At 50.0% G+C, this 71,585-nt stretch overlaps 1 protein-coding gene across 1 annotated transcript; it reads right to left on the bottom strand.

Moving 5' to 3' along the window:
• Positions 1–41,261: 41,261 nt before the first annotated feature.
• On the bottom strand, positions 41,262–65,141 carry TRIB2 (tribbles pseudokinase 2). The gene is made up of 3 exons (XM_079791850.1): positions 63,494–65,141; positions 58,439–58,731; positions 41,262–43,661 (listed from the first exon to the last, which is right to left on the bottom strand). The coding sequence occupies exons 1-3, from the start codon at positions 63,761–63,763 to the stop codon at positions 43,193–43,195; spliced, it is 1,032 nt and encodes a 343-aa protein (XP_079647976.1). The 5' UTR covers positions 63,764–65,141; the 3' UTR covers positions 41,262–43,192.
• Between the last annotated feature and the right edge of the window lie 6,444 nt (positions 65,142–71,585).

Here is a 71,585-nt window from a genome sequence, read left to right as displayed (position 1 = left end):
AAATACCCTCAGGTGAGGATTAACAACAACAACAAAAAGTATGACATCAGGATTTACTGTTATTCATTGAACATACTTTTCTTTTTGCTCATTCTGTGTTTTTCACAGCATGCCGGCATTCACTGTCATATTATTATAGCAGACACTGGATCTAAAAATATATATATTACCTGAATGCTAAGTGCAAGTCAGATGGAAAGGACAAAAATGATTTCACTTATATGTGATATAAAACAAACAAACAAGCAAAATTAAACAACAAATTCATAGACACAGACAACAGCACATGATTCTATTTTCTCCTAAAAAAAGAAAAAAAAAACAACACTTAATCCAAGAAAAAAAAATACTAAAGACAAAAGACAAAGAAGCAGATTTAAAAAATTTTTAAGTTTCTATTTTACACGGAAACCATGATCTCCCCCCCACACCCAGTTTTAAGTGTACATGTAATCCTATATAATAAAAGGTTAATATGCAAATTGTCCCCTTGGGAGTTCGACAGAGAGACTGGGAGTTCGCTCGCTCGCTTGCTATGACATGCGCTGACCACCAGGGGGTGGCGAGAAACATAGTGGGTGACCAGCAGTGACAGCAGGGCAATGAGGGAGCAAGGGAAGGAGGAGGCAGGGAGGTGGGGAACCTGATGGGCCCTGATCACCAGCCAAGCCTAGGGACCCTACCTGTGCACATATTTCGTGCACCAGGCCTCTAGTAGTACATAATAGACTAGAAATTATTCAAATTTGGTGCTAATAAAAATTTTCATAACACAAATATTCCTGGATAAAATTATCTTAAAACTGAAAAGTTGCTATCTTATTAAAGAAAAACAACCTATTTTATTGGTTGTTTTCTTTTTATTGCACATTTAATTTCCAACGAGGAATAATGAATAAACTGACCATTCAGAAATAATGTTCCTTGAACACTGACAATTGTATTCTTTTTATATTTAACTCCAAACCCACATTTCCAATGTTTTGCTTGGCTATGGACTTTATCGGATCTCTCCTTTTTTAATTCTCTGGGAGCAGTGAGCTGTGCTCTGCCTATCCCTAACCTGTCGATTTTAAGAATGAACATTGTGCCCCGAGAGTCTCAAACACAGGTGCTGAAATCTCAGATATTATCAATGGGCAATGACTGGTCTCTGGACATTTCTTCATTACCAGAAGTCCTGGGGTAGGCATAAGAATAACTCCCTTTAAAACTTTGCCTAGTGCCTGTCACAAAATATGTACTTAATAAATGCTCAATTAATAGATCAATGCAGCAAAGAATGAAAAGCTGGTGACATGGTCCCAAAGAACTGAGCATCAGGGAGTCCTCTTCGGGGGGGGCTGTCTTATATCTGTGATTTCTGTTTCTTGAGAAGCCATCCAATGACTAAAAGAAAGTCTATTTCGATATGTTTCTGAAGAACATTCTTGAATAGACCAACAAGAGTTCTGGCTATCAGTTATAGATGTTTGAAGAAGCACACCACCAAGTAATTTATTGCTTGATTAATTTTGGTGCCTTTATTTACAATGTGAATTTCAATGTGAATTTGGTGCAGGACCCTTTTACCCATTGTTTTTCCAAAAATCAAATATAGAATGTCCTTCCAAAATGTATACACACTTGAATAATTATTAATTCCAATGTGTCTTTCTTTTCAGGTTTAAACCTTTGAAATTAATAATTATTCAAAGTGTGTATACATTTTTGGGGAAAACCCTGTATATTTTGGAATTTCTTAATCTAAAAACCCCTTTAAAAATAAAAAGCAAGAAAGATTAGCTTGCTCTCTGCTGATAGACTCTTTGATGAGATGTGTTTTAGTTTAAGCTGATGGCCCTTCCTGTATTTCTGCCGTGAAACGGACACTGATAAAAAGAGGGAAGAATGGTCCCTTTAATTTGTAAATAGGTTCCTGTCACTCCTGGAAGGCCCGGCCAGACAGACCTACACACCTGGGGAGTGTTCACTGGCCCAAAGATGATAGGACATGAGATCTTCCGGTGATCTGTGGGTAATAGACTTCTAAACTGATACCACAAAGAATACATCATGATGAAGTAATGCACCTGCCCATGAATGAAAGCAGATGATATATATAACATTCTTTCAAATGCACATGCAAAATGTATTACACTGGTTTCATAGACGCTCCGAGGCTGTTAGGAAAGGGTTAATGTAAATAGCAAGAGATTGTCTCATTTCAGTTGGTGGTTTAGCATGTTTCCCAAGCAAAGAGCGATTTATTTCCTTCAGAGCTCTTCCCAGTTTGGTGAGAACCCCTTTGCGGCTCAGTGAGCCTCTTCTCCTCAGGAAGATGGCAGGCTCCCTTGTGTTGGTTTCATTGAATGCTTACTGTTGGCATGAGTACAGTGGGATGAAGTAAGGTGTTTCCTGTGGTCAGCACCAGGGTTTGGGAGGTGTGATGGATCCAATAAGGAATGGAAATGATGCAAAGACAGGGCCTGCTTACAAGGCAGTGACCAGCCTTCCAAGACAGCAGCAACAGACAAGCAAAGCAAGTCCAGATGGCGCCCGGACCAGACGCCATCATTGCTGTGGGCTGGCGGTTGGAGAAGATGTCTTACAGGAAGGGATGGGAAATAATAAGACTTTAATGACTTGGTATGAGTTTATGTATAAAACTGGCTGCACTGTGGCAAAAATAGCAGTCAGATAAATCTTCTTTGCGTGTGTGTGGAAAATGTAAGGACAACAGGTGATTTCTTTCCTGGAGATTGAGTTTCTCCCAATTAAAATGGCTATTTTCATGTATGGGTGTAGGCAGTGTTTCTTTCTAGATTAACAAGGAAGGCAAGATAAGATGAGCAGGAAGAAATATACTCCTGGAAAAAGAATTGAATGTAAACATAATTAACATAACCTAACAGTTACTGTCCAGAGCTTCCTTCTGTAATTCCAACCAAGGATCATTTTCAGCTGCCGGCCCCTGTAGGCCATTTTCTTCCCCTGGTGCTTTCCAAGAGTGGACAGCCTCTTTCACTTCTTCCGTTCTCTCTCATGATAATTCTGCCTTCAGGGAAACCATGCCAAAAAGCCTTCCTTATCTCCATGTCATCGGCTTCTTCCTGTTCTATTGTAGTTGTGTGTGTTTTTTAATTTATTTTACCCTGGGGACTACAACACCCAATTCCTGAGCTGTTTTTGTGTTTTTCAGTGTGAGTTGGCATATGTTCTTGCAGAAGAAGTTAAAGCTTTTCCTTTCAAATCAACAAACTAACCTTGGCTGGCTCATAAACCCTCAGGAACACCAACTACATTTTACCTGGCATCTGACCATGCACAGCGGTAGTGGGCATGGCCCTTTGGTAAAACCCAATGCATCTGGGCAGAAATAGAGGGCATTTGATGTAATGGTTCAGGACATAGACTCTGATTTCAGAAAGATCCTGGTTCAAATCCTGGATCCATCCATTTCTATCAATAGGAATTTGGTAAATTACTAAATATCTTTAAGTCTCAGGACTGTCATCTGAATATGTAAATAAGAATGGAACCCACATAGAAGGTTGTCATGAAGAATGAATGAGATAATTTTTCTATGGCATTAGTAACATTGATTGGAATTTAGAAAACAGTTAATAAATTGGAGATGTTAACATCAGAGGAAGATTGCTAGGTGATCGATACCAGATGACATGTAGTAAGATCCTGTGCACCAGGTTTTAAATCAAATAGATTTGCATCTCAGCTTTGTGGCCTTTGGTAACTAGCTCTGAACCTAAGTTTAACTTATAGAAAAGATATAAGAAGAACTATCTCATTTTTTTTATTGTGTTTGAATGAAGCACCACATATCGAGTGTTTAAATCATGACCTCATTACAGTTTGTGATGTGTACTCATGAAGCATCAGGCAGAGAAGAGGAGATGACCTCAAAAATAAATCCAAAAACAAAGATGAAGTGAATAATTGTGGGTCCTGGACCACATTAACGTTTGGAGGAGAAACCAGTAAAGGTTGTAGAAGTACCACATACAGAAACACACACCATAGTTTCTTGTACTATGATTAGCTGAGGACCAAAACTTGACAGGAGACTTCCTAATGGCCACAGACAAAAGATAAGCATGCTCAGCTACAGAATATGAAGTATCCATAAGGTAAACAGCAACAACAACAATAATAATAGAGAAAAATTACAAAAGAAAAGCAGTTGTTTGTTAGTTTTTTGTGTGTGTTTTTCTAACATGAGCGGTAACTGACATTTTTCCTTGGCTGGTTTGATTTATTTCGCTCTCCTTTGGAGTCTCAGTGCTGGGTCAGCACAATGTTACAAGACAGTGTTGGAATTCCGTTGGTCCCTGAAGGTGAAGGGTATTGCGGAGTCTCCCGGCAGAAGTAAATTATCCTCAGAGCAGAGAGAAGCTTCATTTTCCAGCTGGCGGGCAGCTGGTGTGCATGCTTGACTTTTTGATGAATGGAGTCATTACATTATCTGTCTCCTGTATTCTAGACCACCCAGCACCTTCTTGGCGTTGTCTGTGGAGGAGAATAATGGCCCCTTTGTTCAGCTCGCCAGAGCAGTGCTTCAGCAGTGTGACCCACTGAAGAACTGTTTCTGGTCTGAGCAATTTCCTCTCTGAGAGTGTGGCCTCATTTGGGCATGGGAGTGCTGCTTGGAGGCTCGGAGAGCACCCTGCTTCACCAAAGGCTCTCAGTGAACATTTATCTCCCACTACCTCCACCAGCACCACCACCTCCACCAGCACCACCCCCAGCAGCAGCAGCACCATCATCAGCATTGAGATCGGTACCATATATTGAGAATTCTCTATCTAGACGCATTACATATATCATCATCTCATTTAATTTGATCAACAAGCCTACACTTTATAAAAGCTTTTGCACGTGATGTCAGACATATTGCAACTATTTTTTCAAACTTCTTTTACTTTAACCTCAATTATGGTGATTTTGGTTTTCAGAGCTGTGACATTCTAATATACTCAAATCTATCAGACTTGCTTTGATACTTGAAGGGTTTGAGTTGCAATTTAGAAATGTCTTCCAAACTCTGATTCTAAATATTGGCCAATACTTTCTTCTAGTGTGTTTGTAGTCTGATTTTCTTTTAACTTAATTATTATGTATATTATAAGATAGTTAAAGACAAAGGTCTAGTCCTCCTCCACTCCCTCCAGTTAGTTGTCCTCAAAGGTCTAGTCCTCCTTCGCTCCCTCCCCAAGGCTAGTTAGTTGTCCTAATTAGCCATTTATAGAACCACTTTTATGGCGCACTCAACCCCATCACATACATGTACAGATTTCTGGGTTCTATTTTATTTATTGAGTTGTCGATGAACTCTTGTGTCAACACCAAGGTCTGTTAATTACAATGGCATTATATTAGGTTTAAATATTTACTGGGGCAAGTCTCTCCTCATTATTCTTACGTTTCCAAAACTCTGTTAAGCATGTTCATAAGCTTATTCTTCCAAGGGACTTGAAAAACATCCCATTTCATCAACATTCTTATTTCCATTAACTTGAATATATAGATTACTTTAGCAATAACTAGCATCTTTACAATGTTGAGATTTTCTATTCAAGTGCCATGTATTAAAATCTTGTTTACATCAGTCTAAAGGGTTTTATCATGTTCATATAGGCTGTAGTTATTTGTTTTTAAGCTAATAACTAGTTAAGTATATTTTTAATGTTGTGACTGTGGTAATTTTTTCATCAGATTTACTATGCAATTTTTAAATTATTGCTATACATCAAAGTTACTAATTTGTAAATATTTTGAAACAGCAAACTTACAATCACCAAAGCTTCATAAAATAAGTTTAGTTGATCTTCTTGAATTTCTAAAGTGGACAATCTATCTAAAAATAATGATAAATTTGCCTTCCACTTATCAATATTTACAAGTCTTAAATTTTTTATTATTTATTTTGTACTTGAATCAGTCTTGGAAATGGCAGAGAAAAAAAAATGCAAAGTTAAATAAATAAAAATAAATCAAGGATAATCACTGGAGATCCAACACCTTGTTAGCCAAAATCGGAAAGTACTCACAGATAAAATTTTAAAAATAGTCTAATGATATAAAAATGTACTTTTTGTAATAAAGGAAGACCTAAAGTGCACCCCTTCCAGCCCCACCCTGTGGTCTGTGGATATGTCTCCATCCCACTGACTTTGAGGTTGGCCACAGGAGTTGCTTTGGCCAGTGGAACATGGGTGCTTTCCCCAGCGGGGTCTGAAGAGGCATCACATGTTTTAAATCAGCGGTCACCAACCGGTGGTCCATGGACCACTGGTGGTCCAGAGGTCCGAAAGGTTGGCGACTGCTGCTTTAAATGACCTAGAACTTCTGAACTCTTTTACCAGAAATGCATGCGCAGGTACCAAGGCCTCTTTAGCCTGGGCTTCAGAGTGGAGATGCATGGAGCACAGAGTCCAGCCCAGGGCAGGGACGGACCTGAGTCAACAGACTCAGCTGACCCATAGAAAAGCCACAAACTATCAGCTCACCAGAGAGGGGAAATAAATACATAAATTTTTTTTTGTAAGATATTATTGGATTTTACTATAGCATCATAGTAAAAAAATATATATATTAATATATATTAAATATATATATATTTACTATAGCATCATAGTAAAAATATATATTTTTTAAATATATATTTATATATATATTAAGTATATATATAAATATATATATATTAAATATATATATATTTACTATAGCATCATAGTAAAAAAAAATATATATATATATATATATGTGTGTGTGTGTGTGTTATTGCAGGAGAAAAAAGAAAACAGATCAATGCATATTTCAATGAAGTTAATAAACTTTGAGGATACAGAAGCACACCAGAAATCAGTTTCTAGGTTGAGATTATTAAAAAAAGGAAAACTAAATTTCTCCCATTCAGACATTGCTTCAGTAATATTAGATAATAGCTGTGTGTGTGTGTGTGTGTGTGTGTGTGTGTGTGTGTGTGTGTGTGAAATTCTACAGAAATTTTAAAGGAAAGTTGTATGACCCAAAATTTCTCTATCACCAGCAAAGTCACTGGGCACAAAGACAATAATGAAATTATTCTCATGATAAAAGCTCTTAAAAACCAGAACATCTGTGATCTTGAAAATGTGCTTGAAATAAGAATCAAAATAAAGATGTCATAAGGGAGGAATTTATGGTTTATGAAGAGAGGTTGTGAGTATGGAATCAATTTAAATACGGTATCAAAGTCAGAATAAATATTTTCAAAGGAAAAAACAGTTAATATAAAATAATAGTTATTAAACTATTATTATTGAGTTCACATTCATTTGCTAGCTTTAATTTAATATAGTTTTCTTCTTTCTCTTTTACCCCAAGATTATCAATTAAAACAGTTAAGCAACATTTACTTCCTTAAATAAATTGAAGAATTCCAATAATACTTTTGTAGATTGTGTGTGAATATTATTCACCACTGCCCTTTACATAGAAAATGTATTTTTAACTTTAAGTGGCTTTTTTCTCTCTAATTTAATAACTTGAAAGCATTATCTAATCTCTGAATTTCCATGTGTCATCTAAATACATAGATAGCCATGACAATAGTGGCGTTGCTGTGGGAATTACATGAGACAGTGTATACGAAAGTACCAATGAGGGAGAAGGAACTCAACAATTGGCACTTTTATCTGAATACATGATTGAACCAGGACAGCCCCCTCCCAGACATATAAAACACCCACTTAATATTTTTATGACTCACCAGACCACCATTTCCCAGAGAACTGGGCCACTGTCTTTTTCATCTTTGTCTGTCTGAGTCTAGGACAGTGACTGGCCCATCACCACCACCCAGGAGCTCTGTGTTGAATGCTGGTAGAAAGGGATTTAAAGAATCACTCTACTCTCCCTCAAGTTGAGCGTTTGCTTAGAAAATATATTTCCAATCTACATTTGTTTTAAATTAGGGGCCCACCAAGGCTGTTCGACTCTACAATCAGTGGGGACACAAAAGGTCAAATCTTTCTTGCTGTCCAGCGGTTCCCAGCGTGATGATCTTCCTGGAAAATATTTGGGAAGACCAGAGCTTTTCTTAGTCATCTCTGTAAACACATTCGGAATAGTGCCTAGTGGCTGACACAGTGCTAGACATTTTCATGACGATTATCTCATTTAATTCTTGTTACCATTTTTAAGTTGGATATCATTGACCATCTTTTGCAGATGAGAAGTGAAGCGCGGACTCTACCCCGTGATTTTCCCACAGCTCATAAATGTCAGAGCGCAGACTCGGCACCCCAGTCTCCCTGGCTCTGTATCGAGTGCCCAGTCCGTTGTGTTCCAGCTGCCTGGCCATGAACTTGGGACAGCATGGTCTTTCTGTTTTCATCTCTCTGCTGTCCTTTCTCCAAACATTGCTCACACAATGGAATGGAATCCTAAAGAGATAGAAGTAAATTCTTTTCTTTTGGAATTCCTGTGCCTTTGGAGTTGTTCCCAGTGCTTGTGTGAACCGTGGTTCAACTGCTACATCCTCTCTCTGACCCTAACATCCTCTCAGATCCCTTTCCCAAGAGTCCGCCCCCACCCTGCGGGATGAATCACCTGGTTTGCCTCAAGACAGAAAACAATAGACTCGAATCACTCTGTCATTGTCTACACCTCAATTCTCTAGCTGTCCGTACCTCCAGCTTCACAGATCTGATGGGAATACGTGTGTCTAGGAAAGTCATGATCTCCCATGTCTTCCTTTCATACGTAGAATATCCAGCAGAAGGTTAGATGAAGTGGTCCTGCTCACTCTTATTCAACTCTTCACTCATTGATCATTGTTCTAGTCTAGTCCCTGCTCAAAAGTGTTTGCCTTGCCCCCCTTCTGCATCTTATAAACCGAAACAGCAGATGCCAGGTACCATGATCTCTCAACCAAGCCACTTTGCATTTTACAAAATGTATGCATGATCTCATTTGAATCTTTTTTAAAAATATATTTTATTGATTTTTTTACAGAGAGGAAGGGAGAGGGATAGAGAGTTAGAAACATCGATGAGAGAGAAGCATCGATCAGCTGCCTCCTGCACACCCCCTACTGGGGACGTGCCCGCAACCAAGGTACATGCCCTTGACCGGAATTGAACCTGTGACCCTTCAGTCCGCAGGCCAACGCTCTATCCCCTGAGCCAAACCGGTTAGAGCTCATTTGAATCTTAGAACCAGTCTCTGTGGGCAAGTGGAGCAGCAGCAGCATCTCGACCTCACATCCGAGGAAAAGCCAGGTGGCTTCCTGAAGCAAGGAACAGGAAAGGGGCCATGCAGGACCGGAATCCCTTCTCCTGCCTCCGCCTGGGACCTGCCTCCCTCCCCAGTGCAGAGCTTGGCAAGGACAGCAGGTGAGTGAATGTCTGTGGCTGATCCTGTTAAGACCCCTCTTCCTCATAAACCCCGTGAACTTCGGCTGCACACATCTCTCTCTCCTGGGGGCTGTCCAGCAAAGCACGGAGCTCACACAGGAATCTGCAAAAGACATTGCGCTTCGAGCTCTTCCCTCCCTGTCCACACACCTCTCTTTCTCAAGCTGCTGCCAGACTGAGCCTGGGTGTCCAGTGAAGGGCTGCCAAGACTAAAAAGGCAAGGCCTGCAGTCACTCACAAAGAATCTGGAGCCGGTTCATAAAACATCCTCATGCTACAGAGGAAGAAACGGAGTCCAAGAGCAGGAAGTGAGCAGGCCAAGGAGCAGGAAGGGGGCTAGGTCTCCAGGGTTCCCCTGAGATGTCAGGGGTATGTGTTCCTTCACAAATGCAGTCGATTTTAAAAGATGGAATACGGGGCATTCATGAGCGCCTGCTATATGCAAAGTGCTTTGCCAGACACTCTTGGAAATACAAAAAAACTATCAAACACAGTTGTGTCTTGATATGTGTCTATATATCTGCAAATGTATAAAAACATTAAGGCATACTTACTCATTTGAATAATCAGAGCTAGCTACATCACGCAAATCTATGCCCGCAAGCAACTATATATATAATTATACTTGTATGCATGATATATTCATAGATATGCATGCATATGAATGAGCCTTGCTATACCTCTATATAGAAAGCTATAAAAGCTGTGCATGCCTCATGATGATATATATGTAACATGTATGTCAAATATGCACATAGGTATACATTTATGCACATGTTCAGATACATATGTCTATACAAAGGTGTGCATATATGCATGCATACACATAGACAAAGCAGAGAGATAAATGGGTACATTTATTATTTTATCTTTATTGTTGAAAGTATTACATATGTCCCCTTTTTTCTCCCATTGGCCCCTTAAAGCCTACCCCCGCCCCCAATCCAGACCCACCCCACCCCATTGTCTGGGTCCATAGATTATGCATATATGCATACAAGTCCTTTGGTTGATCTCTTCCCCTTCACCCACCCTCCCCTGCCTTCCCTTGAGATTCAACAGTCTGCTCCATGCTTCCATGTCTCTGGATCTGTTCTGTTCATTTAAATATACATTTATATGAAACACAAAATGTGCGCATGCATGCACCTATACCATACTTAGACAATCATATGTGTGCATAAATCCACATATAAATCTACATGAATTATGTTAGGATTCAGGACTTGTTCATTTGGTTTCCCTTCCTTGTGACATCCCTCACTCCACCCTACTTCATCAGCAAACCCTCCAAGATGGAACTGTTTTTGAAATGCCTGCACACACCCTCATTCTTTAAACCGCACACCCTGTTTGGGCGCTGGCTGTGTCCGGAGTGGAAGGCCAACAACCCCGTGTTCAGATAGACCAGGAGTTGGGAAACAGGATGGGGCTGGGCTGGAAGGAACTCTGGAAGCAGCTCATGGTTCTCCTATTGAGCTCGGACAGAACCGGAGGACCTGGGACTGCGTGGCAGGGCTCGAGGCTTGGTTTCCTCAAATGAGGTGTTTCTATCCACCTGCTCAGCTTTCTACCAATCCAACACGTGTGACTGCTAAAAAAGAGGGGGAGGGGGGCTTTCACACATGACTTGCAGGGATAATCAAAGAAAGTATAATTGCAACAATTGCATGAGACCCAATGAAATTTCACACTATTTATTTATAAAAGTCATTTCTTTAAAGGATAAACAACATGCAAAGCAGGTGGGCAGTTCATTCATGTATCCATTTACTTGAAAAGTAGGTATCTTGCCTTTCCCTTGACTGTGCTGGGCACTGGGAATACAGAGAGGAAGCTGTCCCTGGGGAACTCACCCCTGGGGAGAGGGGTTCGAGCCAGGAAACACAGCCAGTGTGGCATGCTAGCTCAGGTGTGCACACGCAGGAAGGGGTCCCTTGGAGATGAAGGCCGAGTAGGATTAGCCAAGAAGAAAGGTAGGACGCCCCAGCCCGAAGGAGCAGTGCGTGCTGGAAGGTGGAGGCAGTGAGAGCGAGGCGAGACTGGCGGGAAACAAGTCACTTATGACTGAGGAAGGAAGCGGGGACGAGAGGGGCCTTATTAGGAGACAGGGCTGAGGAGGAGACCAGGCCAGATGGGTAACATTCCAAAACCAAACAGAAGACCTGGCATTTACCTTCAAGTCATTTAGGTGCCAGGGCCATGTTTCTTTGAGCTTAAAAGTCTCCGTCACGAACCCTAGAACACATGGACACAGAGCATTGCCCAACTCGTTTCCTTCCATTGCTCGCCAGGTGTCAGTTACAGCACGAATGCATGTGACGTTCATCTCTGAAGCATCGTTCAGCTCAGCATATGTGTCACTTGAACCAGAGAAAGGCGACACTGAAGTTCTAGCTTCCTTACCCGAAATAAATTGCAAATCTGCCATCGTCTCCGGGAGTGGCACTCTGGTGTACTGGCGAGATTGTGGGTTTTGGTAAAATCATTGCAGTAAGACTCGCCCTAGTTAATGGCCTATCGGTATCCAAACCGCATCTTTGCAAGTGTGACCTTCAAGCTCCTCTCACCCATAGATGGAATCTACGTTTCTATGCTCCAATGTCCCCCCAAACAGACTCCACACCAATACTACACTGTCCCGCCTTGTGTTGGCCACAGGGTGAGGTGGGTGGGACAGCATGACAAGCACCCAGGCCTGTCACTTTGGTCCTGCCCGTGGACGCCGGCCATGCCCAGGGAACAAGCCCTGGCTGGCATGCTGGAGGCTGGGGCCACCTGGTGCAGGGCTGTCTCCTCGCTGAGACTGTTCAAAACCACCTGCCCCGGCCAACCAGCTGCTGAGCAAAGACCGGGAAGGAGCTCAGCCCCCACCAGCAGAGCCGGGTTCAAATCCACGGGACATCACACCTCGCCCGTAGAATGATCAATGCTGATGGTGTCCCTGAGGGTGGAGGGGTGGTTGGCATACATTCCTGCTATGGCACCAGATGATTGCTGTGCGTTTGGAATTCAAGTGACCGATCTAAGCCCTTGTGCCTCCACGCCCGGGTGATGTGTTCTGGTGAAAGTCCTTTCCTCCTTGTGAGCCTCAGTGTTACTTTCTGTAAGATGGGGATGATCATACCCACTCTCGTGGGGATCTGAGCGACATGGGAAGCGCTTGGTAGCTGAGCTTTTCCTCTGCATCCCTGTGCGGTCCTCATCCAATGGTTCTAACAGTGCAGACCTGCAAAGGCGCGCCCTCCATTAAGGCCAGCAAACCAACGCTGGGAAGTGAAAATAGTTTGGGGGTTCTGGGCACCTCGTCTTTAAGCCCTTCCTATGAAACCACCAGCTCCTTTAACACAGGCTCCTGTGTTAAACATTCGAAGCCTCCACACCCCTCGTGACCCCAGGGCTGGGAACCGACTGCCCCTTCTTAGAGGTGAGAGCTGGTCTCCCTGAACATCATTCTGCTTGCCTAGGGACCTCCCTGAGCCCTGGTTAGCAACTGGGGAGTCCCACTCAGACCACCCAGAAGCCTTTGCTGATGCACTTGGCCGCCTAATCAGAACGGGAACTGATGGGCGCGCGATGTTCCAGCAGCCTGGGCTCGCCGGCGGCCCTGACTTGGCCTCTCAGGGTCACTCCACGGGGGAGGCAACGCCTTTGATCTACAAAGCCCACATCCACTTTGATCCTGGCCACCTTTGGGGTCAGTCTTTCAGCAGCTGGCCCTTCCTACAGTGTCAGTCACCTGTGCCCCGAGACAGGCTCCTTTAATACTTCCAGATGGGGAGAAGCTGGGAGAGATGCTGGCTGCCTCTGTGACGAAGCCAAAGGCATGGTTTGAAAGAGATCTGAGACGCTCCACACATTCCGCCTTGTTCTTCAGAATCCTGTTAGCAATGGGAGAGGGAGAATTTAAATTCCCCGAGATCCCTCCAGGCCCTGGGAAGTGTGACATCCGTTATCACAAACTGGAAATCAAAGCTGACCTCCAACACTTGCTATCTAAGCAACCATGGGAAACGCTTCACATCATTCAAGTCTCCATGTGCCTGTCTAGGGAATAACAACCGTTTTGTGTGTGTTTTTAACTAACCACATATGTAAAGTGCATGGCATTTAAAAATATTTATCATACCAAGTGTAGAATTAAGATGTGGCCTACCATTTTAGAGGGAAAGAAACAGGTACTCAGGGACCCCAGGTGAGTAAGGGTTGGGGGTGAGATTTGAACTCAGGTCTGCCAGCCTCTGAAACCTTATAGTTCCACTCTATAGCACTGTCTGCTGGGAGCAAAACACACTTATCCGTGGGTGGTTTGGTTCTCCTGAGCTCCTCCTCTGTTTGGCTTAGTTGGTGAGGCCAGTTGGTGAGAGTGGCAAAGGCAAAGATGAACTGCCTAAAATGAACTTTGTATCTATATTGTACCAAGCTGGCAGAAGTAGGTTTACAGTTGTGAGTACATGAAACAGAGATTATTCTTGTATTATTTAATTTTATTGATTTATTATTGTATGATTTATTTGTATTATTTGCCTTCTTCTTATTATTGTTATTATTTTGTACCCTACTGACAATTTATCTTTTAGTAATGATGGCTAGTAATTGAACCTACTCTTGCCCACATCTGTATATTACATATTCCCTACAAAGTTCAGCCATAAATTTTTTGTGCGAGTCAATATCCCAAATAATTCATCTCTTTGCTCTTCAGCTTTTCTATTCTGGATGGAAATCTTCCTAAAATGATTTATACACTACGATTCCTTCTGAGGAGAGGTTATGGGCTATAAACTCTTCTTGATGACGAGGTGTCATTATTACAACTATCTATTACACTGGTGTGACTATCAGTTAGAGAGCTCTGTATTCAAGTGGTTCTCACTGCCCACTCCCCCACTCATCCATCCGTCTCTCAAAACTTGCCGGTCTTGGCTTCCACCAGCCTTTCCCCACGTCTATCTGCTAGAGCAGTGACTCTCAACACCAGGTTGACTAGCATTACCTGGGAAGTTTGTTAGTAATGCAGACATCAGGATCTCACTCAAGAGATGCTGTGTAGGTCTGGGGTGAGGCTCAGAACCTCCCAGTTTTCACAGGCTCCCCAAGGATATGCAGGTGGTCTGAGAACCACACAGTGAGAAATGTTATGCTATGGGCTGAGAACCAAGTGATTCAATCATCTATGTATTCAACAAAGACTTTCCAGGCTAAGTACTAGGGTCAAGACACTGACCTCCCTATGCCGAAGGTCTACAGTCTAGGGGGAGCTCAACACCCTAAAACAGGCATTCATATGGGGTCAAGGGCAGTAAGAAGTTTGCACTTGAAAGGGCTCTTAACCCATCAAGGTTGGCTTCACTGCAGCACAAACCACAGAGTCCAATTTCAAAGGGTAAATTTCTGTTCTGGGAGCAGGTGGGTCCATATAGGCAGAGGGAACAGACTGTGCAAAGTCATGGTAGAGAGGGAACCTGTAGAATGTCAGGAAATGCAAGTAACAGGGTATTGTGGGGATGTGCGATGACACCAGGCTAGAACTGAGCAAGAACCCGTCCTGACTGTCATTGTGGGCTCTGGAGTTTTATTCTGAAGGTGAGCAGGAGCAAGGGAAGGTCTTCATCAGGATAATGGCACCATCAAAGCTCAGATTTGGAAAAAGGGAGTATCTTGGGCTCCTCGAGCTCCTTCACCTGGCTCTGTGCCCGAACTCTGAGTTCCTTACTAGTACACACTATTCACTTAGAGCATCAACACCGGGTAGAAGTATAGTCAAGCCCATGAGCTATGGACTTATTCTCATCAACCACAATGACCCTAAACACTAACAAAATAGAGACCCTTCTATTACCATTTGCCAGTGATTGTCTTAAGCATATAATGATATGCATACACACATCTGCGTGTGTGTGTGTGTGTGTGTGTGTGTGTGTGTGTGTGTGATTTCCAATGTAACACTCATTTTATAGAAGTGAACACTAAGTCAGAATGATTAAATGACTTGCTCCAAATCACTCGGGTAGCCTGTGGTATATCAGGGATTCAAATGAAAGGTCTGAAGGTAACACCCACTGTATCACTGTCCCATCCCATTTGACCCTTTTCCTAAAAAATAATATTAGCACTTTTACCTCTGGTACCCCATGTACCGATCTTGGAGTGTCCAGTCTTCAGGCTCAGGCCCCTGGGTGCCTATCCCTGGAATAACAATGATACTCCAATACTTCCTGGGCACGGAGAGAAACTTCACAAACAAACAGCTATTTCTGAACCCAGAGGCTTGCGAACCCATTTCAGTCCCACATGCACCCCAAGAAATCATTTGTGTAGTGAAAAGAAGACAAAAACTTAGCCACAATGGGAAGGATGTAGGAATGTCAAGTCAAGTTTTTGAAGTTTAAATGTTTATAATACCATTTGGGAACTGGCTGTTAAGTATGGCCACGGGGGAAGGAAAATCCCTCTTGTCTTTCAGCCTTCAAAGTCCCTTTGTATCACAGCTGCGAAATTTCACGGGGGCGGGGGAGGTGGGGGAGGCGGGAGTTCTGTGGAGAAGACATTTCAAAGATGGAATCTCGTGCAGGAATGAGGCAGGGTGGTCCCAGGGGAGGATTCTTTCTAATTGAATCCTCCTGTTTTTCTTGTTCAGCCTCCCAGCATTGCTTTTGGATCCTCCACCACCCCCAAGAATGCAATATATATATATATATATATATTGCACTTGATAAAATACATATTGAGTGGGATTCTTCCCAGGCTAGAGACACTCACATTTTATAATAGAGGACACTCAGGAAGCACATTCTAGGAGAGCAGGCCCAAGCTCAGAACTGGTTGAGCAAAGTGAGTGTCCCTGGGGGTGGTTTTAAACCAGATACCTACATGCTCTCTGCTCATAAATCACGCCAATTCAGTCTACCAATCCCAGACTTATCATAGAGCCTTTCCTTTTGTCTGAAGAGCTCGTAACTTATTAGAATGTCATTTGGGTTTACTTATGCTCCTTTCTAAAAAACAGATACACCCCAAGAAATGTGTGAAGGCTTCTCCTCACCAACACTTGAGTGCAAATGCATTTCATCTGTGGACTTCCTTTGTAACACCTGGCTCTGAACAATCAGTTCCAACAGTAGAGTTTGATGAACAAGGAGGTTGTGGGGAGAGAGAGGAAGAGGATCTAAGAATTCAAAAAGAGAAGAGAAGGCTCCTGAGAGAAAAGGGGCCAAACTGTCTCAGAGGGTACGTGTTTCTCTGGGGTCAAAGGTAACCCTCCTGCTGTGGCTGAGTTCCTGCCACCTCCTTGGGAACTTGGCTCTAACATCTCACTGGGTCTTCAGGTGCCGTGTGGAGACCCTGGCTTTGCATTCTCCTCTCATTACCCGACATCACACCCTTCCTCCGCACAGTCAGGCTTCTCTCCCTTCTCTTGTGTGACTTTACTTTCTCACTCCCTTTCTTGACCACACATTCAATCAGGAGGCACAACAACTTAATCGTCATCCCTTCTACTCCGCTGAGCTTCCTCTTTTCAATTTTAACTTCTGTATTGCACCACCAGCGTCACTTGACACTGTTCACAGTTCTCTTCTCTCCCTGTACTTTATGACCAGGTCTCTCCTGGTCTCCCCCCACTCCCCCCCACTGCCCCTCCCACCCCCTGGGTCTGTTGTCTCTCATTCTCCTTTGCAAATCCCTTTCACCTTTCACCTCCTGTAGGCCATTTTCTGGTTATTTATTCTGTTTAACTTTTTAAAATTACCAACTGAGATTGTTAGGAGAAGGAACAGCCATCCACCACATCCAGCCTTCAGAATGCGTTGTCTGTCGGAAATATACCCTAAGCCTTCCAAATCGTGAGAGTTCTGTGCTAACACCAGACCGAGCTGCCGTCATCTCCTGACTGTTCTATTGCAACAACTAGAAGCAACCTTCCCTTGCAAACTGTTCCCCCCACAGAAGCCAAAGTGGTATCTCCAAAACCAAAGGTCAGGTTATGTGAGCATAATCTCTATCTTTATTCCAAGTGTCTGAACTATATCTGGCACAAGGTGGCCCCTGGATAAATTTGATTGAATAAAATGTATGAACAATGGGATGAGGATCTAAGAGTGAAGTCCATGAATGAAATAGATCTGCCAGATTTCCCCTTTTTTAAAAATGTGTTTTGTTGTTGAAAGTATTACAGATGCCCCCTTTTCTTCCCCATTGACCCCTTCTAGCCCACACCCCACACCACAGGCCTCCTCCACACTATTGTCTGTGTCCATCGGTTATGCATATGTGCATGTAAATTATTTGATTAATTTCTTCCCACCCACCCTACCTTCCCTCTGAGATCTCTCTCTTTGAAGAGCTAGGTACATACCAAAGGGAGCGGGGGCATCGTTGGTCTAAGGCCGTGGTCGGCAAACCGCGGCTCGCGAGCCACATGCGGCTCTTTGGCCCCTTGAGTGTTCTAACGCCACTTCTTCAAAATAGACTCGCCCAGGCCAAAAACCGACTTCTGCGCATGGGACACGAAGTTTCAATCGCACTGTACGTGCGCGCCCGCACGTGGTATTTTATGGAAGAGCCACACTCAAGGGGCCAAAGAGCCACATGTGGCTCGCGAGCCACGGTTTGCCGACCACTGATCTAAGGGATTCAGACCAGCATAGGCACCAAGTTAAAGACCCAGATACATAAATAGTCCTCCTTTGAAATCTAAACTTTGAGCTCTTGGTTTGGAGACCAAAAAAAGGCTAAATTTGAATACTTTCTGGTCTATGTAATAGAAATATGATATTGAACAAAAAACTAATGACTTTGGGCCTCAGGAGTCTCATCTATAAAACTGGAACAATATGACCTGCTTTATAGGACTATGTGAGGATCCTAAGGCCACACGGTACACGGTGGCAGAGGTAGAATCAGCGATCTGAGTTCCTCTCTCCTGTGTGTTGTATATTCTCTCTACGTGTGTGTGTGTGTGGTTGTGCGACTTCACCACCAAACAACAGCTTCACACAACAAGATGAAGCGTGAAAGTCTGTCCTCTGAATCTCAACCCCCGCCCGTGTACCTGAGCGTGGAAAGAAGGAATTTCTTATCACTCAGAACACTTTGCTAATTCCTGAGAATCTGACCAGATGGTATGAACAGCTGAATCTCTTTAGAAAAAAATTGGTAAGAAAAGGCAGGAAATGGAAGAACACAAAAATAATTTTCAAACTTTCAGGAGAGGAAACCAAAATTATGCCGAAGAGAGTAAAAACTGTGCATGAAGAAAACAAATTATTGGAGTGAAACTTGATGGGAAAAGCGTTGTGAGAAGGCTGTGGTGGGAAATGCCCGAGGTACCAATGCTACCAGAGTGAGCGACACACAAAACTGCAGGTGAAAGAACTACAGGTAAGTCTGTCGCTGTCGCTAAGTAACCAGTTGATTGGTTGGTAGAAAACGCATGATACTGAGATAGCATCAACCTCTTAGTGAATGAATGAACCGTATGGGGCCTCCTGGGTCACTGATTACTGTCCCTTCCTCCTGAATATATTGGCCACATAACATCTTCTTTTGCTTTTTAAAATAAATAATTGTTTTCTATGTTTTGGTGGAAATATGAAGACATGGAATCAGATGCTCCAAGGGCTTGAGAACCAACTTCCGCTGCGCTTGCGGTGAGTGCCTGACAGCACAGCAAGAAGCAATCAGCATGCGTCTCCAGTTCTCGAGAGTTCTACAAGTATGTATGCCCATTGAACAGGTAAGAAGACTGAGGAGGCTCTGAATGGTTGAATTACTAGTTCAAGGAGAAGAAATAAAGCAGGGTTTACATCCAAGTTTGTCTGATGCCAAAGCTCAGGATTCATTAATGTCAGAAGAGGTGGATTAAATGACTTTTAACAAAACCAACAGAGAGGATTCTGAAGGAACTTTGCTCAGGGCTCTGCCTCCTCCCTTCTCAAAACTCTCTACTGCCCCATCCCATCACTTTACTTAGGCTCCTTAAGGAATCTGGGCCTGCCCACTCCTGGTCTCTCCACCTTTACTGAGAAGTTCAAATGCACAGACAAGCCCTTGGGCAGCACAAGAGGTCAGCAGGCATCAACCTCACCTTGTTCTCTAACAGCCTGTTTCTCTGGGAGGGCACTGGCGAGGGAGCAGGTCAGGCATCCCTCAGCAACAGCGGTGAGCGAGCTGGACACCAGCCGGCAGCCTGATCAGCCCGACGTTACAGAAGTTTCTTCTCAGAGGAAGTCATCGTGGGACGGATGCCTGTGCGTGGGGGGCGGATGCCTGTGCGTGGGGGGCGGCAGGATCTCAGCCTGGAAGCATGTCCTCAAGTAGCACGCTGGTCTCTCTGGCTTCCTTTCACCTCTCTCTTCTCTTTTCTCTTCCTTCTTTTCTCTTCCTCCTTTCTCCTCTTTGCATCTTTTATTTACAATCTCCCTATAGCCTTCTTTACAAGCTATTCTTTGACCCTACTTTCTTTTATTCCTTCTTTCCTTCTCTCATTTCCTTAATCCTTAAACTTCTTTCTTCCTTTCTTTTCTCTCTCCTTCCCTCCCTCCCTCCCTTCCTTCGTCCCTTCCTCCCTTCCTTCTTTCTTTCCTTTCTTTCTTCCTTTCTCCTCTTCTACCTTTTTGCTTGTTTTCTTGCTTTCCAAGCCTCCCCCCGCCCCCCACTAGTGTTCTTCACAATACATTTCCTAATTTTACAAAAACATAACAAAGTAAGGCCTGGCCACGCATATGTTCAATATTCTCAAGATCTGGGTTTCCTAGAAGCCATGCCCCGCTCTGTCCCCTGGTTCTGGAGGAGATGTAGGTCTCTCTGTCTCAGAATTAGAGGGATTCTCAGAGAACATCTAGTTCAATTCCCAGTTGACCCAGAAATTCCATTATCAACACACTCCACAGATATTCTCCAAACAGTGGTCAAGAGGACTCAGATGTGGTAGAAAAGAGTCGGTGGGGTGGGGGCATTATGGGCAGCAGGGCAGCTTAGTGCAGCACCCCGTCACACTGGAAGAGGGGGGACTCTACCGAAATCAGGCAGCTCTGAGAGGGGCATCCTTTGTTGAAAATGACTTGGGTCCTTAGAGAAAGCTGAGAGAAATGAAAATCGTCATGGCAATGCGAGCTGCTCACCTTAAGTGGTCCTAGGAGCTCTGTAGGGTGCCATGTGAATGAGCAAGATACAGCACTGTTGTGTAGGAGGGTCATGGAAAAGGCCCTGCATGTCCCTCATTTTACAGAGGAATAGAGAAAGGGAAAGGTCTATGTGTCTGCTAGTCACCAGATCCGGGACTAGAACCCAAATCCTTTGACAGCTCAGATGATGCCTGACTTACGATGGTTTGATTGACAATTTTTTTTTCCATTTCACAATGGTGTGAAAGTGCTATAGATTCAGTAGAAATCATACTTCAAATTTTGCATTTTTCCTAGGCTATGATATGCAATAGGATTCTCTTTCATGACGCTGGGTCATGGTGGTGAGATGATTTTGCCCACCTGTAGGCTAATGTATGCATTCTGAGCCTATGTAAGGTCGGCTAGGCTAAGCTATGATGGTCAGTAGGTTACGTGCATTTTCGACTTACAGTGTTTTTAACTTCCCCCGGGTTTATCAGGAGATAACGCCATCATAAGTCAAGGAGCATCCGTATTTACTATCTTAGTCCATTGCCCCTAGCTATGCCCCTTTTGTCGGTGAGAGATTTGGCCTCTGAGATCTGTCAGACAGACACATCTTGCCGACTATCCACTGCTGTCACCTCACACGTCCTGTCTCCTCTGGCTTCCTCGTTACCTCTTCTCCTACCTGATCTCCCCTCACCTACTTAGTGCTCCTGCATCCTTATTGGTGGCTCAGATCCACTAATGATATGGTGGCCTTCCCAGCCCAGTGGCCAGATCCCGCCCTGGATAAGAAGAAAGAATACCATGATAGAATGGAATGCAAGAGGCATCCCCTGTCAGCGCCAGCACAGAACCCCAGCACCAACACACAGTCCAGGACTCCAGCCGCCCTCATGTGAGATGACGAGGTGTGGGTACTGCTGTTGTTGACTCACAGTCATTGCAGAAGGAAGCACTGGTCCGTAAAGACTGCATCTCTAAACGCACAGGCCTGGGTGGGAACTGAGAGATCATCTGCGCCAACACTTTTCGGAATGGAAACCCAAGGCCCAGGGCGGGAAGTGACTTGCCAAAAGTCACACATCCTTGAATGATGAATCCGAACTAAAAATGCAGTCTGTCCCCTATTCTGAGCTCAGAGCACCCGCACTGACACTCAGTAAATGCTGGTTTTCTCGATGCATTTCCCCTCCTCCTTCCCGTGGTCCCTCCTTTCCTTTCTTCTCATCATATTAAAGTAATTTATAAGCACTTAGTGCTTATTTTCCTGGGACTTTTTCCAAAGTTAGTTAGATTTATGGGTCTATAATGTTCTCTTCTCATTCATGTCTATAAATGGACTCCGGGGTTCTGGGATGCTGCCTCTGGCTCTCCTTTCCCCTCATCCTAGATGGGGTTGGGGCAAACCTAAACAAATGGCCTCCTAGATCTCCTAACCCTGACCGGCCTCCCAGACCAGCCAGGTGGGCTCCAGGCCCCGCTGCTCGTGGGCGCTGCTGGCACTGCCTGGTGCACCAGGAGGAAGAGTGGGGCAGGCAGAGAAAGGGCGGAGGAAGTGGAGTGGCAGGAGGAGCCCCCGCTCTCCGTGTCTCAGCCGGGCTTTGGGAAGATGAAATGTGCAGTTGGATTCACCAAGGACAGAAGTTGGACATTTGCCTACGGATTCCTGAGGACTGAAGCCATATGAAATCTCAGTGCTGGGCCCCCGACAGCAATGATCCTCCTCCCTCTCTCTGGAGGGAGCTTTTAGGGGTCCCCTTTCTCTGGGGATTTGAGGAGAGCACAGGAAAGAGATGACAAGTAGGGTGGGGTGCAGGATATGAAACAGAGCATGGCTGGGCTTGGAGGTCAGCGAGACCTTCTCCGGCTCCACTCGGCCATCTATTGGCTGAGTGACCCAGCATGGGCAGCCTGTGCACTGGCCTCGGTACCCAGGTCCACTGCTCACAACTGTGTGACCTTGGGCACGTTAGTTAACCATGGCTGTGACCTTGAGTGCATTAGTTAATCTTGGCTGTGACCTTGGGTATGTTAGTTAACCTTGGCTGTGACCTTGGGTACGTTAGTTAACCTTGGCGAACCTTTGTTTCCCCACAGATATGAGTATGATGACACCTACTTAGCATGTTAATATATTAGAAATGATGAGCACAGCATACAGAATAATTGTAACTGTCCTGATTATTATTATGATCATTAGGTGGGGGAAGGGTGGGTCATGTAAGGGATTAAGTTGGACAGGACACTGGCAGGTGACTCCCCGTGACAGTGAGCCCTCCGCTCCGGCATGAGCACGCGCTGGATCTGAGTGAGTGTCTGCAGGGAAGCACCCAGAATGCTCACCAGATGGGTGTTGTATAAATAGCATCCCCGTGCGCAGTGGTTCCTGCCCAAACTTCCTTACCAAGAACCAGTTGTGTGTGCTTCTCCGTGCCCCAGCCTCTCCCCCTGGCTGGCCTGGCCCTGGGTCACCCTGGGACATGTGCCCACCAGAGTGTCCAGGGGCTCCAGGGGTGGTGGGCAGCTCCTGCTGCGGCCTGCCTCCTCAGCGTGTGTTCAATTAAAAGAGAGCAGCGCCAGGGATCCGGCAACAACCGGCGCCCCATCCAAGTTTACAGGCGCGTCTGTCTCCATCTGGCCGAGCGCCTCCTGTCTGGGACACGACCACCCACGCCATCCCCCATCCACAGTGGGGCCTGCGGTGAGTCAGCCCCGGTGGGCCCTGCAGGGCCGGCTCCGCCCAGCCTGGCTGGCGAGGGCGCAGGAAGCGGGGGCCGTGCGGCACTGCCGGGGACTGGGGAGCCCACTCACATCCGAGCTGCTGGGGACTCTGCTCTGCTGTCATTATTTTTAGCCGTATCAGCTGTGCATTACCTTTGAGAGATGAAGCGCAGGGAGGACAGAGAGAGGGAGTCAGGCAGCGCGGCTTCCTGTGATCATGTCACTAGTAACTATGTGACCTTGGACATTGACCTTTACCTCTCAGAGACTCGGTTTCCTGATCTGTACCATGGAAATGTGCTGTCCTCCCATCTCATCATGGAGGGTGCTCGCTGGACTCAAGAGAGGTGACAATGCAAATGAAAGACCTTGGTCAATTGGAAAACACCAGCGTTTAACGATCTAAAACGCATTACTCCCCCGTGAAAAGACACTTTCTGGTTTATCCTGATGTCGTTCCCTTTGGATTGCCCGTCCATGCGGGGTGGAGGCGGGGGCTGTGACCAGGGCTTGGGTGGTCGGGAGGAGGGAGAAGTTGCGAGTCTTGGAGTAAATGGGGGACACGTTCTAGATTTCTAGAGTTTGCTCAACTAAATCCTTTCTGTCCCGTCTTCTCTGCTTCTCTGTCCCCACATTCCTCTCCGAGAGTCTGTCCATGCCGGATGCTGGTGCTGGTGAGGCCGTGATGGGACATCACCGAGGAGCCGAGAAAGAAAAAGGGGGACAGAGGTGAAAAACTAAACTCTGGTGTGAGAGGTTGTGACAGGACAAGCGGCAGGTTCGGGAACCCAAGGAGAGGGTGGCCGATGTACGGTGTGAGCACGACCCCAGGAGCCTGCTGAGAGAGGGGTGTCGCCGCCGTTTCACAGGTGGAGAAACTGGTCACCAGGCAGCCTGGATGACTCGTCTCAGGTCAAAAATCCACAAGTGAGGTCGCCTGGCTCCACCCACATGTGCGTGGTTCTAAAAAGCATCCTTTTCCATCGCACCATGTTGTGCGAGTTGGGCTGCATTGGAGGAAGTCTGAGAGTATTCACAGCAAGCACAAACACCTTTCCTGCATTGAGATTCTGAAGGAGTCTAAGGAGGTAATTCTCCTCTTCAGGACCCACTAATTCACTCTCAAAGGCCTTTTATGCCAGAGCCCCCTCCCTGATCTAAGCCTTTATATTCTTACAGTAAGACCCCCCCCCCCACCCCTGTCGCTGGGATGGTGTTCCTGACGCTGCCCTCTCTTCGGTCCTCTGCACAGACAATGTCAACACTCCGCCAGGTCAGCGTCCACAGGCCACGGGGCTCTGTCACCCTCCTTTCACTCTCCCTCAACCTCCCGAACGTTCTCCCACGTGCACCCAACTGCACTCCATCTCTGTTCTGATGTCCTGAGGCGCTGGTAGCTATGGGCACAAGGAGAAAACAGAACACAGCCCTGGGAGTCACAAGATCTTGGTTCAACTGCCAACTCTGCCATGAGTAGTCGTGAGCTTGAGCAAGGTCAGCGAGGTCTGGGAGCCTCCGTTCCTTTGTCTCTCACACTGACCAGGAGGCGTGATGTGGGGCCTGAGTGATGTGACTGATTCCTGAGAGCCTGGGGATGTGCAATGCATCTGCTTGTCATCCGCACGGAGGCTTCCGACCTGGAATACGCTCTGCTCCTCCCCGGCGTCATTGAGATGGCATTGACGTTTAGCTTGTTTAAGTCCAAGACATGATATTGGACACGTGGACACTTCGGGAAATGGCTACCACAATGAAGTTAGTGAACACACCTGTTGCTCACATAGTTACCATTTTCTTGTGAGTGGTAAGGACTGTTCAGACCTACCCTCTTGGCAAATTTCAATGCGGTATTGTTACCTACAGTCACCATGATGCACGTAAGATCCCTACAAGCTTTCCTTTTTCCTTACAAGAAAACCCATGTTGAATGCCTTCAGTTCTAGAACCTTCAGATCCTTTCTTCTGAAAGGATCGCCTCTCTGGCAGATGTCTTTGCTTCCGAAGCTCCGAAAGTGTGAATCAGTTCCCTCGCAGACCTGTCTGCTTGCAATCAGCGCAGACTCCGTCTCCTCCTCCCCTTCTTTTTTCCTGCACACCGCGTGCCTCTTTCCTAATGAGGAGTCCCTCCTGGACGAGCTGTTGTGAGCCCAGGAACACAGCACTTGGAAGGAGGTTCTGTGAAGACAAGCTGGGAAATGTGGGCCCGAGATCAAGAATGAGCGCCTCCAGCACAGTCTAGACTGTGGAGCAAGGCTCCAAGGGGAAGTGGTGCGGGACACTCCCTGAGCCAGCGCCTCTGGGCCGGGCCCAGGCTTGGAGCAGGCCGCTCCACCGGAGGAGGAGCACTCTCCAGCTGGCGGCCGGGCACAGGGAGGCTCCGCCGGGCCAGATCCAGTCTCCTGCTTCTTTGAGTCTTTCCCTTGTCTCCATTGCAGCGAGCTGTGCATTTCCTCTGTGCCGTTCCTCTGGAAGATTTAGACGGAAGGGGGAAGCCATTCCTGGCCGGGTCCTTTCTTTAAGGGGGGAGCCTTTAAGTTCTAGGCTCCATGGAAATGCAGGGCCGGGAGCACAGGGCTCCACCCTGCGCTAGAAGTCTGGTATCTGGCAGAGTTCACAGAACCCACCCCTGCTCCATTGTGTGTCCTGGGGACAAAGTCTGTGTCATTTCCTTTCAGCGTGAGGGGCGGAGAGGTCAGGAAGACAGGTTTAATTATAGTGTCTGCTACCTCATGCTAGAGGCCAGACTTCCCCCAGCCTATTTCTTCAGCTGCAGAAAGTACCTCAGAACATTGCATGGGATGGAATCTGAGATGCCATTATTTTACACTCTTCTGAGAGAGAGAGAAAGAGAGAGGGAGAGAGAGGGAGAGAGAGAGGGAGAGAGAGGGAGAGAGATTGAATGCTGCCGATTAGACTGCCACACCACTGACCGTAAAATACACCCCGACATCAGAGGGGTTAAAGTGTCAAAAAGGGAAAAAAAGTGTCTTTGAACTTGGGCCCATCTCACGGGGCTCCTGTGAAGGGTCATTAAGATCATGCACCTGAAAGTGTTTTGCAAACTGTCAAGTCCTTAGCTGCGCTGTTACAGTGAATAGAGGCAGCCCAGCGCCGTGGACAGCCTGGGTTTGGGACCAGCCCATCCTGGTTCACATTCCTGCGATATCACCTCCTCGCTGCGGGTCACAGGCAGCATCCTTTCCCCTCGTGGGCTCAGTGTTCCACCCTGTAGAGTGGGAAGAAAGAGGCCTACGCTGCTTCCTCGCAAGTGTAACGTCACAGTGTGCACAGGACATCCTTCTACAAAAATATTTATTCACCCCAAACTCAACTGCCTCTCTGTATTTTTTAAATTATTATTGATCTCAGAGAGGAAGGGAGAGGGAGAGATAGAAACATCAACGATGAGAGAGAATCATGGATCAGCTGCCTCCTGCACGCCCCACACTGGGGATCGAGCCTGCAACCCAAGCTTATACCTTTGACCAGAATCAAACCCAGGACCCTTCAGTCTGCAGGCCGACGCTCTATCCACTGAGCCAAACCAGCTAGGGCTGCCTATCTGTATTTTTACTTGCTAAATCTGGCAACCCTCTGGAAGCACCCCAGGTCAACCAATGTAAGCTGTCAAGTGCTCTGAGTCAGATGAAGGAGGCCTGGGCTTGCACCGGGCAAACCTGAAGGTGAATCCACAGGGACTTGAGGCCAGGGATCCTCCCTGGCTTCCCGTGGGGGGCTACAGTCAGTGGGTGGGGGCTCTGGGAGGCAGGATGGGAAGTCTGAGAGGCGCACAGGCCCAGACACTGCCTCTCAGCTGAAGGCTTGGGTGGCAGGCGGTGCTCAGATGCTGTCTTTTGGAAAGCCAGACTCCAAATAAATGCCTTAAAAAAAAAAATGAAGATGACTAAGAGTAATAGCAGGAAGAAGGAGGACTCGGGAGTTAAGTGAGAAAGAACATACCCCAGTGTTTTTGAGCAAATGAAGGAAAAGCTGTAACTTATTCATTTGTTATTTTTGTAAGATTTTCAAATGCATGATTTTTTTCCCCCTATTCCGTCTCCACTTTTTGTATCCACAAAAATGTTTCTCCTCCATCGTAAGCAACTTCTTTTCGCACACGGAGTCTCAGGCCACACCAAAATTGCCAATGTCAAGTTCATTCCTCTCGTCCCGGGTCCCACTGGAGAGAGTCCCGGGTCAGCTCTGGGCTTCGTCCTCAATGCCACCTTGTTCCGAGGAGAAGGCAGAGCTTGTGTGGCGCTTGGCCGGTTGGGGCTTTCGGGGTTGCTAAATTCGGGGCTTTGATATTTGACCGTGTTTCTGAGTTATTGAAATAGCCTTGGATTCGGGTCAGTAGGAAATGAATGGCATTTGTGTTCTCGGAACACACTCATTCCTGTGCATCAGGTAGCCTGGGGTTAGGGTTCCTGGTTTACCAGCGAGGAGACCGAGGCCCTGGGATTGAAAATGCCAGCCCTCGCTCTTGCCCTGGGTTGGTGAGAGCTGGACTGGGCCCTGCTCTCCCCACTGCCTTCTGCCCCAAGTGCTGCTGGACACTTCAGGTACTCCATCAGGGCCTCCGTGGACTCGTCTAGGAAACATGACGAGTACTGCCCATTTGCAAGGCTATTTGTGGAGAGCGTGTGAGATAATATGTATGGAAAGGTACTGTAAACTCCAATGTGGCATATCGGTATTAGCAGTTCTTATGTACTTCACTAGGTTATTGGAAGAACTGGGAGAAGAATCTCAATCTTTTTAGATGAAGCCTTTCTTCCCCATTTCCAGTACGTGCACCCTTGTCCTCAAAAGGTAGGAGAACCGGCTTTCCAAGGTGAGACTTGTTCTTATGCTGAGACCTCTAGCCTTTCTCTGCAGTCAGGGGCAGCTAACCTGGACTTGGGGGAGCCCCCTCACAAGGCAGAGGGTGCTGAACAGCTCTCTGCTGATGGACAAGTCCAAGTGCATTGCAGGAAGAAGCTACAGAAAAAAGGACCTTTACGAAAACTGAATCTTGCCCAGCTGGTATGGCTCAGTGGTTGAGCATTGACCCAGGAACCAAGAAGTCACTAGTTTAATTCCCAGTCAGGGCACATGCCCTGGAGGTTGTGGGCTTGATCCCCAGCAGGGGCCGTGCAGGAGGCAGCCGACTGATGATCTTTCTCTCTCATCAATGTTTCTTTCTCTCTATCCCTCTCCCTGCCTCTCTCTTTAGAAATCAATTTTTAAAAAAGAGAACAGAATCTTTCTTTTTTGTATCTTGAGGAAGAGGACTGTTTGTAAAGAGCAAACGATTAAGAGTGAGAGACATTCAAAATCTTTCTCAGCAAAATGTCAGTTTTGTTAAGAAAAACAGAAAAGCAAAAGTATTTTGGAAATGGGGGATTTATTGCCAATCACAAGACCAGTTTCCAAAAGCTCCATGTGGCGAGCAATATTGTCACTTAGTCATCCAATAGGTGGGCACAGTTCTCTAGGATCTGTATTATTCAAACTATAACTTAGCCATGGGCACTTAAAGCCGGAAGAAATCTCAGCAGTCACATAAGCCAGGACTGGCATTTGGCTGATTTTGAAAATGAAGTCCAGATAAGAAGGGATTGTGACAGGGCCAGATGGCAAACGAGGGCAGAGCCAGAAACAGCACCCAGCTTGCCTGGCTCTCAGGACTGTGGCTTCTCAGGTGCACCGGCTCTGTTTGCCTTGTGTAGGGTTTGCATGCATTCTGCTATCTGGAAGAGGAGCAGACCACTTCCTGTTTGTATTTCTTGTCCATAGCAGGATAATGCAGTAACAAGGTTCCCAGTCAGCGTCACCTGATGTCAGCGTTTTCTAGAAGTGACTTCTTGGTAGTGACTTTCTCTATGACCCGGACCTTTTTCACAATGAGTTCTACGGTTCCTGTATTCTTTATTGAGACAGAAAACAAGCAGTTCCCTTTGACGAGAAGATGGTTGTAGCTGTCATAAGGAGAAGCTAAGGGAAAAAGATCATTAAGAAAACTGAATATTTCTCTCTCTTTTTGTATCTGGTTCTTCCTGCAGCTTGGAAACACCTACATTGTTCATTTCATCCTCAGCGTAGTCATCCTTCCTCATCAGTCCCCGGCTCTCTTAGTAGCGTGGTGCTCTTTTTGAATAAAAGCAATTTAAAAGATGCTGGCTCTATGTACTTTTCACAAAAAGTGCAGAAAAGAACCATCTGGGGTTGTAGAGATTGGGTAGGAAAATTATCTTCTGGTTTTAAAAAATCAAAAACCAAAACACAACACAAATGCCTCACAGGCAAAAATGTCTATATCCACTCAGGAGCTCCCCAGATTATGAACTCAGCAAGGCAGGGGCCATACCAGTCTTGCTCTGTTGCCCCTTGGCAACTAGATCCTAATATTAGACAATGAGAATGATGCACCCAGCCTTGCCTTTGTTGACTGGAGTGCTAGAAACTCAAGACTAACATTTTGTTCCTGATGTACATGCCTTCCCCCAGCCAATGTGTCTAAGAATAATGTGATGATCACTCCATTTTGCCTTTGCACCTGCAATCAAGAGTTTGAATTTTATCTTTCCTATGCTTTATTTTCGGCTGCCAGGAGTCATTGTTGCCATTAGTCAACATTTTAGAATTAAGAACAATAAGTTGATAGGTGATCAAGGAATTTACTGTATGAATTTAAAGAGAAAACAAGGACAGAGTAGACTGTGATACCATAGCTCTAGTCTTCCCACCTGCACCTTCTCACCCTTTCCCTCAAGAAAACTATTCTGCCCTTCTCTTTGATACTGGTGGGACTGTCAATCATACTGCCTGGTTCCCTCCACAGGGGTTGGCACCTGAGCACTGGTTGACCATTAAAAGTACCCGTATGCCCCTGGCTCCCCCGATTTGTTCAGAGATAAGTGAGAGACCCAAGCAGAGCCAATCCTAGTATTCCCTGGATGGCCATTTGCATACAGGCAGGGGAAATGTTTCTTTCTGCTGGAAGTTATACATCTGGGGCTGCCAGCAGCCATATCCCTCCTATCTGGAGGTGGATTATGACTAATGGAGCCAAGCAGAGATAAGTAGAATGGACACAGAAAGAGAGAACGGGAGAAAGCAAATCCTGATGTTTTCACTTAGGTTCTTGGACCCTAACTCATTTGGAACCAAGCAGAAGGGGATGGCCCTATTGATGCTTGAGCTTCTTGACTTGTTTGAGCCTAAAACTTGACATCTCCAAAGGTTTCCAATACATTCTATTGTCCAGATAATTTGAGTTGAGTTTTACAGATGAAGATTTTTCTGAACAATAGAAGAAAGCAGCATGAATCCACTTAGTGGATTAATCAAAGGAATCTTGTCTTCAAGTGAAACCTTACATGAAGTCCAAGTATAGAAAGAGACAAAATGGCACGTGTGTAGTTGGTTGGGGATGGGTGAGGAGAGGTGTGGAACCCAGTTTGATCTCCTTAGCAGCTTCACAGTAAACCTTGAGGCATCTCCATGGGACCCTAGTGCTTCAGGTAACCAATTTCCGGACAACCTGACATGTGTCCACTCTAGAGATTCCTAGATTATGAACTCAGTGAGGCAGGGGCCATAGCTGTCTTGTTCTCTTTCCTATCCTAGTGCCTAGCAGGGTAGCTGGGGAGTGAGCACACAATTTTTACGCAGAATGGATGATGGACTTATTTTCTATTTGTATCTCCTTAACTAGGTGTCGCATTCCCTTAAGTATGAATTTCTTCCACAGCTGCTGAGAGGTCGAATTGGAGCACAATGTGTATGATTTCTAACACGGTTTCCTTTCCACCCATTTCCTCCAGAACTCTGTCGATGTCTGCTGCATTTACGCAATGACACCCAGGCCTTGGAATCAGGAGACCTGTAGTTTAGGCCCAGGTCCACTGCGGGGTGACTTTATGCAAGCCCTTCTCTTGTTTGGGCCTCCATGTCCTTGCTGGTAAAATGAGGAGGCTGAGCTGGAGGAGCCTGGAGACTCGTCCAAGTCTACCATTCCATGGCTCAGTATAGAGCAGGATATTGATGACTCACTTAGCAGGATAAACAAGTTCTCCCAATGTGCAGTCTGCTAAAGTAATGAGCAATGAGCGGAACTCTTTCTAAACAGAAAAAAATGTTCACACCAGGCAGAGTCCAAAACCTCTGAGGGTTAAGTGAGGGGAACTATAATACTAAGCAGATGAATCCTCTAAAATAATATTGCAACACCTCCTGGCATTCCTATCCCTGTCTCCATAGGATCGCTCCTGAGTGATCAAACTGCTCTGCACGGGGACACCTGAGGTCACCTCCAGTCCTGGCCCGGGCCCCATCCAGCCCAGAGCACCCTTTGTGCAGGGCTGCAGGAAGGTCTGTTGGGTACACGAAACGTACGGACTCTCTCGCAAAGGCCTCCCAGGGACACCAGGGGCTCATCAGCTGCCAGTTGGGTAACTATGATTCCTTTCTCTTTCCTCTAAGCAAATGTTTGTCCCAAAGATTCTTAGGATTCATAGGAAGTAAATTAATATAGAGAGACCGAAACTTAATATAGGCCACCCAAGAAGAATAGGAAAGCATCATTGCACCACTGAAATCTACTAACCTGTGTAAATATCATGGTCAATATCCCCAGTTACAGGTGAAGAGACGGAAACACAGAAACGTTGAGTAACGTAGACAATATCATTCCACTTCGCAGAAGCAGAACCACCGTTCAAACCAAGAGCATCTCCCTCTGTCCCTGTTTTCAGCCCTCTTCTGCCTCTGCCATGTAGGGCTATGTTCTCCTTTAGTCAGGTGAGAAAATAAGCTTTTGCAAAGCAGGATGAAACTCTGTTCTTTTTAGCTGATACAGTCCTGGCAACGTACACTGCGAGTCCAGGTGAGAGCAGGTCACCGTGCTGGATTTGGGACCCAGGAGGACAAATGCCCCAAGTGGGCAAAGCTATACTTAACCACCTGAGCTGAGGGGGTGGGTGGGAATTTGTCCCCACCCTTCCCGCATTGCACCGCCCCGGGCTGTGCCCCTGGCTTCTTCTACAACAGGAGCATCCCCAGTATTAGAGACTGGGGCCCAGCTCTCAGCAAACCCCGTAACGAGAGTCATGCATAATCCTGTTGGCAGAAATTTTCATCCTAGGAACTCAATCAAGACTCCAATCTGTAGGCATCTCTCCAGAGTCTTTCTAGACGGCCTCGGTGCCCATGGAACTGTCTCCCTTCATGCAGCTTTGTAGACTCCTGAAGGTTGTGCCACCTATTTCGATGCCAAACACACACCTTCAGGGACCACGTAATCAGGCACTATTTGTGTCTGTGTCTGTGACCAAATCAATCCTGAAAACATCGCTGATCATATCTCTGTATACAACTTACACCATCAGAGGAAACAATATTTTCTGAGTTTGATGACAGACAAAGTGTGTTTTTGCTAATGAATGAATAATTTGTATTTCCTCAGACACAGTGTATTTCATGACCAATTGTGTTTAGCTTTGGGCAGTGGCAGCCAGAAACATGCCATAGACTCGAACCGATGGGCCTTCTGATCAGTCTACCTAAGATGACTCACCCACCACCTGGCCTCACAAATTGTTGCTCATTCTTCAGGACTCAACCCATCTACATTGTTTTTCAGAGAGTCCTTCTTCACTTCCCCCAAGGCTGGATCCAGCGGCTCCACAACTCCTGATGCCTGCGTCTGTCACAGAAATCCTCCGAGAGCACGTGACGGTCTCCTTTCTTGTCACCTTCCCCCATTGTACCCTGAGTTCCTCATGGGCAGGAATATGTGTCCTTTACATCTGGATGTCTTCAACAATGTGCATGTAGAGAATAGTATCAGGAATACTTGCTGGTCTAATGTCTGATTGAATAAACACATAAAGGAAGCAAGGAGGGAGAAAGGGAAAGAGGGACTGAGGAAATAAAGAGAGAGGGAGGTTAGAACTGAATCATGTTAAATTTTAAAGATGATCACCCCAGATTGTTAAGCTATTTGCTTTTCTTCCTTTATCTGTTTGTCCTTTGGTCTCTATCCTTAAACTTGTATATAATTATGATATCAAGGAAGAAGCAAAGTGACCTAAGTCAGTGTACAAATATATATGAGAGCTCTGTGGGATGACTTAGCTGTCATACAAGTGACAATTTTGCTAACCCAGGTCTCACCACAGCAGCAGAATCACATGGAAGTGAATCATTAGGAGGTAAACAGGCCACAGGGAAACGGAGTCAATCACCTTTATGGGTCAGAACTGCCAACCGTGTCTTATATCAGAGATGCGACTTCCAGGCCCTGGTCCCTGGGGAAGGCATCTGTGAGCTGGTAGGAAGGTGAATGCCCTTGAGACCGTCCCCCGGGACAATCTGCAACCAGGCAGTGCAAACTGCTTGGCAAGGTCAGGCCACTGGTCAGCCTGCCCCACCCCCTGCCCCTGATGTCTGCAGTTTCCACACCCTCCCCCCGAACCCCAGGCTAGCTCTCCCAAGAGAGTATTTCAGAAATCGGCGAAACAGTTGTCAATATTCTGATTCTGTAAAGCACACCTGGGTTTGGAGAGTCTAAGGATTTCGGCCAAATTCACATATTGAAAGAGTAGCAGCATTTGAAATGTGAGCCATGCTTTTCCCATTCCTCATGCATCACCCTGCCTTCTAATTGCCAAGGGCCACTGACCTCTACAGGGACTCCACACCGGTCCAGAGCCCAGTGGTCTGCTCTGGTGAGCTGGAGGGGTAAGACTCACCGAGGGTTCCCCACAGGCGAGGGTCAGAATCACATTTGAGGTGCATAATATATGTGGGGCTTGAAAAAGTATGTTTAGTAACATAGCAAGTGTATACTTAGAAAATGAGAGATATGCATCCTAGAAGTAACAGTTTAACAAAAGTCTCCTCATTATGAAAAGAAGCTGAAGATAAACTCTTAGGGGAAATATCAGAAAGTCCAGCTCAAAGGGTAGGGGCAAGGATGGCCAAGCTCATCCCAAAGAACCCCTGCTATCCTGGCGGAGATTCATGCATCAGGAGCAGCCTCAGAGGCACCGCAGGCTGAAAGGTCTCAGGCCACCACTCTACAAACCTCGGTAAATTGCATACTGACCCTGGTGCAGTCATATAAAAAAATCTCCCTGCCCTGGCTGGTTTGGCTCAGTGGATAGAGTGTTGGCCTGCGGACTGAAGGGTCCTGGGTTCGGTTCCAATCAGAGGCACATGCCCAGGTTGCAGGCTCGATCCCCAGTAGGGTGTGTGCAGGAGGCAGCCGATCAATGATTCTCTCTCATCGTTGATGTTTCTATCTCTCCCTCTCCCTTCCTCTCTGAGATCAATAAAAATATATTTTTAAAAAATCTCCCTCACATGCATCACTCTCCAGAACAGCCTCTCTGGCTAAAAGGCATCAAGCAGACTGGCTTTGGGAAGAAACAACTGTCTATTACACCTGGTGCTCATTCTACCTGCAAATATCCCTTGGTGGCCAGTCAGTTCCCAGACCTTCTGTGAAGGTTCTATAATACAGCATAATGCCTGCAAGAGCCCGTATATTCTAGGTTTCTGTCCCTTAAATGGTAGGAAGAGTTGAGACAGTCCAGTCAGATCATGGCTGCTCTTCATATTTACAGCTCTGAGCACCACGCCGCTGCCAGCTGCATTCAATATGCTAAAAATGAGAGATCCTCCTATGTAATGAAGACGACTGTGGCCATTTTTAGAAAGGATGTTTTCCCCAGCTCACCAGTTGTTTTTGTTTTTCCTTCCTGACTGTCCTCCCCACCCCTTGGCACAATCATGTCAGCCAAGACATTCATGCCTAACTCCTGTGTTCTGAAAAACCATGAGGCGAACTTCTCTGGTCTGCCCCGGGGAACGTCTCTAGTCCATCTTTACTTATTCAACACGTGTTTCATGAGCCCTGAATCTGTGCCAAAGCCTGTGAGAGCCATTAAACTTGAGAGAGGAGTTAGGCTGGACCCTGCCCTTAGGGAGGCCACAGCCCCGAAGAGGAGCAGGGCCCCTGTTGGACATCACAGTTCCAGAAAAATTTTCCAGTAGAGGTGACCCCAGAGCTTTGTCTTAAAGGACAATGTTGGAGGAACAGCTAATAGGTTTCTATGTGCCCCTGACATTCCATGTCCCTCTCCACATGACTCAGGCCCAGGTTCCATGAATCTTAATTGTCTTTACCATACAAGAAGAAAAACAATGACAAAACTACCTAACCCTAACCCTAATCCTAACCCTAACCCTAGCCCTAGCCCTAACCCTAACCCTAACCCTAACCCTAACCCTAGCAAGAGCCTTAACCCTAACACTAATGCTAACCCAAGCCCTAGCACTAACCCTAACCCTAATCCTAACCCTAATCTTAGCCCTCGCCCTAACCCTAAACCTAGCCCTAGACCTAACCCTACCCCTAGTCCTAGCCCTAACTCTAACCCGAAACTTGTGCCCTAAATATAACCATAACCCTAGCCCTAACACTAACCCTAACCTTGTGCCCTCACCATAGCCATAGCCCTAACCCTAACCCTAACCCTAACCTTGTGCCCTCACCATAGCCCTAACCCTAACCCTAACTCTAGTCCTAACCCTAAACCTAACCTTGTGCCCTAACCCTAACCCTAACCCTAGCCCTAACCATAACCCTAAACCTATCCCTCTGACCTCTGCTCAGAGCCCAAAGCAGCCGCCCACAAGCCTCTGATTCATCCTCCTCTCCCCAGACAGCCCAGCCATCAGGGCTCTAATGAGGATGGTGAGGATTCGCTAGGCTTTAAGGACAGTTTGCCTCACCTCTCAGGTCCCATCCTCCCTTGATCGGAGCCAACATTCACCAACATCCAAGTGCCTGGTTGGAGGCAACCTCGAGCCTCTTGCAGCCAATCTAGCCTTCCTGGGCACCGATGTTTTCAATGATTTCCCATGACCTGCTCCTCACCTACCTCAAAACCACCTGGATAGGTGTTTAAAACCCACTTTCTAGGGGACCACCCCCAATCTCCTTGAAGGTCAGCATGGAGTCCATCCACCAGGTGAGGACCAGATACCCCAGGCCAGTCTAAGCTGACCGCAGTCCTAAGCCACCTCAAAACAGTTACAGCCTTCAATCCCTTCAACACCATCCCTCGTGCTGGGAAAACTCTGAGCCCCTCCACTGAGAGGTTGAGCTCATTGTGCCTTAACCATACCCCTAACACTAACCCCACCCTAGACCTAATGCTAAATCTAACCCTAACTCTAACCCTATCCCTATCCCTAACCTTAACCTTAACACTAACCCTAGCCCTAGCTCTAACCCTAACCGTAACTCTAACCCTAACCCTAGCCCTAGCCCTAACCCTACCCTAGCCCTAAACTTAACTAGAATCCTAACTCTAGCCCTAACCCTAACCCTAGCCCTAATCCTAACCCTAACCAAATCCTAGTGCTATAACTATAACACGAACCTAAACCCTAACCCTACACCCAACCCTAACCCTAGTCCTAAACCTAGCCCTAGCGCTGGCCATAACTCTGACACTAACCCTAACCCTAACTCTAAACCTAACCCTAACCCTAACCCTAAACCTAACCCTGACCCTAACTTAAGTTTAAGATATGTGTTCATTTCTATGACGACTAAGGAGCTTATCTTTTTTAGTTCCTTTTCATGCCCTGAGTCTGGTCTACCTAGGTAAACATTTTTTAGACCTTAATGGTCCTTGGCCTTGGCCCAAGTCCCCTTTCTTGGGAAAATCAGTGTCCAAGATCTGGTCTTGCATGGCCAATCTCTTCATCTCCTGTCATTGCTTCCCAGGGCGCTGTGAGAACAGTGGTGCTGGCGGCAGAAGATACATATCAGCAATACTCAGGTCTCCTCCTCCCGCATTCCTTCCAGACCCCTCCCAAGGAAGTCCTCCCGGGCCCCCTTCCCAGCTTCCTCTTGGGCCCCAGGCCTGGGACTCACAACCGGGGACCATGGGGGTGGGTGGGTCTGGAGCTCTGTTTTCCTGCCAGGCCCCGTAGATCTCCACTGCCTTCCCAGCAAAGGAAAAACTGGCCTAAGGATGTCACCCCATTGTTTCTCCTTCCTATGGGCCGGCTTGTTCCAGGGAGGATGTGTACTTCCCTTTGAAGTCCAAATCCATTTCTTTTTAATAAGGAACATTCAGAGACCTGGGAGCACCATTGGCTCTGAAAATGAAATACCTTCAACTCATGGCTCTCCAACGAGCTAATTAGCTGCCTGCCGAGCCTGAGCCATACCTCACCCAGACGTGATCAGGATGTATTTCAATTGAGAAACCACATCTTTGGGCTGGAATTTACATTTCCCTAAGAGTCATCTGCTTGATCAACCTCACAGATGGTGTGGGTCAAGGCAGGGGACCCAGGAAGCTGCCTCTGAGAACCCGCCTCAGGAAAGGACTCCTGGAGGGTGGCTGGTTGTTCCAGCTGTTCTCTCTTCCAAGTCCAGCTCAGCTTTGGAGCTGAGTTCCTGCTCTTCTCCGGGTGGCCTAGCCCATGTCCTAACCCTTGGTTTCTCTGGACCTTGGTTGCTTTTTCAAAGTGACTTTGTCAACTCTTAAAGGGTTGGACTTGACCGATAGCTTTCAAACACACCTCGCAGCCTACCTTCATCTTCCTCTCAGAAGTCCACACTAGAACTACCCAGGTGAGATGGAAAGCACAGCTGCTTTGGATGTGGCAGGGACGGGTCTCAGTGGGTCCCTGCCCCTCTCTGCGCCATCGAGTCTCAACTCTAGTGCCATTCCCAGTCAAAAAACTCCACCCTATTGTGCCTTTGGCTGATTGTAGTAACCATCACACATCCAGCCTGGCACAGGTTTAAGCCCTTGGCACTCCCTAACTCAACAGCCATGGCCCTCACCAAAGTTACGTGATCTGCTCAGATGAGATGAAAATGAGGATTCAGACCCCAGACCAGCCACTTCCCCAACCCCTGCCGGGTTCCCAGGGGCCCAGACCTTTTGCCCTGCCCCAGGTCCATATTAAGTACCAAGGAGGTGAGGTCCTATCCCCGAAGGGATTAGAGAATAAAAGGTGTCTGGCTGGCTAAGCCTGGAGACACTCAGGGGGAGGGATCTTTCCAGTTCTGGGTCCCCACCAAGGTGGAAGGAAGCTCATTACGCAGAGGCTGTGAGTGTGTGCCCACAACTCCCTCCGCAGCAACCACACGTGCGAAGGCTTGACAGAGCACACAATTCACACAGGCCCTCATTAGGCAGCAGGCCCGCTCCTGCTTAATCCCAGGCAGGGAAAGAGCAAGGAAATTGGATCGGCCTATCTGTGCCCGAACAAAAGCCACTGGTGGGCTTCAGAACTGGCAAAGGCTGTGTTCTAACGATGTGCCTCTTAGAAACCTGGGCTTGGAAGGAACGTTAGCAGCACAGAGTCCCCCAGCACAAATGATCCCTCAATTAGCACTTGTTTCTGCAATCCTCCCATGTGCCAGGCACTGGGTCTGGTGATGCTGGGGATGCAGAAGTGACATCACCGGACGACAAGCATTTTGTGGATTGAGAGGCCCGGTCCAATCGGCTAGAAAGCCATGTCCCTGTACACTGCACACTGTCTTTGCATGGAGTGCGAATGAAGTTACCCACAGCTTGGCGCCCATGGTATGCACCTGGGCAAGTCTCTGGACTCTTCCCACACATGCTTGTCTCTGCTGAGAGCAGTACCGCCATTTCTCTTCCTTCCCAGCCATTCTTTCTGGACTCTGATGCAGCATCACCTCTTCCAGGACACTGAGCAGTCTTGGACAGGTGGGAGCCCATCTTATGGGCTGGCATGAACCCCTGGGCCTGCGCCACCCACCATCCTGCCCGCCCATGGCCTGTCCGTATCCACAGGTTTCCCCAACCTGCACTGAGATGACACAGGAGGCACCTGTTAACGTCTCAGGGCTGAGTTGGCCCTCGCGGGGCTGCCATCATCCCGTCACTCCTATTCAATGAGGAGCACGATGGATGGTGTTGCCCATGGAAACCACCCGCCTGATGTTCTGTGGCTGACTGAGACACTCGTTTCTGGAGGGGGATGATCTCCAGGGAGGTTTCCAATCAGGTTCCAGTAGATGCTGAATCGTGCAGAAGCCTGGATCACTGGGCCCTGGGGAAGGCCAGCGACCCCAGAGCTTTTATTAGACTCACCCCGAGAGCTGAACTCAGAAATAGTACCAGGCTTTGGGACTCAACAGGCTTTGGAGTCTGTGCCCTTACAGGCCATTTACCTTGGGGAAGTCATGTGCCTCCCGGGCTCCTCTCCTAATCCTATCTAATAAAAGTGTGATATGCAAATTGACCATCACTCCAAGACACAAGATGGCCGCCCCATGTGGTCAAAGATGGCTGCCCCCATGTGGACACAAGATGGCCTCCATAAGATGGCCTGCACGGGAGGGCAGTTGTAGCAGTTAGGGATGACCAGGCCAACAGAGGAGGGCAGTTGGGGGTGACCTGGCCAGCAGAGGAGGGCAGTTGGGGCAGACCAGGCCAGCAAGGGAGGGTAGTTGGGGGGGAACCCAGGCCTGCAGGGGAGAGCAGTTGGGGGGGGACCAGGCCTGCAGGGGAGGGCAGTTGGGGGGGACCAGGCCTGCAGGGGAGGGAAGTTGCGGGGGACCAGGCCTGCAGGGGAGGGCAGTTGGGGGTGATCAGGCCTGCAGGGGAGAACAGTTGGGGAAGAACAGGACAGCAGGGGAGGGCAGTTTGGGGGGGGACCAGGCCTACAGGGGATGGCAGTTGGGGGGGACCAGGCCTGCAGAGGAGGGCAGTTGTGGGCGATCAGGCCAGCAGGGAGGGCAGTTAGGGGTGACTGGGCCAGCAGAGGAGGGCAGTTGGGGGAGACCAGGGCAGGATAGTTGGGGGGGACCAGGACAGCAGGGGAAGACTGTTGGGGGGGACCAGGACAGCAGGGTAGGGCAGTTGGGGGGGCCAGGCCTGCAGGGGAGGCCAGTTAGGGGCAAGCAGACTGGCAGGGGAGGGCAGTTTGGGGTGACAAGGCCCATAGGGGAGGACAGTTGGGGGAGACCCAGGCCTACAGGCAAGGGCAGTTGGGGGAGACCAGGCCTGTAGGGTACGGCAGTTGGGGGGGGGGGGACTAGGCCTGCAGGCGAGGGCAGTTGTGGGCCATCAGGCCAGCATGGAGGGCAGTTAGGGGTAACTGGGCCAGCAGAGGAGGGCAGTTGGGAGAGACCAGGCCTGCAGGGGAGGACTGTTGCGGGGGACCAGGACAGCAGGAGAGGGCAGTTGGGGGGGGACCAGGCCTGCAGGGAGTGCAGTTGGGCGGCGGTGGGGGGGGGGCGGGGAGGGGGACAGGACCAGGCCTGCAGGGGAGGACAGTTGGGAGGGACCCAGGCCATCAGGGGAGGGCAGTTAGGGGTGACCAGGCCTGCAGGGGAGGACAGTTAGGGGCAACCAGACTGGCATGGGAGGGCAGTTAGGGGTGACCAGGCCATCAGGGGAGGGCAGTTAGGGGCAATCGGGCTGTCAGGGGAGCAGTTAAGCGTCGATCAGGCTGGCAGGGGAGTGGTTAGGGGGTGATCAGGCTGGCAGGCAGAAGCAGTTAGGGGCAATCAGGCAGGCAGGCAGGCGAGTGGTTGGGAGCCAGCAGTCCTGGATTCTGAGAGGGATGTCCGACTGCCCGTTTCCTAAACGGGCAATCAGACATACCTTGAGGGGTTCCAGATTGCAGAGGGTGCAGGCTGGGCTGAAGGACACACACCCCCACCCCACCCCTGTGCACAAATTTCGTGCACTGGGACTCTAGTCCTAAATAAGAACACAACTCACACCTCCAAGGCGGGGGTGACCACTCACTCAGGGAGAGAGACAAGTCAGTGAGCCGTTACTCCTAAGTGGCCAGTGCCCACCAGCCATGAGGGAAGGCAGCCTTGGCCTTGTCTGAGCAGCGGTGATGGTTCACGGGGAACGGGAGAAGACCCTCGAGAACATCCGAGTTCCCAGCTGGTGCGCAGCGGCCACAAACCTCCCAAGCAGGAAGTCACCTTCGCCAGACCCCAGACTTTTAGTTAAATACGCACAATTTTATTGATTGAAGAGATTAGGACAAAAACATTAAACCAAATACAGGACAAAGCACCAGAGGCCACAGATTCCCACCATGCATGTCACCAATCTCTCTTCCTCCCGGGTCCTTAAAAAATACGGGGGGAGGGAAGGAAGCAGGTCCTCCTCCTTGACACAGCACCATCCTCAGAGTGTGAAACACCTCTCTCCTCTCCATCTTCTGTCATCAAAATAGAAGCCAGGGCACGTCCATGGCCGCCTGGTCTCCGCACACGAACGGGGGGAGCCGCCCTCTCGGGAAGGGGCCGGCCGGGCTCCTGTTGGGCAGGCGTGAAGCATCCACGGTCCGCACATACATGCCACATACGATAATGGAGCACAGATTCAAGTAACATTTACATACTAGAGTCCACGTGTCACCTACCCAAAAACAGGACCAGTTCACAAAACGGATACAGGCAGTAAAATCCAAACAACTGAGGTACTGGGAACACAAGTATTTATGCCGAAAGAGTTCTGTATCATACAGCGATAGAAAAGCCGTTAATAAAAAACATTGGCCACTCAAAATCAAATAAAGCTAGCTAGAAAAGCCAAAGGAAAGGTTATTTCAGGGACAGAAATACTCAAACAAGAAAAAAATAATATATATATATATATATAAATGTTAACGACAGCATGTAACATGTCATCCCAAGTCAACCCGTAATTGAAGTACTGGCTTAATACATCACAATGTGACATTTTCCTTAATAAATAGAAGAGTTCTCGAAGATACAAAGGTGCGTGTGGGGGTAGAAGCTGTTTTTATTTATATCATCCTCGCTTTCAGCTTATTGTCTTTCCCGCTTATCTCTACCGAGGGTTTCTGTCCAGACCAGAGGGCCTTCCAAGCCAGAGGGTCATTCTTCCCGAAGAACACGAGAGAGCTGCCCGGTATTTCATACATGGGGGACAACCTGCTTTGTTCCTCTGCCTCCAATCAAACAAAGACAACAATGTTGCCTGGAGAGCCACGGGTTGTAGAAGCTTCCGACTCCAAGCTCCCCGCTCTCTCACTCCCATCTCCGTCCAGCGGGATGCCTCCCAGGCAACCCTGGTCATTCAAGAGAAAAAAGACCAAGGAGGAGAAGGCCTTTCTCCTTTCTTTTTTCTTTCTTGAAACTATGAGGGCAGTGATGCTCTGGAAGTTTGACTTCTAAGAGCTTCCTGCCACAAACCCATGGACACAAAACAGAATAGCTTATTCAAGGCCAGGCCCCCTCCCGTTTTCAGGGAGCCGAGAATGAACAGGTCACTTCCTGACCGGGATATTAAATGCTTAACTTCGAAGGAATGAGTTGAGAGAGCGATTAAGAGACACAAACTGGACTTGCCTTTTCTTTTAGTTTAGCACCCAGGTTTCATGTCAGTCTGTGTGCACCGAATTTTCTTTAAGTGACCGTTTGATTATCAGATAGGTGGTTGGCTTGTTTCAAAAGAAAAAAAAGAAAAAGAAAAAGAAACCCCTTGGCCGATTGTACCTTCCCTGAATCATGACAAGAAGTTAGATGCTAACAGTGCGATGCCGAGATGTGGGTTTGAGGCAGAGAGTTTCGATTCTGTCGGGATCTGCAACTAGTTTTGAACAAAATGAAAAGTGGGGTAGACGGAGCCAACGGAGGGGGGTGGTCTCGGGGCTCCATCAGGGAGGAGGAACTGCAGGGGGCTTCCCCCACCCCTGACCCGGCCCCTGAGCCCGACCCCACCCCACACCTCTCGTCCCCATGCTACATGTTCAGTCAGCTCCTTGACGGTTTTCCTTCTTTGAACCAAGAAACCTGTGAGCGTCAGTGTCATTCCTGCTACGGAGCCAGGTGACGTGTGGTCCCTGGAGGAAGGCCCTTCGCTGCCCTCTGCCGCTCCGGTACCAGCCCAGTCTCTGCGGGGCGTGAGCTCAGTTAAAGAAAGGGTCCAAGTTCTCTTCCATGTTGACATCCGGCACCAGCTGGTCAGACACCTCCTTAGCACCATATCCTGAACTGGAGACGCTGAAATCTGTGGAAAACCAAGGATGGTCCAGAATTTCCTGCGAGGTCAGCCGCTCGGAAGGCTCCCGCCGCAGGATGCTCCGGATGAGGCACTTGGCCTTGGGCGACAGTGTCTCTGGAATGTTGAACTGGCCGCGCCGGATCTTGCTGAAGAGGGAGCTGGGCTCAATGTCATGGAAAGGGTACCGCCCTACCAACATGGTGTACAGCATCACGCCCAGGCTCCACACGTCGGCGGCCTTGCCCGAGTAGCTGCCGCTGGTGTTCAAGATCTCCGGGCTCACGTACGCCGGGCAGCCGTGCTTGTCGGAGAGCGAGTCATCGTCTCCCCGCAGAATGTAGGCATCTTCCAGGCTTTCCAGCTTGACCCGGGTCCTGCAAGGAAAGGAGGGACACATGAGGATCCGACACATCATCATAGGACAGCTCCTGCTAGGTGCTCATCCTTCATCCACTCACCAGCCTTCAACATTACTTACTGAGCACCTTCCCGGTGCCCGACCCTCTTCCAGAGCTGGGGACACAAGAGTGAACAAGACTGACAAGGACTTTGCATGAAGCTTACAACCTATTGGGGGACTCGACCCTTTGGCAAGTAAACAGGTCACAAATAACAGCACTGCCTCGTCTTAGTGCTGAGGGAACAAGACATTAAGTCACCTGCTCCAAGTCACACCTGAGTAATGACTGGGATTCCCAAGCTGACAGAAGCTCTGTCCACCACGCCTGGTAAACCTGGCACACACCGTGTGCAAGGACCTCTCACGTTACTCCAGTGCCCTTTGGCCTCACCCAGTGCTTTGGTTAGACATGGAAGATTGTACGATCCTACTTTACAGGTAAGAGCATGGAGAGTTTGAGTAACGTGCTCAGAGCCTTTTATCTGGGAAACGGAAGGCCTGACCTCATGTCTCCCTAAGTCAACCATGTTGCACGTGTGTGCATGTGTGTGTGTGCTTACGTGCATGGGTGTGTGTGCGTGAATAACAGCATGAGCCCAAGATCCTTCTCAAACTTGTCACGCTGTCCCCAATCGTCGCCCTGCTGTGTGAGGACTACAGTGCTGGCTGACGCGAATGTAGGACTCTGCTGGGTGCACTGGGTAAGAACAGAGGTGGAGAAATTTCATGAAACTCTGAGTCCCTGGAATCTAGGCCTTTATACCAGTACCGTGGGTCTTGATATCATCACTGGGTATAAAATAAAGTAAGTGCTCAGTAAACACTTTGGGTTGAATTCTCGTCATTAGCTATACATAATTTCCAGTGAAGGGACTGAGGACCAGGATGTGAAGTGACTTGTTCAAGACTGAGGGCCGTCCCTGACCCAGCACCATAAGCTCACAGCCCAGTGTTCTCTGTTTAGCCAAGAGGCCTCCTGAGAATCCCTGTCTCCCCATCTTGCGATTCTTTAAGGGGAAAATGGAGAATTACTACCTGTCAGTGCTTAAAACCATAATCCTCCTCCTACTCTCCGGGCCCAGAACACTGCCACCCCCACAGAGTTCCAGTGGTTCTCAGGCCCCATAAACTCAGTGAACTCTATTCCATCACCCTGATCAAGGCTTGCCACGAAGGTGACATAGGACAGGGAGGAGGGACTAGATTTAGGGTTGGAACCCCATAAATAGCACCAACTAGGTTCTACAAGGTCCGTATCAGTCACATCAAGTGGTTCCTTCATGTCCCTGTTGACAAGTGTCATGAGGCTCACACGTGCAGAGAAGAGAAAAGTGCTTGGAAACACCACAAGGTCCTCAGTCAGACCCCAGACTCCGGTCCACCACTGCTACTTCTCGCCTTCCTCCTACTGCGCACCTTAGCCTTTTAGGGCGATGACCACCGCTACTCAGAGAGCCCCAGAAAGGAGGCGAGGCTCAAACGCACCCAGGGAGAGCTCCATGGCAAGGTCTGAGAAAATCTCGGCTGAATCTAAGACCTCATATTTGTTTTTTGCTTTTAAATATATTTTTATTGATTTCAGAGAGGAAGGGAGAGGGAGAGAGAGAAACATCAATGATGAGAGAGAATCATTGATCTGCTCAGCCCACACTGGGGATGGAGCCCACAACTCAGCCTGTGCCCTGACCGGGAATCGAACCGTGACCTCACAGGTCATAGTTCGACACTCACCCACTGAGCCACGCCGGCCGGGCTAAGATCTCATAGTTGGGCGGTAGCAGTTCCAAAGACCCAGGAGTGACTACTGCCCTGGACTCATTTCCGTCCATGAGCAAGCAATGGTGTGGGCTGGAGCTAGGAGAGGGGACTGAGGCCAGACTCCTCCACCGGCTGTGTGGCTGTGGAGTAGTCGCTCCACCTCTACGCTCCTCAGCCTCGCAGAGGACTGCTGAAGAAGGTAATCTTGCTTTGTTTTTTTGTTTTTTATTTTAGTTGTTTATTGTGGTAAAATTTGCATAAAACTTCCCACTTTTACCATTTTTAAGTGTGAGGGTCATTAGCATGAAGCACCTTCTCATTGTTGTGCATCTATCTAGACAAGACAGCCTGAACGTCTGCCTGGATGGCCATGCCGGGGGTCTAGGACACAGAGCAGCGGATCTGTTACCTGTGCTCCCCGTGCGCCATCGTACCCTGTGGTCCACACCATCCCCTCCTCTCCCGACAGCGAACGGCCTGGAAAAGCAGGAAGGGTCTAGGGGGCTAATCTGGAATGGTGCTGGCTAAGCACAGACCCCCTCTTGCTTTGCTTTCTCTCCGCTGGGGGGCAGGTGGCGCTGACCCACAGCAGCCTCAGTACAGGCGAAGATTGGAGAATGTCAGTGAAACGCAGCGGGAGGAGGGGAGGGAAGCGCAAACCGCAGGCACAAGTGGGCTCTCTCCATAGCTTCCTCCGCCCGCTCTCACCCTTACACGCTCCTGCCGCGTTCAGGAGGGAGCCAGACTCCTCACCTCCAAGTTCACTGTCTCGGCAGCAGAGGGGCTGTGGGAATAATCATCGCAGTGGCAAGAACAGTAATAGCGATAATAAGCCTACCTACCCAGCAGGCGAGGGACACAGCGGAGTGAGCACTAAATCGGAATCAGGGGTCAAGCCTGGGGCGGGGCTCCCCTGCGGACACGCACCAGGTAAGGCCAACACCTTCGCCGAGGCCGCGGTGACCCGCCGGCACCTCAGCCTCGTCTTCAGCCACCGTCCCCCTCTCCATCCCAGCCTCTCCACTGCTCCTCAACCACGCAGACTGACCTGGGGCCTTCCTGGGGCCTTTGAACAGGGTCCCCCTCAGGCCCTCACCCCAAACGCTCTTCCCCAGACGCCAGTGCAGCTCACTCCCGCTCTCTCAGGCCTCTGCACAAGTGAACTTCATGCAAGAGGCCTGGCCTGACCATCCCATACAGTGCGGCCCCCACCCCGCTGCTCCCTACCCCTCACCACCTGAACACACCGCATCATCTTTCCATACTTAGGCATGTTCCCTCCATGTCTTATTCCCGTGTCATCTCGGGGTGATTGCCTCATTCCCGCTGCAGGAGCCATGGCAGGTGGCTGAGGTCACTTGCACACAGAGACCATCACCTGTGTTACTGCTATGCCCTCAGCACCTGCTCTGGTCCCGGCCCACGGGAGACACGCCGTTCACGGGTGAAAGGCAATCTCTCAGTTATGCCCTCGGCGCTTCTGTGGGCTCAGCTTTAAAGAAACAAGCCCCAGCGGCCTACCTGGCCAGGCTTAGGTGAGGTCAAGGGAAGGAGCCACGGAAGGCAGGAGGGTGCAGGGAGGTGCGACCCAGCCCTTCCAGGGACAGACTGCAGCGCCTCGAGCTCTTTCTGCTAAGCCACATCTAAAGCCCTGTCACTCTTATCCCTGTCCGGGTCACACCCTTAGGTTCAGACTCTCTCCTTCCCCCCACGCTCCCCGCCCCACGCCTCCCACCTCCAGGCAGCAGGGACCACACCTGCACCCTAAACCCTCTTCTGGGATCCTTCTCCAGAAGGGGCCCCAGAACATGCTTAAGGGCTCTCTCCTGTCAATGAACCCCTCCCTTCAGCTCCCCCCGCTCCTCTCCCCACCTGGAGATGGGACTCAGCGGCTATGCAAATACCCAGGGAATTTGAGAGTGAAATAAAGACACCCCATGCGCTGTGGTCCAGCTGTCCCCGACCTCACCCATCTGTTGTGTCCCTACCTGCTTGTCACATCCGGTGTGGGGTGAGCTGGCGCAGGGCAGCCACACAGCCTGCCAGTTCAACTCGAAAATTATCAGACACCTTGCCCTAATTGGTTTGGCTCAGTGGATAGAGCATCGGCCTGCGGACTGAAGGGTCCCAGGTTCGATTCCGGTCAAGGGCATGTACCTTGGTTGCGGGCACATCCCCAGTAGCGGGTGTGCAGGAGGCAGCTGATCGATGTTTCTCTCTCATCGATGTTTCTAACTCTATTCCTCTGCCTTCCTCTCTGTAAAAAAATCAGTAAAATATATTTTTAAAAAATAGAGAGAAGAAAATTACCAGACACCCAAGACCAAGCTCTGGCGTGGACCGTGTGCGAGGTGCCTGCATCTGTTTTCAAAGTTCCTCCCATCAGCTTCCGAAGCACAAATGGTCTTTCCTCCCCGTGGGCCCTGAGCCTGAGCTCAGAGGGTGGGCAAGCTCGTCCGGCTAGAAGGCGGGCTGGGGGCTGAGCGCTCGCCTCCCTGGGCTGTGAGCTCAGCCAGCGAGGCTCCAGCTAAGCTACGCGGGCAGCACAGGTGCGCCCAGGACCCGGGCCGCCGGCCTCGGGGGCGGGAGCCTGCTCCCTGGATGGAGGCGCACCCGCACCCCAGGCCGGGGAGGGAGAAGGGAAGGAGGGGCCAGGAAAAGGACGCGGAGGAAGCAGCATCGCGGGCGTCTGACCTTGCCTGCTTCTGGGAACATCCTGAGCTTGTTTACATCACTCCCGGGCCAGGGTCGAGGCGGCGGCGGCCTGGGTTACGTCTTTAGACAAGGTCCTTCCAGGGTGTGCATGTCAGGCACCGAGCGGGGCTGGAGTTCCGGTCCAGTCCCCACGGACTCGTTACGCAAGGAAGGTCTCTGGGGCTTGACTCCCCCTCTGGGAATGGGGGCCACGGCCCTGGCCTCTGTAAGGGGGTGGGGGGGGGGGGCCTGGCGGAGCACCTGCGTGGGTCCCAGCGGGAAGAAATGAATGGATCTGCTTTCCACGTTTGATGGCTCCCGAAGAGCCCGCGGACTATAAATTTCCAGGCGGAGAAATTGATTTCCGTGACCACTGGTGGCCCTAATAATTCAAATGTCCATCCCTTGGGCATTTACACTAGGAACTGGGGGTGCCGGCGTGACACGTGACACCCATTTCCTCAGTTCTGTGAGGATCCAGGGAGCGATGCTCCCGTAGGGACTCGTACAGTATCTACTGAGAGTCTCGCAACCTGGGGCACAAGCTGGCCACTCGGGTTGCGCTTACTGTTAAGCAGGGTCTCACTTCCACCCCGGAGCCTGGAGGGGAAGACAGATGGACAAGCCGCAGGCAGATGGACATGGGTGTGAATTCTACGCCCAGATTCCGTGCTGAGCTCTTTGCACTTGTTTTTCCCCCCAACCTGGCACGTCCTCCCCCGACCCAAGTGCCCAGCTCACGCCTGCTCACTTCACTCCGCCCTGAGGGAGGTCTTCAGGATGGGCTTCCTGGAGGTGGTGGCAGATGAAGGAGACAGATTCCCAGAAGTGACAAGGAGGAGCGGTGGCGATGCCGGTGACCGAAACGCTGTCGATGGCAGTGGCCGTTTCCTGCGGCTCGTTGGAGGAGAGCGCCACGAGGCCAGGGCAGGACAGATCTGGCAGAGACGCGGCATCCCCGCGTGCACCTTGCAGCCTGGCCCGGGCCCAGGCACGGCACAGCCTGCTCTGCTTTCGACCTCTGAATGAATGTGGCTCGCACGGGGCAGCCCGTGTACTTGGCCGGCCCAGCTGGTGCCAGGCCTGGTGTCACTGGCTCCCGAGCCAGGTGAGGACGCCAGAGCCAGCAGGACACAGCGCTGCTCCCTGCCATGCGGGACAGCGCCGGCCTTCACATTTATAAGTGAAAACACATGGCTGCAGGGAGTGAAAAGCGCTCTTCCAGCTTTACAATTCCTGATTTTCAGTTTAAGTTTTAAGCTATAGGGGTAGCGACACTTCCTAAATGGCACCCTTACGATGATAATAATTATAGTAACAAGAGCAACCACAAATTGAACGTCTAAATGCTGGAATTTCTTGCCCGGCTAGTGGCTCCATGGCTGGACATGGACCTATGAACCAGGAGATCATGAGTTTGATTCCCGGTCAGGGCACATGCCCGGGTTGCGGGCTCGATCCCCAGTGTGGGCCGTGCAGGAGGCAGCCGATCAATAAATCTCTCATCATTGATGTTTCTGTCTCTCTCCCTCTCCCCTCTTCTCTGAAATCAATTAAAAATATTTAAAATAAATGAATAAGTAAATAAATACTGGAATTTCTTCAGTCTAGGTCTCTATTTCTCTTAACAAAACTGAAAGGCAAATATTATACGTGCAAATTTCCTAAAAAGTAAGGAAACTGAGGCCCAGAGAATGGAATGTGCCGGGTGCAGGATAGGGTAACTGAAAAAAATTGAGCTCCGAATCCATGTCGGGAGGATCCTGAGGTGGGAGCCCTCTCCAAAGGGCATCGTGGTGCCAGCATCCCAGGTTTCCTCAGTCAAAAATGGGGACACTTCTAAGGAAAACCCTGGGTCCATAGAGACCAACAAGGCCCAGGCCCATACAGAACATCACATACATGCTGGAGTCACTATAGCTCAGGAGGCGCACATGGGAAGCTGGGCCTGCCCATTTACTAGATGACAAAACTGAGGTACAGAACACCGATGCGACCCGTCCAAGGTCCCCTAGCAAATGAGTGGCAGAGCTCGGGTTCAAACCCAAGTGTCGGGCCTCCAAATTCAGTGCTCCTTCCAAAACCTCAAAACTGGCCTACACAAGCAGATCAGGCCTGGCTTTTAAACCTTTACACAGCGCCCTGGGCTCTGGGCAGGAAGCGAGGAGGACAGGCTGGGCCAGGGCGGGGCTGGGCTGGGAGTTCAGCCAGGCCAAGTGGGCCTGGCCAGGATGGGAAGTCCGGTGGCCTGAGGTCAGTGGAATCCGGAGAAGTCATTGAAGGCCATTCCAGGGGGTGGGTCCAAGCCGGCCAAGGGTCGAGCGAGAACAATCAGCTGCAGCCAGGTCTGGCCTTGCTCTGCCTGCTACTGCAATGCTACCCTTGGCCATCAGTCCTGTTGCCAGCAGCAGCCACCTGGGGCTGTAGCTGAGGGGGAAGGGGGAGGGGGGAGCTAGGGAAGGACCGTCCCAGCACCAAGCCAACCTGGCAGCCACCACTGGGTCTCTACGGGCCGCTAAACTCTTCCCAGTAAACCTTCACTCCTTTCATTCTGGTCCCTATGCGCATACATTTTTCCAGCAGTCACCTCTGAGAGCCACCAGTGCACCAGGTCCAGCAGAAGCAGTGAACAGGCCAGCTCCAAGGCCAAGCTGCTCACCAATGAGCACAGAGCAGCCGGGACACCAGGAAGGGAGAGAAGAGTCCCCAGGGAGGGGCCCAGGAGAGGGGCTGGTGAGCTGTGCAGGGAGCTGTCCCCTCTGGGCACCTCACACGCACATCAGGGAGCTGGGCTGGATGAAGGAGAAATCACAGCTTAGAAAGATGAAGTACCTGCTAGGAAGTCGCACAGTTGGGATGAGAATCTCAATCCAACTCATGCCCCCGGGTGTTCCCACTGAACCGCTGCCTGGCCTCGTGCACGGGCCTCAGCCTCATGCACGGCCTCAGCCTCATGCACGGGCCTCATGCACAGGCCTCATGCACGGGCCTCATGCACAGGCCTCAGCCTCATGCACAGGCCTCATGCACGGGCCTCATGCACGGGCCTCACGCACGGGCCTCAGCCTCATGCACGGGCCTCATGCACAAGCCTCAGCCTCATGCACGGGCCTCATGCACAGGCCTCAGCCTCATGCACAGGCCTCATGCACGGGCCTCAGCCTCATGCACGGGCCTCATGCACGGGCCTCATGCACGGGCCTGCGTTAACTGCCTGCAGGAACAGTCACCGGCGTCTTCTTGGCCCCTGGGAGAGCGGGGGAAGCCACCACCTCCAACGCCTTCTCTTCAGGAAGGTATAGCTCAGCCTGCCGTCTCCATAGGAACAGGCAGGGAATCCCCGGACAGACAAAGCAGCTCAGGGCTCCTCATCAACGTGCCAATGGCCTCCCGCTGCCCTGCACTTAGCCCCGCTCCTGCAGGACCCTGACCCCAAATCAATCATTCCCCGATGGCCTCTCAGACAGGTGTCTGCACACCACCTACCGCTAATGCTGGGACGAGGGCCCAGCCAGCCCTATCTCCCAGACAGCCAGGCGCACCTGCCCAGGTGCTTAGGGTCCAGAACTTTCCTTCCATGCCCCATGGGCAGGGTGGGGCCAGGACACAGGCAGTCCCTTCAGCCTCCTCTGTCTCCCCACAGAGTCCCCCCAAAACACATCCCTCCCTACACACAGCATGTTGGGAACTCCTGGCCTTTGTTCAAACTCCCTTCCCTCCTGTTGAGCCTGTTCCTAAGCAGCGACCCCCAGAGGCAGCTTCCCACGCACTGTGCTTAGGTCCTTCCTAAGGGAAATGACACCCAAAAACTGACACCTATGGCAGGGTCTTAAGGAAGTGCCGCTTCTGCATAAATCGTTCAGTGCAGATGGAAACGCTGGGTGGATTTCTCAGCGATGTGGACCTGGGAAAGTGGTTCTCTTTGAGAGGTGTGTCCACGGCAGATCCATCCACCTTCGTCCTTCAGTCTCGCATCCGGGCAATGACACCCACGGTCAGCACTCCTCCTTGCCCCCCTCATTCTGTCACTAGAACCCAATCCGAGCTGTTCGTACTCCATGAAGGAGGTCTTCCCTGACTCAGTGCCCACCACGTTCCAGGAGTGGGGACCAGGCGACAGCTCCCGAGATGCAGACATGGGCACGTAGAACAGAGAGATGCCCTGTGACAGGGAGGGGGACTGGGGGCGGGGATTCCTCACCATCCTGGGCAGAAGGATGGGTACCTGAGCCTTCCCCAAGGGTCGGCAGTGGTCAACAGAAAGGAGGGAATTCCAGGAGCTCATGGCACTGGCCGTCAATGAAAGGAAGTAGAGGATACTGCGATGCACAGGGTGGGGCGGGCACTCACTGATGGACAGCTGGTCCTAGAGTCATTGATGAAACTGGGCCACTACAGTTTCATCAATGAAAGCTGCAGCTCAGAAGCATTACAGAAGCTGCAGTTCAGAAGCATTACATCGCATGTCCATCCCCTGCCCGCTACGCTCTGTTGGGTCTTACAGCTTCAACAGAGGCAGGAGCAGCCTGGAGATCTAAAGGACCAGGAGAGATGCTAACAACAGGGAAAGAGCCCTGGCCCAGGTTGGGGAGGGAGGGAGAAACACCCCTATCCCCAGCATGAGGCGCAGGGGGGGGGTGGAACAGGTGGCCCCAAGTTCCTACATGGGGTCCCAGCTCCCTCCTGCAGACACGGGCACAGATCAGCTTCCACAGAGCAGAGGAAATGAAACGTGTGACGCCAATTGATAACGATCTTCTAACCAAAGAAGAAACATGTACAGAGGCATGTTTCCCCATTCACAGGGGCATTTCTGTGCAATGAGATGTCAACACCGGGCCTTGACTGGGGGCGGGGAGTGAGGGGGGCGGGGAGTGAGGGGTGGCAGGGAGCCTCGTCCCAAGGGAGAGGAGCCAAGCTGGCAAAACAGGGACCTCCTTTCGGCAGCCCTGCCTGCACCCAAGGCTGCCCCAGCTTAGAGGACTCTTCCCACCCCGAGTCAGCGGGCTGGCCCTGGGTCACCCAGAGAGACTGACCCCCACAATGGGGAGGCTCCGGCCTGCAGGTGTGAATTCGGAGCCAAGCACGGGTTCCAGGCACTCATTCACTGACTCCCAGGGGGAAAGTCCTGTTCTCCCCACGGAGGAGGCGCTCTGAGCAGAGGCGGCGAGGTGACTTGGCAAGGTTAAGTGCAAGAGCAGAGATCCCTATCCAGACAGTGGCTCTGCCTCCACACGGGAGTAACCGGCCTCCCCCACCCGCAGGCCTCCCCTGAGAGGCTCAGACTGCAACACGGGGCCCCAAAGAACAGCTGAGCACGCAGACCACTCTCATGCCACCGCAGGCCAGGGGGGCTGGAGGACACAGGACATGGCACCCCCTTTGGGGATTTGGGCACCGCCCTCTATCAGATTCCAGGCCCCACCCACACTCAGGGGGGCCCCGCCCATGCAGATTTGACTATAGGAACGGTGGATGCAAAGGGTGTGCCCAGGACGAATTCAACCAGGGTTGGGGTTTAACTTCCTCAAAACGAAAACAAAAGAAGGGGGGCTGTGCCTGCAGAAACATCAGGGCCAGAGGAGGAGCAGGGCAGGAAACAGGGCCGGTCCAGGCCCGGAGGGTGGCACCCTTCACCCCCTGGTGAGCCCGGTGTCCACCTTCCTTTGCGAACATCTTGTCAACCTTCTGGCCTTTCAGAGCTGAAGGTCCCACAGCACATGCCCTTGACCTCTATCAGTCACCCTCCCAGCACTGATTCAGTGATGATAACTCAACAGAGAGAAGAGGATGTGGCTTCAATCTGAACCCTGACATCACGAGAGCCCCCACTCTTCCCGGAAATGGCTGCCGGAGAGACGGGCCACATTCCCCCAGGAACCCACAGAACCCTGGGAACTGCTCACCGTCGTGGCCCAGTTTCATCAATGACTCTAGGACCAGCTGTCCATCAGTGAGTGCCCGCCCCACCCTGTGCATCACAGTATCCTCTCCTTGAACTTTCGCAACCACCTCTCAGGGATGCCACCGTGATTTCAGCGTGGAGGAAGCTGCAGCTCAGAAGCATTACATCGCGTATCCAAGATCAGGTGGCTCCTAAGTGGTAGAGCCAGGATTTGCATCTCGAGCCCCAATCGAAATAAAACAGACGCAGGAGAGTCTGGGATGCGGCGAATTCAACCCAGAGGCAGACGGCACGGGCACACGGGCTTCAGGTCTAAGGCAAGGCTGAGTGTCATCTGCGAACAACGTCCGCAAAGTGACCGTGGGGAATGACTTCCGGTGCTGGCAGGGCCACTCGATGGCTGACCACGGACTCAGAGTTCCAGGTGGTCCAGGATGGAAAGTCTACGTGTGGGAGCCGCCCACACACAGGTCTCCTCTGGGCCAGGTGGCGCCAAGTTCACTGGGTCATGCTTTGCCCCGTATCACTTTCAAGGGCATCAAGGAAGGAGACGCCTCTCTCTGAGAAGACTGATGTGCAAACATTTGAAGATTAATAATGAAGCAGCCCTTCCAAGTCTCTTCTATGCTTTCCCCCTGAGGACCAGTGCATAAAGGTTCAGAAAGCAGGCCAATGCCATCATTTCCCTTCCAGGAGCCTATCAGATTCAACCCAGTTCCCCCACACTGTCTATCAGGAGAGGACGCTCAGTCCCACTGAAACGCCTCTGAATTAGGTCCTCGTTACCAGGATAGAAGGTGAGATCTGTCAGCAGCGAGGCCCCCACGAGGTCCCAGGGCCCCTGCAGGACTCCTGTTCCCTGCAGGCCACTGCGCGGGCCACGGAGACTCGTCTGCTGCGAATCACGAGGGACAAGTATGATTGATACGTGACCAACCAGGGTCTCGAACTCTGCAATCAAGGGGTTTGTTCAAAACCAAAACAACAATAAGAAGGAAAAGGCTACTAGGCATGATTCCCCTCTGACAAAAACTTGACAGTTGGTTAAAAAAAAGTCTTAGCAGCTACTGATGAGAACATTGAGTACGACCTTCTCAGACCTACCAGACAGAGACACTTGTGATGTTCAGAACAGCCAGTCCCCTGGGACCGCAGCCGGCCCCGGGGCTCGGGGGTGAAGTGACAGGATTTCCAGGCTAGCGCCATTGCCAAGCAGGTTGTGTGACCTTGAACAAGGTCACTTAACTCCTGTGTGGCCATCACCACCGAGGAGGTTCTCCTCTCCCGTGGTCCCTCAGGAAAGCAGGGCTGCAGGGACCACGTGCTCTTAGACATTCGGGGGACAGATGACAGGCAGCTTCCTCCCAGTTGCTAATGTTTTCTTTTTCAAAGGCAAATGCTCCTTACAATGCAAAAGGATTAGCTTTGACATGTTTGCTCCAGGGAACGGTTCTGGGTTCCCAATCATATGGGACACTTTTTCTAGTTCTTTCTAGAAAGGGCCATGCTCTTTTGCAAAAGTCAAACGCAACTCTGAAGCGAACACCAGTGATCAGAGTCCTCCTGTTGGAAGCTTCTTGCATCTTGGTGTGTCTTCCCAAGGCCCTAGGACATCAAGGATGTGGGCTTTGCCAAGACATGCTCCTTGGCAACTCTTCTACCCATTGTCACAGAGGGCAGGCCAGGCCTGGGAAAAGCCCTACAAGGGAGAGTGTGAGCTCTGCTCAGCCCTTATTGGCTGCCAGCTGGCTGTGGGCACCGGAGCAAGCTCACCTCTGGGGCTGGCTCCCCAGACCCTCGGGAACTCCCAGACGCCACTCCTGCTCTATGTCCTGTGACCTGGGACATCCACCCTACTCTGCCTCACTTCACAAACACGCATGTACGATGGTGAGCCATGGCTGGACATGCCACCCCATGTGTTTGCTGATGCCTCAAACTCCTCTCTGAAGAGAGGCGATCAAAGACGGTGCTTCAGAAGGGGATCCCGGAGACAGGGCATCCACCTGCTGCCCTACTCTGTCTGTCGGGCAAGTGGCTTTCTTGGGAGCTGTCTCATCAGAGAACCCGCCCAGACGACTGTTCTTTCCCATCCGTGACTCTGAGACCCCACCGCGCGGCCCCCCTCAGTAAACCGGACATGCGATTGTCACCTCTCCAGTCTATAGGGAGAAGTAAGTTACAGGATAACCTTAGAGAAGGACCTTATAGATGCCACCAAATATTAACTCTTACATTTGTAGTTATGGTTCATGGATACATCTCCAAGAAAGGCGGAACACGGGAGGGCAAAATCTCACTCATATGTGGGATCTAATAAACAGAATAAACTGATGAACAAAACAGATCCAGAGACACAGAAGCATAGAACAGACTGCTGAATCAGTGGGAAGACAGGGGTGGGTGGGTGGGAAGAGATCAACCAAAGAACTTGTATGCATATATGCATATCCCAAGGACACTGACAATAGGGTGGTGAAGGCCGGGGGGCTGGGGGGGTGGGGGGCACGGTGTGGCAGCTAGAAGGGGTCAGTAGAGGAAAAAAGGGAACAATAAAGATTTGTTTTTAAAAAAGGATGCCTTTTCAGATATAGATCTACCTTCCAAATGAGAATACTCAAAGAAGCACACACCTGAATGTTCCAGCTCAGAAAGACCTTGGAGCCAATATAACAGAGCCAGGACAGAGATAAGGCACTGGAGGCTGGGGGAGGGGACCCACCTCAGGTCACACAGGATGTTAAAGGCAAAGCCAGGATAAGGGCCTGGGCCTCCAGGCTCCAAGGGCAGAGGCCTCTGAGGTGAAGAAAAGATAAGCATCCCCCACACTCTAGGTCTTAGGGTATCTCCCTCTTCTTCAGTTTGTTAATAAAACTAAAAGCCATTCACTATCAAGACCCAGATGTAACTGCCACAGATTCCTCTGATACCCCTTAATGGGTATAAATATGGGATGATACCCAACCTCTGTGGGTCTGGGGAACCCAGGGATGGCTGCACTTTGTACACCCCTCTGGATTATAAACGCTCACGGAATTATTCATTTGGGTGATGCATCCACAGGCCCTCAACCCTTGCTAATCCCCAAATGCTTCCCAGACATTTACTTCCCAATCAGCTCAAAGCACACGATGGGGAAACCCACGCCCACGTCACTGGACCTGTCTCATTCGGATGCTATCAGCCGCCCATAAGCAACAGCCTAAACATATCACAGGCCACTGGGGCGGGTGGCAAACAGACCGGAAGGCAGAGAGGTGCGATAGATAGCAAGCCCTGTGCACACACACAAAAGGCATTCCAGCAATGCGAGCTGAGTGAGCGGATGGCGCGTGCTAGACCTGCATTCGGGCGGTGTGCAGCCGCTCTGTGACCGTGGACTTGCACGCCCCTATCCACTTTCCCAACAGGCAGCCCTGAGGATTCCGTGACATCACGCACGCAGGCCCTCTAGGACAATTCTTGGAATAGCCCGCACTGAAGATAAATCAGCTGCCTCCACCCCTCTAAAAAAAGCACATTATTAAAAAAGGAAAAAGGAACTTGAAAGAGGTTTTTCAATCAAAGTCAGCTGGAGGAGAAAGCAGGCCCCCGTGGGGTCTGCTAAATAGAATGTAATGAGTTGATGGAAGAACCAGAAATGGAACCCAGATGCCCAGCATCCTGTCCAGCTGTCTCCTACAATAACCGGGACCTTCGCGGGCCGGGGGTGTGGCGCGCAGGCTCCTCACCTGGAAGGCCGGTCCTTCCCGCGTTGCCTGTAACATATTCCTCTTTCAAGTCTTGGCCCCAGACTCATCTCTCTTATAAAAACCTTCTTGACTCTGAGTCCTAGTTGGTGCTGCCATCCCAGCCCCCAGTCCCATCTGACCCACTACATCCCTTTGTTTAGGGCCTGTCTCACCATCTTTGTAGGTCAGTTGACTAGTAAATGTATCTTGCTATTCATAGCACTGAGAACTGTGACTAATACTATATATTTAGGAAATATCCATTGAATGAGGGAATGAATGAATGAATGAATATGAAAGGATGGATGTCAGGCACTGAAGGTGCTAAAGAGAGGGTTTTGAAAATCTTGCCTCGTTCACATTGAAAATGCCACCCAGGCCGGCAAGCCACCTTCAGAGTTCAGAACGCCAAAACCAAAATAATTAGCGGGTCACAAAATACCCTGCACCCTGTCCTTTGAGCATCTGATCACACCTTGGGAGGAGGGGTGACTCATTTCCCACGGGCACGTCAAGCCTTATGATAGTCACCCCTTTGTCTGTCCCCCGAGTTATCTTCCCCACACGCAGACAGCAGGCAGCAGAACAGCCTCCGTCCAGCTCTCAGCAGGCTGCTCAGAGCAGCCGGGGCGGCACACGGGTGTGGACGGAAACGAGACTCACCTCTCTTCGTCCTTAAAGATGAATTTCCGGAGCTTGAGGTCACGCAGCACCAGCCCCCCGTCGTGGCAGTGGGCCACGGCGGAGGCGATCTGGTAGAACAGTCTGGCCGCCTCCTCCTCCCTCAGCTTCTTGCACGTGCGGACGAAGGAATGCATGTCTCCATAGCTCCGCTCGAAGAACACATAGGCTTTGGTCTCCCCCAGGATAATTTCGGTGATTTGGTTGATGTTGCTGTGGGCAGACAGGCAAAAGCACGGGGCCAGGGACTCCTGGTAGCAGCTGATATCAAACACCTAGGACAGAAGGAACAACAAGACCAAGAGTCAAGAGGGACGGCCTATCACAGAACGCGAGCACCCCCCACAGGGACCGGCTCCTGAGATGACAGATGGTGTGCTGACCTTGAACCCAGACCCCCCTGGGCCAGTGTCCTGCCAGCTGTGTGGCCTTGAAGAAGTCGCTGGACCTCTCTGGGCCTCCAAGACGTCATGTGTACTATGGGCAAATGCTATTTGGGAGGCTGATATGAAAAAGTGACGGTAAAAGCGTTTTGCAAGACAAAGAACTTACCACAAAAGGTCAGGTTTATTATTTTTCTCTCCCAATTGACTCTGTTTAAGAAGAATTAATGCAACATTTGAGAATGACCCATCCCAAGCTACATAGATAACACCTTATGTTCCTTCAGGGGGAAAAAAATAAAGAAAAATGTACATGGACACTCTTCAGCTACCTGTATAACCATCATAGACCACACACTTTGTGCAGTACAACTGTGTCATATAGCACTATACGACACATTAGCAGTGACTAGATGGCATACCCAGGCACCCACACCTTCATTTCACAGCTGTGGAAAGGGAGCCTCAGAGAACAAGTCCCATCCAGCCCCTGGTGGCAGGGCTGGGAATAGTCCGCTGTCCTAGCTCCTGGGAAGGCAGACATGCTCCCTTCTCTCTTCCCTCCACAGATTCTAGCTCAATGAACCAGTTATGCAATGATTTCCTATGAATCAAAACGAGCCTGTGAAATGCCGCCTCGTTGTGGGGTTACTTAAAGAGAAAATCCACCCTCCACACCTTTTTGAAACAGGCATGAGAGGCAGGAGCCTGCCGAGAGTTTCTGAGGGTGAAAATAAATAAATTAAAAGCTTTCATTCATCTGCAGCCCTCCCCTGAGTCAGGACCACAGAGCCCTGGGTTTGGAATGTGGTTTCACCATCTGCCTGGGCAACGTGGGTTCGAGAATCTATCCCGTGCCTGCAGGAGGGGGGGCCGGCGTGGGTGGGGCGCTTCCCTGGAGAGCAGGATCGCTCTAACAACAAGATGCCTCCTGTGATCAGTGCACCCTCATTTCACCTCTCGTGTTTCTTGTTCATGAGTTAAAACCTGCTCTCCTTCAGCAGCATTTGGCAGGGCAGTGGGGAAAATGCTGGCCTAGAAATCACCAAATCAGAGGCTCCGATCCTGGCTGGGCCACCGCTAATCTGGATGAGGTGGATACTAAGCACTTAGGGTCACGGGCCTCCCCCCTCTTCATAATCAGGAGACGTTGATTTAGGACCCCGTCGACCTTTTGGGGGTCTGGATCCCACAGGAGAACCTGGTCAAAGCTCTTAGCCGGCAATGCTCATTCCCAAACGCACCCAGGATACCGGGTTGACTTTAAGAGAAGACACAGGCCTCCTGAAACCCAGCCCCGGATGCAGGCTGCCATCTCAGCATCCAGGAGCGAAGTCGCTCTCGGCTTCACAAAATAAAACCTATGAATCAGACAGGGTGAGCAAGAACCTCCTCGGAGGCGCCTGTGCGACACCCTGGGCGAGGCAGCACAGTAACTTTGTGAATGAAGCGTAATGAGCCATCTCAGGAAAGCCCTCGATTTTAAGAATGAATCCTCCAGCATCTCCGGGGACCACAAATCACACCCCGAAGCTGTCAAAGGATGACCTCCGCGCGCTGACCCCGGAGGTCCATTCAATTAAGCATCTGCAATGCTTGAGTCAACTGCAACAGCCAGGCTGAGGGGCAGGGGCAGGGGCCGGGGCCCAGGCGCCTCGAAAACCTCGGCGCGCTCTGCAGAGGCTCCTGCAGACGCTGCTCTTACATAACCGCCGCGTGCTGACGGCTGCAGGCCCCGTGGCCCGAGCTCGTGCAGGTACGGTTATTTACAATAGATTCCCGTTGCAAGCGCTTTTTTTTTTTTTAAAATAAAAAGTGATTCTTTTGCTCAGCACCTTTAGTCTATGATCGCGCCCAAGGCTGAAACACTGGATGGAGATTTAGAAGAAGATGGAACATCTTCATGGCAGCATCAATAGGTAGCCACAGCCTTTGTAGAGGAGACCAAGTTCCAAGATGGTGGACAGAGAATGAGAAATGAAGCCAGTGCTAACGTTTTCCCAAATGGGCAGGAACCAAACGTTTATTAGCCGCTGTAACAGGCTTTTATGGGCTTGGATTGGTATTTAAACCATCACCTTCAAGTGCAAAATTGAGCCACGAGCCTGGTTGGCAGCTGCTTTTGAATGTTTAATTTGGACCCTGAGGTATATAAAGTGACAGTTCAGATAAAGTAGTAAGATTGGGCCATCTTTAATAGCATTTGCAAAAAAAAAGGGGGGGGGCAGCATTCTGCCAAGATAGTAGTTTGTCAATCTGCACAGAAACTACCAGTGCTTCCATGAAAGCCATACGCTACAGGCCCTTAAAGCTCCCTTCCTCCCTTTGCTTACAGTAGGCATGGGGACAAAAAGCAGGCTTGACTATTTGGGTTCAATGATCCTCCCCCCAGCCCAACCCCCCCTAAATGTCCCATAGAATTCTCTATACAGTCCTCTGCAAGAAGTGGCATCTTTACATTTGATCTGTTTGTGCAAATACTTTTTTCTTGGGTCCACACAGCGCTAGGAGACAAGAACTCCAGATTTTAAGACATCCAAAGGGACGTCATCAATGCATAGGTTTCGCTCAGCCTGGCAGTAAGCTGAGCACCCACAGCACACATCTGAGGGGAGTCCACAGAAGCCGCCTAGAAACACCACGTAGAGCTCCCCAGCACATCCCCGCACTCCAGGGTGCTTGCATAAGCAGCCACCCCATCACCTCTGGGAAGAAGGCAGGGACACAGAAGCTGCTGTGTCTTAAAGGGATGACCTCTGTCAAGCAGAACAATGATACTGCACTTACATCCGCTCGCAGCCACACAGTAATTGGCGAGGGGCTGATTCAATCTTTGCCGTCACAGAACCAGCAGACTGAGGACAGCGAGGGGCCAGAGAGTAAGTGTGCAAATGACACCCGTAAGGTCAGCCCAACGGGAAATAAGTCTCGAAGAATCTGAACAGAGAAAGAAAGAGCAGGGGCCCGAGGCACCTCTGCTTTTTAAACAAAGAAATAACAGCAAGTCGCTGCTGCAGAACCGGGGGGCAGAGTCCCCTCGCTTCAAAGCACCCCCAGCCTTTGGAAAAAATTTGAAAACGCTGTGCCCAAGTTGAGCAAAAGGAGCGAAAACGCTCACTGCTGGCTGATGGTGCATATTTCCTAGCGGAGTGGCAGCTCTGTGGAATTCATTCATTTCAAAGGATGACTACCCTATTGTGCAACGCTGTCGGTCTTCTGAGAACCCGGCCCGGCTCTGAATAGCCTACTGGATTCTGGTTAACCAGGCGCAGTTGCTCTGGGTGTCAATAACTCACAAGATGCAAAATACCAAATGCTCGGTGCAAGCAGAGAGCAGCATTTAAAAGAGTCTCTTCTTCTCCCCCCCAGGTCTGATCCGAGCAATTGCAACACTGACTGGAGAGCGCCACAAAACCCATGTTTTACAATGAAACGCTCCAGTCCCCTAGGAAATCAAGTCTGTGGTTAATGGTAAAAGTGTCAGGCAATTCAAAGACAGCAGCGGTCCCCAACTCCTGATGGCCCCCCTCTCCACCCCATCCCCCTATCCCCCAACTCCCACTCCCACCCTGGGGGGGGGGAGGGGGAGGGAAAACAACAGTGAGCAAATCTAAAATGAAGTGACAATGAGCTCTTGATCTATGTCCAATTCCTCGGTAGAGGTGTGCTCTAATGTCCTTTTTATTTTTATTTTTTTTGCAACTATCCTCCTGCTCATCCCCTCGTCTGGTGCCCCGTGCGTGCCTACAAAGACACAGACACACATGCATAAACCAGTCACTGCTCAGGGTCAAAGACAAACAGGAAATGGTAGGGAGAGTATTAGGGAGAATATCCCTGAGGCTCCAAACCTTACAGGCAAAGGTGTGTGTGTGTGTGGGGGGGGGGGGGGGGGTAGGGGCTGTGGAGAGGGGGAGCGCCAGGGGCCTTCAAGCACGTAAGTCTGGGGATGAGAAGAAACAGACACAAGCCAGGGACCCAGAGGAGTCACTGTTTCCGACCCCCGGAGGTGTGCAGGCGGCTTTGATTTCCACCCACAGCCCTCCTTTTAAGGCTGCAGGCAGGAGAAAGCTCCCTGCGCGGGGCCCCCGGGCTCAGCCGGAGGGGACACCTTTGTGCGTCTCCGGCAAAGGGCACCTCCGGAACAAAGCCTGAGCACCTGCGCGCCGCTCGGAACAATGGCTGCGAGCGGAACCCGGTCCTCTGTGCCTTGAAATGAGCGGGGGATTCCCTGCTCCCCGGCTGGGAGGGGAGGGGGCGAGACCCCCCGGAGAAATCCCCGGGGCGGTGGGGCGCGCGCGCGCGCGCGCGGGGAGGCGCTCCACGAGCCCCTGGGGGCCACGCGTGTCCGTGGCCCTCGCGGGGTCCCGCCGCCCTCCTCGCCGCGCCGCCCCGGGCTTTCCCACGGCGCCCCCGCCGCAGCGCTCCCCATTGTCTGCAGCCTCCGAAAACTTCGCCCCAACTAGCCGCCGGGGAGCAAATAAATAGAGAAGCCCCTGTAACAAGGCCACGGGTGTGACCCGGGGACCCTCCCTCCCCCGGACTCCAGGCAGGGCGACCTCCCGCCCCCTCCGGCCCCCTCCAAAGGCCTGGGAATCTTTTGGAAAAGACAAAAAAAAAAAAAAAAAGCCAACCCCAGCCGAGGGCTCGTTACCTTGCACACCAGCTCCTCTCCGCTGTGCAGATGCACCGCGCGGAAAACGCGGTCCCCCTCCAGAGGCTCCAACAATAAGTATTTCCCGATGCAGGAAACGCAATGCGACAAGTTCGGGGTCTCCGGCGGGCTCGGGGAGCCGAGGTTCGGGCTGAAACTCTGGCTGGGCTCGGCGGACCTTATAGACGACAGCTCCTCGAAATCCTGGGTTTTGTTCCGCGATCTCCCATACCTCGCTATTGTGATGGGGGTGGACCTGTGTATGTTCATGAGTGTGGGGATCGCACGCGACCAGCACACAAAAACCCGCCGGAGGGATGAGTCGCTGGCGAGTGCGGCTGCGGGCGCCTCCGTGCCACGGATTTTGGGGAGGGGGCGGGAAGGGGGCTACGCGGGGAAAGAGTTAGAAGCCCCCCCCAAAAGGGCGCAGCTGGGCACCTGGTCTGCTCCGAGAGCCCGGCTCCCGGGGGGGTACTCTCGGTCGGCAGCGGCTCGGGTCCTTTTGTTACCCCAAAGCAGCCGGCGAGGTGCAGGACCGCCGCACTTTTAGTTTCTCTCTCCCTCTGTTCCCAGCGCGGATCTAGGCGAGGAGCACGGGTTGCTCAAGTGGGAGCTGCAGCGCCGGGTCCCCCACGAGCAACCCCCACGCAGGCTTCCGACTTGCCGGCGGGTTGGAGGAGCCCTGCTCGAGTTGGTGCAATCTTCGGGGAGCGCGCGGCGGCCGCTGGCTCTCCGCGCGTTGGAAACCCCAACAAAAAAGAGAGAAAGGAAATCGGCACGGGTCTACCGGCTCGCGCCGCGCGGCAGACGGAATCCGCGCTGCACCCCCTTTTTTGGTGGAAAGGGTGGGGGGCGTGGAAGGGGGGGGGTTGCCGGAGAGGGTAGTGATCTACGATTTAACTGTAGATGGCGTCTGAGGCTTTTCCAAGATCGCAAGAGCTCTCCCAAGAATTAAACAAACAGACCAAAAAAAAAAAAAAAAAAGGCAAGGGAGCATTTAACTTAGAGCGGTCAGCGCTGCCAACAAAAGATTGCAGAAGCTGGGCGCGGAGTGGCGGCGCGGGCCGGGCGCAGGTACCGCGACGGAGCGCAGGGCTGGGCCGGCCGGCCGGCGGTCAGCACAGGCTCATGCTGCCGCCGCTCGCTGCTGCTTCGCAGGGTCCTCCGAAAAGAGGGAGAAGCGCGGGCAGAGTCCAGGGCAGATCAATGGTCTCCGGTTCCCCCGGGCCGGCCCGAGCTTCCGGGGGTCCTCCGGGGCGCTGGAAAGGGGGTGCGCCCCCAGCCCTGCCAGCCCGCGCGGCGTTGCTTCCCGCTGGGTCCCTGGATCCTCCTGCCTTGGAAGAACTTGCAACCACTCCGGCTTCCCCCAGCCTAAACCCGGTTTGCCTGGAACGGTTGGTTTTGGAGGAAATCGCCGGCTTTTCTTCCTCTTCTTTGATGTGTTCCTTTCCCCCTCGGAGGTAAAAGGGGACGAGTGTTTAAAATTGAAGGGGGATGGCCGACGGTGCCCGAGGCCAGTCCCCGCGCTCAGCACGCCCGCATCTCCCGGCGAGGCGGTATTAATAGTTACTTACGTGGCCGGGATCTCTAAGCTAGCGGGGCCGGCCGGGGGTGCGCCCGTGTGCGCGCGCGCCTCGCTCGCGCTCGGTCTCCCCATTCAATGTCACCGACACATTTCTACCGAGTCTCCGCCCCCTCCTCCCCCCCCCCGCCCCTCCGCGGCACTCGCCATTGGCTCATCCTGGAGCCGGCCCCGCCCCTCCCTGCTGCAGGCTCTCCTCATTGAGCCGCGCGCCCATCAATCCACCTCGAGGCGGCCAGTCGTCGGGCGGCTCCAGCGCCCTCGGGCGGCGCGGGCGGCCGCCTCTGCCTTTGCAGCTCCGGGCCCCGGCGCGGGCGCCGGCCCCCCGCTCCCCGGCTCGGTCCCGGCTCGGTAAACAAAGTGCAATATCCTTCCGCGGCTCCAGGGCCGGGGAGTGAGCGCACTCGCCGCGGAGAGGATCCGGGCGGCGCCTCAGCTACCCGCGGGTGTCCCTCGGGGGGGGGGCCCGGCGGTGCCTAGTGTACTTCATGCCTAATTCACCTTCCTGGCGCTTTTCCCAGAAAGCCAGGCGTCCTCCGAGCCTCAGGCCACCGCTGCTGCTCTCAGATGGTGCTCTGAGCTGCATGAGGTTGCAGAAATCAGTTTCGTTATCTTTTTTTTTTCTTTCTTTTTAAACCCTCCTACCCATTTATAAAGAAGTTGATTCCTCACTTTGAGTCGGTGTCACCCTCCTCCTGCCACCCCGCCCCAGGCCCAGGGCTTTGAGTCCTTTCAGCAGACCTGCGGTAGGCACCTTTAAACTCCGACCGAATTGAATCATGACTTCTTCCCCTTCCACAGCAGTGTGCCCAGGGAAACAGAGCACCCCCAAACCCACACCTCAAGGCTGGGGCCCCTGGCTTCCAGCCTGAGAGCTGGGCTGCAGGGTCCTCCTCCTAGCACACCTCACACCGCCGACACACAAGTCAACCCCAAATGCATTCAACATGGAGAGTCAAGCAGAGCTGCTGTCTCGTGCTCCCCACCCCACCCCACCCCCGCACCCCTAATTATTCTCAACTTTCTCCGGAGGTTCCAGTTCCCTGGTTTGGACACACCAGGTAAAGGGCCAGACTCGGCAGAGGCTTCAAGCTCCAGGCCTTAACATACCGTATCCCGGTAAATCAGAAGCAGTCAGATTGGGGGCAAACTAAAGGAAAATGAAAACAGCCAGGCACTGGGAAAGGGGGTTTGGGAAGACTCTGCTGTCTCTGAGCTGTTACCTGCATACATGCCTATTTTCTAGTGGGGGAGGGGGAGGGGAAGGGGGCCGTATAATGTCTTGCCCGTATTAGGCCACTTTTGACTAAAAGGAAGAGCTATTTATAATTTTGCCCACTCCTGTCTATTTATAACGTATTATTTTGCACAACTGTGGACTCTAGTGATACGGGGTTCCTGGGAAGTTGGCCAGAGAGGACACAGCAGGACCAGAGTTTGAGAAGAAGGTCAAGCAGTGGTCCTACCTCCTGGCACATATCATCCTGCTGCTGACAGGCCTGCTGAGGACTCTGTGACTGCTAGACAGTCTTCTTCCATTAAGACACGTGTGTTCATGTTGGTCTCAAGAGCAGACCTAAGGCAGCTTCTACTGATGGGGGGGGGGGGGGGGGCTCGGGGGTAAGAAAGGCCCAGCCCTCCTCTGCTCAGTGGCCACCAGGATTGCTTTATAACTCGGATTAGGAGACCTGGTTCCAACCCTGGCTGTGTCCCCAATTTTATTTTACTTTTTTAAATATATTTTTATTGACTTTAGAGAGGAAGGAAGAGATAGAAACATCAATGATGAGAGAGAATCATTGATTGGCTGCCTCCTGCACATGGGGATCAAGCCCAACACCCAGGCATATGCCCTTGACTGGAATCAAATCTGGGACGCTTCAGTCTGCAGGCCGATGTTCTATCAACTGAGCCAAACCTGCTAGGGCTGTGTCCCCAATTTTAAATGAAAATTGAGTCAACACATGCTTTCCCCCTCCTTGGGTCTCCATGTCTTCAACTGTTAAATAAAAAGTCTAACAGTCTCCCTGCTCAGCTCATAGAATTCTGCTTTCGAATTTTGCTTTAGAATTCTACTTTGCAGTCCAGGAAGTCTATGCAGGCTTACTCTCAGCCATGCCCTGTGTTAGGGACCCACGTATGAGTAAGGTTTAGTCTCTGCCACCCAAGGGCTCAGTCTAGTCCCAGAGAAAACCAAGAAGTGCTGAATCTCATTGTGTAATCATGTTGCAATTAGAACTTTAAGGCATCTGGGGAGCAGAGGGGCAGAAACAACTTTTCTTGTACTTCAGGGCGTTTTCCCAGAAAAATGTTATTTTTTTTTTATCTTGAATTAAACCAGATATCTATTGAAACCTTCTATGTACCAGGGTATACTGGTGCATACCGAGGTATACTCTGGGTATAGAGATACAGTGCTTTTAAAAATATATTTGTCTTTGTGGATCTTGGAAAAATTCTATGAGTCATAACATAAGATGAATAAGAGATTGTCACTGGCATTTCAGGCAGAGGGAAAGAATGTGCAGAAGCGAAGTGGTGGGATGTTCCAGAATTTCTAGTAACTCACCATATCCCCAGTACTGGCCACAGGGAACAACAGCCAGGCATGTGCTGGCAAAGTGCATTGGGAGGGCTTGGTAGATCAGCTAGAGACCAGGGTCTTAGTAGTAGAGGAGAAACAGAGTCAAGGTTGATGTGAAATGGGAAGTGACGAGGCTGGAGTGAGGTTTTAGAAAGGTCACACAGGGAGGTCATCTGAAATAAACACCAGTGGGCTTCCAAAGAAAGGGAGAGAGCACTGGAGCTGGAGAGATCAAGAACATTGGAAATTTTTAGTGATGTGCAACTGATACTATAGATGATGGATTGTGTATGTATTACCACTGATGAGATTATACAGGGGCCACTGACCTGCCCATTTTCAAAGGCCAAATTCATGACCTTTGGAAGCCATTGCAGTGGAGGATACATTAGACAAAGTATGCCAAGTGCCTCAATCTTTATGTGATTGACAGTAATTTTCAGGTTGAAAGTAAAACAACCATGTAGTAGGAAAATCTGGGGGGTGATCTTTATTTGTTGACTTTTTACCTATATGACCTTAGATTAATTTAGAGTATCTTAATTATAGAGTGGAATTATAATCTGAATTTTACCTAACATAAAAATTATGGAAGATGTGTATAAAGCAGCTAGCACAATATCTTACACATTGTAAATAGATATTATTATTATTATTATTATTATTATTATTATTACTAGAGGCCTGGTGCACGAAATTTGTGCACTGGGGGGGTGTCCCTCAGCCCAACCTACACCCTCTCCAATCTGGGACCCCTCGGGGGATGTCCGAATGCTGGTTTAAGCACGATCCCACAGGGCCTAAACCAGCAATCAGGCCTAAACCGGCAGTTGGACATCCCTCTCACAATCCGGGATTGCTGGCCCCCAACCGCTCACCTTCCTGCCAGCCTGATTACCTCCCAACCACTCCCCTGCCAGCCTGATCGACACCTAACTGCTCCCCTGCTGGCCCAATTGCCCCCAACTGCCCTCCCTTGCTAGCCCAGTCCCCCCGCAACTGCCCTCCCCTGCAGGCCTGCCCCCCCCCCCCAACTTCCCTCCTCTGCCAGCCCAGTCACCCCTAACTACCCTCCCCTGCCGGCCATCTTTGACCACATGGGGGCGGCCATCTTGTGCGAGGGTCAATTTGCATATTACCTCTTTATTATATAGAATTGTTATTATTGGAATACATCCTCAGAAAACAATCCAACATTTAATAAGAATACGAATAATAGATAAGATGCTACATCATCAATCAAATATGTGGGAATTGTTGAACATACAGTTGTAGGAATGGTTAAATGCAATAAGCTTCTATGATAAAATATGTGCTAATTAAAACTAGGATGATATAATTACGGGAAAACATTTAAACCAGTCTGCTCTGTAGGATAGTCAAATCCAGTTGCCAGCTGTGAATGCTCTCAGATATTCTCTATCTTGAAATATATTTAGCTGCTCCTTCACTCACTTCATTGCTCATTAGTTCATTAATTCAGCAAACATACAGTGCATGCCTGCCAAAGGTAAAGCCCTAAGCTAAGCACAGTTTGTGGATCAAATGAATGGTTTTTGAGAATGACTTCTAAGACCACCATATCACTTTAAGGCTGATGTGTACCATAAGGGATGCCATTCACCTTTCTTAACACTCACAAAAACCCGTCACAAACTTTCAGGACAAATTGTATAGAATCCCACCTCATGGTGACGTACTGGCTGTGGACTGCACAACTCTCATTCCCGTGGAGGTGTCTGGGAAGGAACCCTGGAGCTGGGCAGACCACATTCTCCTTGACCATACATGGAACCTTGAGCATAGATACGCTGGGCTGAGGTCAAGAACTACCCAACGATTTCATCTCTCGCTCTTCCTGGTCACACACCTGGCAGCCACTCACCTCCTGTGGATTCCAGTTCCCACCTCTCCCCCATGGAAATCTCCTGTAACCCTGATACCTTTCTCATTTCTGAAACAGCTCATGTTCGGAAAGCCGTTGTTTACTACAAGGTGATTCCTAGTACCGCCTATTCCAAGGTGCTTGTTTGTTTGTTTGCTTCGCCATGGCTGGGTCAGGGATGTGTTTCTCTCTTTGGATAAATGATCCACTGGGACAAGTCCAGGATATAAATACAGAATTGCCATGTGGGAACCATTTTTCCTCGGGCCCTGGTTTTTGCATCTCTACTTCTGCCACAGAAAAATAGCTGTGGAGTGCTTGCTGACAAAGGACGCGAATCCAGGGGAAATCTTGTCGGTGCTCTTAAATTCGAGGAGGGTGGGAACCCAGCATATGGGCATTTCCTGGGGATTGTAAGTCGTCTACCATCCGGTTACATATTGCTGCACAACTAACAGAAAAAAAAAAAAAGTAAAAACAGGTAAAAGGAACCAGCTAGCCCAGGAAGTGCTACAAATTTACATACTACTGGAAGAATAGGTTCAGTCTGAAAGGTGTTGTGGGAAATCTAGTGTGTGTTTCTATACCAGGCACACAGAAAGGCCTGGAGGGAGAAGGCAGCCCCGGATCCAGATCCTACACCCTTCTGTTCCACAGACCTTAGGGCCTTGAATGGCACTCAACTCCCCTGTCCTTTGTGGAATGGAAATAATAACACCGTCCTTACAAAGGGAATGGGCTAAATGGAATGATCCCTTACATCCCCCTCCGGCTTATAAAACCCAACTTCCAGGATGGGGAAAATGAGCTTGTCACTGGTAGACCAGTGTCTGAACAATGACGCATTGAGTTTTCATCCCATTTGGGCCCCACTTCAGCCAATTAGGACCATGGCCTTGGAGGGCCCTCCTTGCTCAGATGAAGGTTTATAAGAATTACTAAGTGCACCAGGCTTGCCAGTTTGAAAGCACTCTTATGCATTTTGTCCCGTCGAACCCTCCCCTGAGCTCCGTGGAGGAGGTCCCACTATCGGCCTCAGCAGAAGAAACTGTGTCTCAAGGAAGTTAGCTCACTGGCTCAGGAGCCAAACACAGGGCTCCTGACAGCAAACCCTGTGTTCGTTTTATGACGCAGCTCTCCTGCCTCCCGCTGCCTTCCCCTGGTGCCTGTCCTCGCTCCTCTGCCCCCTTTCCTCTCCTCTCTTTCCTCTTTAATTTCTTCTGTGTCCAAACGTCATTCTAAATTTGAAACAGTTTGGGGGTCATGCACTGGGGCTCCTTGCATAGAATTTCATTTGATCACAACAACAAGAGTTGCAAACCAGGAAAGCAGGTTTGAACACTAAGGTGACAGCTACAGAATAGTAGTCCCAACGTGTGAGCCGTGGGTGCCCAGCTGGGCTTACAGCTGAGCCTGTGTGGGTAGCATGGAGACGCAGCTATAGGTGGGCAATCTGCTCAGGACTACCGATGGGAGGAAGAGTAGGTCTCGCCGTATCGCTGCAATTCACTTGCACATATGCACGCTCGCTCTTGTGGTTCATAAAACACAAACTTGTGCACAAATAACTGATTTCATAATACGTTTTCCTGTGAGGCAGTTAAAAATCTATCTAAGTATAATTGCTATCACTCAGGACAACGCGGAATTTTGCACCATTCGATCTGGGTCCCAGGACTCAGAAACGTGGAGGCTTGTTAGCTCAGTATTTCTGATTGTCCTTTTGCCGCAGGCTCCAATGGCTGGCCTCGCCCTGCCGCTGACCCTTCTTTCCCCAGAGGAAGGGAGAAAAGGAAATAAGTAATTTTTTTTCCTGCATTTAGTTTGTGACAAGCACTTTGCAAACCCTCCCTCACTCATATTCTTCATGGTCAAAGTAAATATAGGCAAGACGAACTCCATTTACAAGGAAGAAAAGCCGAGTCTCCACCGAAGTGAGTTGCTCTGTTGACTAGAACAGGAAAAGGAAGTATTCACAGTCAGGTGAGTCTGAGGCCCCTCCCTCTGCACTTTTTACTCCACGACAGACCTATGCAGCGTA

The sequence above is a fragment of the Cnephaeus nilssonii genome (assembly GCF_951640355.1).
Source record: "Cnephaeus nilssonii genome assembly, chromosome: 15".
Classification (NCBI taxonomy): Eukaryota; Metazoa; Chordata; class Mammalia; order Chiroptera; family Vespertilionidae; genus Cnephaeus; species Cnephaeus nilssonii.
The sequence above is the reverse complement of the archived record's forward strand: the minus strand, read 5'-3'. Positions and strand labels throughout refer to the sequence as shown.

Coding starts and splice junctions, on each gene's coding strand:
- TRIB2 (XM_079791850.1), bottom strand. CDS start 63,763: ATGAACATACACAGGTCCACCCCCATCACAATAGCGAGGTATGGGAGA. Junction 58,732..63,493: donor GAGAGGAGCTGGTGTGCAAG/GTAACGAGCCCT, acceptor CTTCTGTCCTAG/GTGTTTGATATCAGCTGCTA. Junction 43,662..58,438: donor ATCTTTAAGGACGAAGAGAG/GTGAGTCTCGTT, acceptor CTTTCCTTGCAG/GACCCGGGTCAAGCTGGAAA.